Source organism: Gracilinanus agilis, chromosome 3 (genome assembly GCF_016433145.1).
Source record: "Gracilinanus agilis isolate LMUSP501 chromosome 3, AgileGrace, whole genome shotgun sequence".
Taxonomy (NCBI): domain Eukaryota; kingdom Metazoa; phylum Chordata; class Mammalia; order Didelphimorphia; family Didelphidae; genus Gracilinanus; species Gracilinanus agilis.
In genome coordinates, this window is record NC_058132.1 from 461,289,631 (window position 1) to 461,361,719 (window position 72,089).

Here is a 72,089-nt window from a genome sequence, read left to right on the forward strand (position 1 = left end):
GGTCAAATATTTTTTTTTTAAATGGAGGATGAACAAAGCTGTAACTTCCAGACCTAGATTTAGAATGATAAATCATAATCTTATAAGAAATAAAGGTAGTCACAAATGATTAAACAATTTTGATTGCACAAAATTGAAAATTGTTTATCATGAATAAAATGAATGTATTCAGAATAAGATAAAGTATGGGGCAAAATATTATGTATTAAATCTCTGGTAAAATTCTGATATTATATATAGGGAATTGACACAAATATGTAACTGAGAATAGATAGATGCATCAGAGGACATGATTAGTTTCCAGAAGAAGAAACAAATTATTAACTATGCTATGAATAAAATGTTCTAAATCACCTAATAATAAGGGAAATCAAAATGGTGTTGGAATATTATATCATTTCAATTAACTTGACAAACACTAAAATGTTAAAAGTCAATGTTTGAGAAGCTATATGAAAAAATTAATATACTGTTGAAGGATTATGAGTTTTTCCAACTATCATGGAAAATAATTTATAATTATAAGAGAATAAGTCAGAAAATATTCATATGGTAGTTCCCAAGACCTCTGTACAAGACATATATGCCTTAGGAGAACAAAACAGAAAGTTCTCACATATACTCAAATATTCATAGCAGCATTTTTTTTGTCAAAACAAAAACTAGAAATGAGATGTCCATTAATTTCAGAATATTTGAACAAATTGTGATATGTGAATGTTGTAGAATATTCATGTATAGAATCAGCATGGAATAGTGCGTAGAGTTAGGGAAATGCCTTGGAGTTAGGGAAATCTTTGGTTCAAATCTTCTCTCTGTCTCATATTGGTTGTATGGCACTAGGCAAGTCACAATTTCTCAATGCCCCAGGTAACTAAGACTTACTCAGGTAGCCCCAGGTAATTAAGGGCAGGTGCCAATTGGAACAGTTAAAGGCATTTCCTTGTTAAGAGTTCTTTTATAGGGGGCAGCTGAGTGGCTCAGTGGATTGAGAGCCAGCCCTAAAGACAGGAGGTCCTAGCTTCAAGTCTGGCCTCAGATACTTCCTAGCTGTGTGATCCCGGGCAAGTCACTTGACTCTCCTTACTTCTCTTCTGCCTTGGAATCAATATGTATTGATTTCAAGTCAGAAGGTAAGGGCTTTAAAAAAAACACAGTGAAAACAGAAATTGATAAGGGGAGGGAGATAAAAAGTTAGCACCAAAGTTAGAAATTCATAGAATCATGGGAAGGTTTATTTTAATTTATGGATAGCAGAAAAAATTATAAACAGGAGAATGATATATACAACAAACATAATAACATAAATAAAAACAATGCTAAAAAGCAGACTAAATCAGATTAAATGCAATGATCAAGCTTGTTACCAGAGGACCAATAATAAAATTTATTTTATTCCTTTTAATAGAGACTTTGAGGACTTTTGGTGTGAAATGTTGTCTAAGCTCTCATACAATTTTTAAGTTAAGTTTAATTGTTAAGTTTTGCTTAACTGTTTTTATTTATTTCAAAAGTGTCAGGAAATTACTGTGGTATAAAAAGGCACAAGTAGAAATACAACAAATGGTTTTTGCAAATGACTAATGTAGGAAATTAGATTGATGCAGCAGATATAGTGTCAGGTCTGAAATAAAGAAGACTCTTCTTCTGAGTTCTCAGACACTCATTAACTGTGTGACACTTGGGCATATCACTTAAACTTGTTTGCCTCAGTTTCCTCATCTGTAAAATGAGTTGGAGAAGGAAAAGGCAATCCAATCCAATAACTCTGCCAAGAAAACACGAAATGGAGTCATGAAGAATATGAAACAGCAAACAGACCAACACCAACATTAACAGTCAATGTATGAAAATATCCCAAGGAAATGGTCAAATATTGACAGATAAATTTTTTATTTTTATAAATTTATTAAATTTTCCCAGTCATACCTCTAAAAGACATAGAGAATATAAGGTTTTTTTCTATTGATTGATTGCTGTGGCCTGTGTGCATATATATCATTTTCCTTAATGTTCAAAAGTATTTGAATCAGTATAACAAACAGTAATCTTCCTCTAATACAATGTAGGTAGAGCTATGAAATGGCCTAACCATACTACAAAGCAATTTTCATAATGCTAAAAATTACAAAGAGATATAAATGTTACAATTAGTCTATGGTATGTCTCAAAATCAGGGAACATTTTTTTATTTTCTTTTTATGTCCAGTGTCCAGCATAGTGGCCTGCTCATAGTAAGTGCTCAATAAATATTAACTGACTGACTAAAATGCCACCCTTTTACCCAGAGATTGCAAAGCTAAGTATATGCTCCAAGAAGGGAAAAGACAGAAAGGAACTTTCCTGCATACTCAAGAATATTCTCAGAGGTATTTTTGGTGGTAGCAAAGAACTAGAAAGGACATAGATTATAGAAGCCTATTCATTGAAGAACTACTAAACAAACTGTAGTACATGATTATAATGAAATATTTTGATGCTATAAGGAATGATGAATATGAGAATATAGAGAAGCATAGAAGGATATGAAATGAGGTAAAATAAAGTAAGAAGAATAAGGAAAACTATACATATGCACTTTGATCACAGCAATAAAACTTTAAGGAATAATGATGAACAAAAAAACCTGGAAAGACTTATATGAAATGATGCAAAGTGAAGTGAGCAAAAACAAGAGAATATTGTACACAGTAACAGCAATAATGTATGATGATCAACTGCGAATAAATTAAATATTATCAGCAATGCAAAGATCAGGCAATTCCAAGAGACTCATGTTGAAAAAGGCAATTCATACTTAAAGAAATTGATTAAGAAATGCAGATTGAAGTATACCATTCTTCACTCTATTTCCTCCTTTCAAAACATGATGAACATAGAAATTTGTGTTATATGATAACATATGTACCATATATATCATTTTATCTGCTGTGTTGGGGAAAGAGGAGTGATGAGAGGGAGGAAAGGAGAGAACATGGATTATAAAATGTTAGAAAACAATTATTAAAAATTGCATCTACATGCAAAAATTTTTTTTTAAATCTAAGAAATAACAATTGAAATTCAAAACAAAAGCCTTTAAGCTATGTGCTTATAATGGCTAATAAGCTGTTCTGAAGAAAATTGAGAAAACATATTTCCCTTCTTTCTTTGCATGATTGAAGATCTATAGTTATAGAATATTGCATTTGCTGCCATCTTCTTTTGATCCGTGGATTGCTTTTGCTAAATTGTCTTCTTTCCCTCTTTCTTTTTTGACACATGGCATGGATTTACTTGATAGGGATCAGGAAACAGATATATTCTGAAATAAAGTTGATGTAGAAATAACATATCAATAAAATCTTTTTTGAAAAAGAATAAAATGCCTCATTGAAGATTCTCTTCAAATAAAGGGTCTCTGATATATGGAATAATAGAGATTACTTTTTAATGATGCTAAGTATCAACATCATTAAGAATAAAAAAAGAGGCCTTAGATATCTGAAATGATTTTTTTCTTCACAGATTCCTAATAGAATGATTTCATATAGATTTAAATCAAGTCTTTTAGCTTTTAAAGACTTCATTAAATCTATAGTCATTCAAAAAGAAAGGCCTAATAATCCATTCACAATTTAAGAAATAGGTTATTGGGTTGGTATCTCTCTCTTCTCCTCTCTGTCCTGTATCTCTATATAAACTTCCTCTTCATCTCCACTTCTTAAAATCCTTTTATTTTTGTTTAGCTATTCCAGTAATAATTAACTGTTTGTGACCCCATGTGTCACTTTCTTGACAAAATTACTGGAGTGGTTTGTCATTTCCTTCTCCAGCTCATTTTACAGAAAAGAAAACTGAGACAAACAGGGTTAAGTAACTTGCCAAAGGTCACACAACAAGTAAATGTCTGGTGTTAGATTCGAACTCAGGAAGATGAATCTTTTGACCTAGTTATTTTCCCATGGATGCTATAAGTCTGCAAATCGTGGAATACTTTTTTGTAATTTCGGAAGAATATAATCCAAGCCAACGAACAATAGATGGAGAATCTACAAGTTCTAAAGGTATTAGGGATGCAAAGACAATGAAAAATACTTCTTTTTTTCCAAAAACATATTATGTGGAGAAATATATGTAATCTGTATATAAGTTTATGCATAATTATTTCAAGAAGTGGACACCAAGAACTAAAGACATCCAGAAAGACTTCTTGTAGGAGGTGTCATGTGAGCTAAGCCATGAAGAAAGCTAGGGTTTCTAAGAGGTAGGATTAAGGAAAGAAGTAAATTCCAGGAATAGGAAGCAGTCCATGAAACAACAGATTAGAGTCAATCAGTGAATTAAATATCAATATAAAAACTATATTTTCAATAGGCAGTCATTGAAGTTTCTTAAGTAGAGAAGTGACATAGTTAGATTTGTCCTTTAGGAAGACTCTTTATGGATAGTTGCATTGAGGAGTAATTGGAGATAGGAAGAAAATGAAATCTAGGAGTCCAATTAAAAAGTCATTACAAATGATCAAGTGACAGGTGTTGTGGACCTAAAATTTAGTAGCAGCCAAGTCAACAGACAGAGAAGATAGGTGGAAAAATCAATGGTGACTGTGTGAACCTGGATACCTGGGCAGAGAGGGCAATGTATTATAGAAATAGAGAAAACCGAAAGAGAAAAATGGTTTTTTGATCAACAGAGAGATGAGTTCTCTTTGGGACATATTGAGTTTGATATGTCATTGACAGTTCTTTAGTGATACAAAAATGATATTCTGAATAAAACAAGGGTTAAATATGTAGATTTGGGGATTTTCTGCATGAAAATCATAATTGTTCCCATGGGAACTATTGCAATGAGAATGGGAGAGTGAGAGTAGGTCTAAGAGAGAGCCACAGGTTACCCACCATGCAATGGATGGTTGATACAAGTATAGAGTGCAGCATGCTATCAATGATGATGTAAATATAAAAAGTAGTATAAACTTGCAATTTGACTATTTGGTCTTAAGCTCAAATGAAATTTCTCATATATGGATTACAAGTTGTAACTTTATCATACACAAACAGATACCTTACTTTGGTCTTATTTAAATCTTCAAACAACCTGGTGGGATCTATTTTAATAATGTTACTCAGCTACATTATTCAGTAAAAAATTTTAATTCATGGCAGCTAGACTATAGCTCCATGGAATGATGACAAAAATAGAATGTTATTTCACTAACTACAAATAAGGTGCTTAATGCTATGATAGTTTGTCATGACTTTAGTCTTTCTTAGTTACTTTCAAAGGATTTCAAACAAAAAGAGAAGCTGGATGCTATCAAGTTCATCTTTCTTATTTTACAGATGAAGAAACTGAGGCACAAGGATCAGAAGTGATTTGCTCAGGGTTGCACAGCTAAGAAGTAGACAAGGAAGGTTTTGAACTCATGCCTTCCAAAGTTCAGGTCCAGTGCCTTAGTCACTATGTCACACTACTTTTTCACATAAGCAGAAAAGGAAGATGATCAGGTATAAAACGTGAGATAACAGGTAGCCTGGGTACAATGAAGAATGATAAAATGACCAACCATTGGAATATTTCACGCTTCTCTCTGGGAGATTTACAGAAAGACAAAGAGAAACAAAAGATGCCAAAACATACCACTTTACACACAGTAGGGTGTGAATAAGTTATGATCTGTAGGGGTAGAGAGAATGCTATCACAGAAGAGATCACGGACTCATAACAGTATGATGCAGCTTGGTGTTATCATGTATACAGCACAGGACTTGAAATCAGGAAGACTTGATTTTGAACTAGATAGGTGATCCTGGACAAATAATATAATATCTCCATGCCTCAGTTTCCTAACCTGTATATAGTGATAATAATTTCACCTACCTCTCAGGACTGTTGCTAGAATCAAATGAGCAATTATACATACTGTTTTCAAAACCTTAAAACTCTATATAAATGCTAGATATTATTATTATTAATATTCTATAAAAATAAAGCAATGTAAAGCTTTGACAGAATATGTGAAGATTACAACATGGGCCATAACTTTTTTAACTTATAAGTATAATTTCTAAATCATAGCTTTAGCAAACATTCCTTTTCCCCCTCATACAAAATATTAGAGAAGCTGCAAACACAAGTGAGAGAGTATTTGGAGGGATGTAGAGACAGGAATTGAAGAGTTTGGAATAGCTCTTTAATGATGACAGCTGATAACAGGAAATCAAGAATCTTTTAAAAAGGAAGTTTTTTCTTTCATCTTGAGGGTCCTTCCCTTATGCTAGCTCCTTCCCTGTCTCTAAAAGATGTTATAATGCCAAGAGGGAAATTAATTGTCATTTTCCTTTTAAATGGGGTGAGATGAAGATGGAATAGGAATAAATGGAAGATGGTATTTTATGAGGGGTGAGTGGAAGACGGTGTCATAAAAGGAAGGGCGGTCCCATCAGCACTCAGAGGTGCTCAAACTAAAACAAATTTGAGATTTATTTGCCTAGGCATAGGTTTAATTTTTAAATCTAGGTAAGAGAAGCTTTAATTTGGATTCAAAATGGATACAAAGTGACTGACTTTGATGGATGCCTAGGAAGAAATGAATAATAATAAAGAGCTTTGACTTATTTTAAGGACAAATGCATTCTGAAGACTGTGTTATTATGTCTCTCTTTCCCTCTGCCTACCAACTGTCTATCATGCTTATCCACTTGCTGCTTTTCAGTTCGTTAACCTTGCAGTGAAGTAAAAATGTAAAGCTATTTTCCCTTCATTCAAAATGTACATTTTTTGTTATAATCAAACATCAATTACTGACTTTCATTACCTTCAGATTTTACTTGAGTGTATATCAAAGTTCTGGAGTGAATGGAAGGAAAATAAGTAAAAGAAATATATAATAAACAGAGTTGTTCAGGGAGGCACAAAAAACAAATTAAAAAACAAAGAAAAAAATTGTGTGATTATGGTTACGTATATACACATCCTCACAGACACAGAGAAAAGTCTCTGTATACATTTCTAGATGGAAGTCAAGGTAACACAAACTTCAAATTTCCAAAGAAAATACAGATCCTATTGGCATCCACAAAAATGTCATTCTGTGGCTTAATGGCGGGATTAATAAATCAAAGCCCATGAATTATAGATGAGATCTCACACAGTATGGCTGGTATTTTTAGCATGAGAGGATAGAACTATACTGCAGGTGTTCTCTGTGTTGATGCTATAGCCAGAAAGAAGAGGGAATGCCAGTGAAACCATGCCCAGGGAGGTCTCATGAGAAAAAGCAAATGCAGAACTCGCCCCTCTGCAAAAAGGAGACAGATTTTTCCTTGTGTGTAAAACCAAAAGGCAAATAGAATGGAATGAAGCAATATATATATAGTAAGTTAGTTACTTGCTCAGCATACTAAGTAACCAGCCTTGATGGCAGTCCCCTGAATGACTGCTCCAGGAATTTCAGATTACTTGAGTGATCAAGGGCAAGGTTAGTATAGTGCAGGGAATTTTTACTTCTCTTGTACCACAGGCAGCCATTGGAAGAAAAAAAGTTCAAAAATATAGTCAAGAAAGATAATAATACCAAGTTCTATTTGATAATTGTCATAATTGCTTTTAGAGGCAATCATGAAATTGTATTATTTGTACGTGGCCCTAAATGAAATTTCTTACACCAGAAAAAGTTCTTATCACACTGGGCCAGAAACTTTATTTTGATTTTATTTAAATCTTGGACAACCGTAAGGGATCTATTTCAATAATGACTCAGCTATATTATTCAGTAAAAATTGTGTCATTCAGAGTGGTTAGAATAAAGATCCATGAAATAACCACAGTTTAAAGTGTTATTTAACTAACCCACTAATTTGGTACTCAATGCTATTATAGTTTGTTATGACCATATTCCATTTATCTGGTAGTAAAATAAATGAAAGGTACCAGATATTAAAGTGACCAGATATTAAATTCCCCCCACCCCTTAACACATGTAGAAAGTAGGAAGAAAATGGGACTTAGAGTCCAAAGTACAAGGTTTGAGTCCTGCTTCTACTACTTTGGTTGTGTAAATCTTTAGCAAGCCACTTAATCTTTCTAAGCCTCACTTTTTCTCATCTGTGAAATGGACATATTCATACTTAATTTTAGTGTGGATATTACATTAAAATTTTTAGCAAATTTTTTCTATTAATTAGAAAGGACTTTAGAGATCATATTTTTCAATCTTCTTGAAGAAAGTAAGAGTCAGATAGTCATTGGATTACAAAGACAGTAAATGGCAGAACTGGAATTTGAACCTACATTATTTTGGTTTAAAATCCAGTCCTCTTTTTACTCATCTAGAATTAGTTCTTTCCACTTCTAATTTCAGCCCAGAAAGTTTCCCTTTTATGTATCTTCAATATCATCTCCCTGTAATTGCAAGCCATTGGTCCAACTTTGACCTTTGGGACCAGACATAAGAAATCTAATCCCTTTTCCATATAAATAGCATTTAAACCCTTTAAAAGGATCACCAGTACCCTCTAAAGATAATTCTTCTCCAGGATAAGATCTCTGGTTCTTTGACAAATTCTTTTATGACTTTATTTCTACTCATCTCACCCTGCTTGTGTGTGTATTTTAAAATTAGATAACTCTAACCTAATAACAACCCATTAATAAGCACTTTAGTGATCCAACCAATTCTGAATTTATCTAACTGTATTATCATCCAGCCCACAGCTCTCCATAATGGTCTACAAGGGTAGCACAAAAGACAGCATATCATCTCTACAAAATTCTGCTGATCTAGGAATGCAATGATCCAGGACAATCCAGAGAAACTTATGAGAAAGAAAGCTATCCACATCCAGAGAAAGAACAGTGGGAGCAGAAATGCAGAAGAAAAACATATGATCGATGATGTGGTTCGATGGGAATATGATTAGGGTTTTGATGTTAAAAGATCATTCTTTTGCAAATATGAATAACATGGAAATAGGTTTTGAACAATGAAACATGTATAACCCAGTAGAACTGCTTCTCAGTTCCTGGGGGAGGGAGGAAAGAGGGGTGGGAAAAATCATTAATCATGTAAATATGGAAAAACACTCTAAATAAATACATTTTTTAAAATTCTGCTGATCTACTGGTTTTAAAAATCTCATTTTAAAAAAGAAGGAGAAGGAGACAAAGAAGAAATAATAAGGGTTGCTATTAATTATTCTCATTGAACTAGAACTGGGTTTTAGAGATCTTTACTTCATAAATACTCATAAATAATGCCCCCTTAGAATTTTGTTAGGGACCTAAATCAAGCTTTCTTAGTAAACCCTGTCTTTTATCACTTTTGAAAGCTATATAATTATGAACTGGGACCTTGTTAACCTCTAGAAACTTGGGATAGAAATTATGGGTGTATAGGAAATGCCCAGTAACTACAGTATTCCCTCTTTGATGCCAAACATGCAGAAGTGTCAAACTCCTAGCCCACAGTGGCAGAAAAAACTCCAGAGTGTAACCTAAACCAGATTAAAATGCAGTTTGGAAATGTCTAGCAAAAAATACAGTATAATATAGATAACGTTCAAGTGTGGTTTTCTAAGTCAATATGCAGCCTGCAGGAATTGGCTTCTATTCAAGTTTGACATCACTGCCTTATGCAGTAGATAGGTTTTAGGAAAATAGGCAACAATTTTATGTGACTGTATTAGGGCTTCCATTTTCTCTTGTTCACATAGTTCAAACGATTTGGCTTGTTCCTTAAAATGAAGGGACCAACTCTACTGGTCCACAATTCTGCCATAGATCTTCAGAGAGCAGAAACTGTAACATTTGCTTTGACCCAAAGCAGGTGCTCAAAAAATCAGGAAAATGTCACTTACCTGAAATCTGACTAGATCTAAGGTCCTAGCTAGAACTGATTTCTCTCTTTCTTCCATTCTATTTTGTTACTCTTTCTATCAGGCATCAATCCCTCTGTCTTCAGTTTTTCCCTGTGCTTCCTTCCACTGTTCCTTTCCTAGCCTTTATAACAGTGGGTGAGAACTCTTGTTTTCTTCTTTGGCTCAATTCCAATAGCTACACGAAAGACCCAGCTGAGCCCAGGAGTAGTATCAAATAGTAATCTAATTATTTACAGGAATGCATATGTTTCTGAATTTAAGGGGTTAACAGAAAGAATTCTTCCTTCAATTGACGTCATTTTTTTCAATGAATTTGTATGTTTCTACTGAGCTAGAATCTTACCCTAGAAATAAAAACACTTGCAAATCCTCATTTAATGGTTCCTCTCTTAAGGAAAAAAAATTTGTTTATTTCCTAGGGTTAAGCCTATCAAGCACCCTATTGTCCACTGCCTAGAGAGCTTGAATTACTTGCTGGGAAGGGTGAGGGTCAATTATTCCCCAAATCCCCATAGTGAGCAGTAGATTAAACAAACCTCATCAGTAGAATTCTCTGGCTTGTTTCCATGATAACATTGCTTCATTTCAGAGGCCACCTAGAAATAACCTCTCTCTGAACAAAAGTCTACTCTATAAGATATCTGAGAAATGGTCATCTAGTCTTTGCTGGGCCTCCAGCAAAAGGAAAACCATTTCTTCCTGAGTCAACTTGTTCCACTTTTGAAGACTTTTAGAGCATGGAAGAACCATTTATTAACTGTCTACTGGAGAGGAAAGGAAATGGGGGGGGGGGGAGGGAATAAGTGTTTTATAGCACCTACTATGTGCCAGGTATTTTTTACAATTATTATCTCATTTGATCCTCACAATAACCCTGTAAGATAAGCACCTTTATTATCTCCATTTTGTAGATGAAGAAACTTAAAGGCTAAGTGTCTCATCTAGGTTCACATAGGTAGGGTCTTAGGTTAAATTTGAACTCAGGTCTTCTTGACTCCAGACCAAGTGCTCTATCCACCAAATCACATATATGCCTAGGGACTTGGGATGTTTCATCATAAAGTAACTCTGAAGCCACACTATCTTAATCAAAATTTTGAAGTCTTTAAATATTATTTTCCTTTATATTATTGTAGTCATTGTATAAATTGTTCTTATATCCCTGTATCAGTTCGAACATTTCTTCCTATATTTCTCTGAATTCCTTACTCTCACCACTTCTTATATCAAAATAAAATTCTATTAATTAGCATTTTATTCACACATCACAGTTTGTTAAATCATTCTCCAATTTATGGGCACTCACTTTCCTTTTCATACTTTGCCATTTTATTTTTATAGATTTAAATTATAGTTATTGTTATGGATCTAAATAGGGAACTCTCCTATCTTTGACCTCTGTTGAGTATCTGCTTTGTTGTAGTATTGCTGACTCAAAGAATATCTCCAATTTAATGACCTCTTTTAAAAGTACAATTTCATTTTTTTTTCCTGGAATGATTAGAACAATTTTCAGCTCTACTTACAGTGCATTAGCATAGTACTCCCAAAGTCCCTCTACCACATATCAACATTGCCAATCAGAAGGATATGAGGTAAAAGTGAATATTTTTAAAATATTTTTTAAAATTTGGATTTATCTTAATAATAACTTCAATTTCAATGTAACTTCAAACAGTCTATCAATCAAAATAATTTCTATCTTTATTTAGTTAAGAATATTCCCCTAGGGGGCAACTGGGTAGCTCAGTGGATTGAGTGCCAGACCTAGAGACGGGAGGTCCTAGGTTCAAATCTGACCTCAGACACTTCCCAGCTGTGTGACCCTGTGCAAGTCACTTGACCCCCCATTGCCTACCCTTGCCACTCTTCTGCCTTGGAGCCAATACATAGTATTGACTCCAAGACGGAAAGTAAGGTTTAAAAAAAAAAAAGACATAAGAACATTCCCCTAGTCAAAGGTTTCAAAACCACCTCCTGAATGATGAACAGGATGATTTCAGAAAGAACTGGAAAGAACTACATGAATTGATGAGAGCGAAGTAAGCAGAACCAAGAGAATATTATACACAGACTGAAATATTGTGACTTTGCTACTGCCAGCAATACACTGATCCAGGACAAATTCTAAGGGATAGGATGCTATCTACTTCCAGAGAAAGAACTGTTAGAATATAAATGCATATGAAAGCATATGACTTATCACTTGTTTATTTGGCTATATGTTTTAGAGTTTTGGTTTTATAAGACTATTCATTTACAAAAATATATAATATGTAATAAATTACAAACATCTCCTTTCATTCTTTCATATATGTGATCTTTTATATTTAGGTCATATATCCATTTGGAGAATATTATTTATACATTACATAAGATGAACTAAAACTAATTTCTGCCCAATTGCTTTTTAATTTTCTCATTGTGTGTGTGTGTGTGTGTGTGAAATTGGAAGTTCTTACTTTGGTACTTGGTGTCTTTTGGTTTATCAAAAACCTGACTATATTCATTTTATTCATGGTCTTCCTTACCCAATCTTTCCCATTATTTAATTTCTATATTTTTAAACTATTACCAAATGATTTTGTTGATTTCTTCTTTAATTTATAGCATAAAATCTAATCAGGCTAGGTTATGTCACATTATTTTTTTTTCATTATTTCTCATGAAGTTTTTAACTTGTTCTTTATTGAGGCAAATTTTGTCACTATTTTGTCTAGTTCAATAAAGTAACATTTTGATATCTTGATGGATATTGCAATGAATCTGTAAATTAATTTTGGAAGCATCATCATTTTTATTATGTTAACATACATCAACTATGAGAAGTAAACCAAATTATTTGTTTTATTTTATTTCTCTAAAAAAAGTGTTTTATCATGTATTTAAGTGTTATAAGTATGTCTTGGTACACTAACTCCTAGGCATTTTATACATTTTGTAATTATTTTGGATGGAAATTATTTTTCTATCTTCTGCTGAGTCTTGTTTATAACATAGAGAAAGTATGATTATGTTTGTGGGTTTGTTTTATACCCTGCTATTTTACTGAATTCTGCCAGGGTTCTACTTACACAATCATAAGTTATTTTTGTTGTTCCTGTCTACATGTCCCCTTGTTTCTGATGGAGGGTGGGGAAAGGGACTCAATCTGATTAATCTGTACCATGAGGAAAATCTTTTATCAAGACATTCTTTAATTTAGATGAGAGCTAAAACAAAATTTTAAAGGAATGGCTTTCTATTAACCATATCAATGTGAAAAGTTTAGTTCTAACACAGACACTAATTATTTATGTGACTAAAGGCTTATGCGACTTAAGATAAGTCATTTCCCATCTCAGGATGTCAATTTCTTCATCTGTAAAATGAGGAGTTTTGTAATAGATGACATCTAAGGTCTCTTTACATAGCTACTTTAATTATCATCTCAACTTTATTAATGAAATACAAATAGGTCAATAGTATTTAAAGCTTTCTCTTATTATCGTAACCTCATATATTTATACATAAAATTAGACTGATTTCTAGGTTGTACCAGATCTGGGTGCACATGTTATGAATACAGCACTAAACTTGGAAAATTAATACAATCTATGAAGATATCCAGGTCTCAACAATTACACATCCATCAATCAGTGGATCTGTCTGTCACGTGCCCAATTCTGTTAGTGAACTAACTTGATAGACCAAGATTCTCTCCACAATATTATAATACATGATTTATATTTTTTAACAGAATGCATTTTCACTCTTCTCAAACAAAATGCAAAAAGAGGATGCAGTGAAATATAGCATATAAATCATATCACTAGATTTTCCCCAAAAGGTCACTATTGTATATAGGGAAAAACAAAACAAGGACAATGAAAGAACTAATATCAAAATGACAAAATTCTACAAAACTTGAATAGATGTTAAGAAGTGACAAAATTGTACTGAGAAATAGAGTACTGGATATTTCTGTATCACTTGAAAAAAATGATTAAACTTGAATAAAAATTAAATGAAGTTCTTAATTTTAAATAAATATTGTCCTGTCCTTTATATAAGTTATAGCTCTCAAACAGTAATCAACCTGTTTAGAAACAGACAAGGTCTCATGCAAATGAAGCATGTTTTTTTTTAATTTAGCTAATTGGACCTTGATGGGACCCAACATATTTCTACCTTAACTTTGTAATCTTACCAATATGTTTGAATATCAAATATGTTCAAGCTAATATGTTTGAATGACTTCTGAGGGTAACAATTCCATTTCCTACTGTCTTCTTGAGGGTACAAGAATGTCACAGGACTAGTAAGGATTTTTGTGATGTAGTATTTGTGTGGGTAGATAAATGAAGTGTATATAAGAAATTTGTTGGTCGCCACCTAACTGATCCCAAATACCACAAGACTAACAGGAAAACCTGGAATACCCAAGGAAGAAATCCCTTCCACAATCAAACAGAAAATTAATTGTGATCTAGATTAGATGAAAGCTGCCAATTCCCTCCAAAATAGGTTATGAAGATTATTTTCTCTCTTTTATTTTCAATGATTTTCCCAAACCATGAACTATTTTCCCAAGTGTAGAATGCATGGAAATCTAGAGTTCACATTCAGAAATAATGTTTTTTTCATGAACCTGTGGTAAATAATTGAAAATCAAAGCTCCTGCTTTTAATGTGGGTTACAACAATGTTTAGTTGCTGTTCTCTTCCAAACGCTCCTCTTCTATATTATCAATTGTAATACTAACAATAATAATAGCTTTTATGAATATAGTGCTTCATTACTACAAAGAACTTCCATATACATCATGCCACTTGATCCTGATAAGAACATAGTGATAGTCAAGTATAGGAAGGAAGGAAGGAAGGAAGGACAGAAGGAAGGAAGGAAGACTGAGAGGGAGAAAAAAAAGGAGGGAGGAAAGGAAAAGATGGGAAGGGAAGGGAAAGAAAGGGAAGGGAGAGAGGAAAGAATTGCTGAGAAGAATAGAGAAAAAGCTAATAATAGTAAATAGGGGAAAGGAGCAAGTTTTTATACAGTACCTACTATGTGCCAGGCACATTACAAATATTATCTTATTTGATTCTCATAACAACTTAGTTGGTTCTCACAACAACCCTGCAATGTAGGAGTTTTATTATCCCTATTTTACAGTTAAAGAAACAGAAACAAATAGAAGTTAAATGATTCACCCAGGATCACACAGAAACACAGGCAAGGAAATATCTGAGGCTGTATTTGAACTTGGCTCTTCCTGATTTTATACTCAGTCCTCTAACCATTGCACCACCTCACTACCTCTAAATAGTGATGCAGGTAATTAAGAATATAAAAAGAAATGAGAAAAAATAAAAACAATTTTAAATCACTACAAATTAATCCATGACCTTCAAGATCACAGAATATTAAAATTGTTAGGGACTTTAAAAACTATTTAATCCAGGATTCTTAGTCTTTTCTACCTTTTGGCAGTTTGATAAAGCCTAAAGATCCCCTTTAAAAGGCATAATAAAATTTTAAATGCATAAAATACAATGAAAATAATTACAAAGGAAATCTATTGTGTTGAAAATGAAAAATTTAAAAGAAAAGTTCAAAGACCCTAGGTTAAGAGCCTCTGAATTCATTTAAATCTCAGTTTAGGAACCAAAGAATGAAATTACTTCTCTAAGCTCTCAAAGGCAGTACATTGGAAATCTGGGATCTGAATTCAGATCTTCTAACATCAAATCCAGCATTCTTCTGATAATATTACACTTTTTGATTGTATGGCAATCTATAGTTTGATTTTTCCTGTTTTCAGAAATTCAGAAAACTTTTCAAAGCTCTCAAACCATTTACAAAAATTATGTAAATAATTATGAAACCCAAGCACAACTTTGTTATTAAAATATGTAGTCAGAACAATTCAAATAATGTATTGTTATTATAAAGAAAATAAATATCCTTGGCTAGTACCATAAATTATTCTTCATAGAAGTCATAAAGTCAAAAATGGAAATTATTTCTTATACTAGCTTTTTTATTATAAAAAAGAATAAAAGTAAACTATGTAGAAAGGATTTGGAAAGAGAAGAGAATCCTTTAGATCAGTGATGAGCAAACTTCATCCCCCAGGGGTCAGATGCAGCCCCCTGAAATGTTCTATCCCTCTGCATGATGTTATTTCTAATCTGACAAATACAATGAGTAGGATACAATACAATGAAACTTTGAAAGAGTTGCCTTAGAAACAGACTGACAGATGAGCATTTCCTTTCCTTTGGCCCCCTCTTCAAAAAGTTTGCCCAGGGGGCAGCTGGGTAGCTCAGTGGATTGAGAGCCAGGCCTAGAGACAGGAGGTCCTAGGTTCAAATCCGGCCTCAGACACTTCCCAGCTGTGTGACCCTGGGCAAGTCACTTGACTCCCATTGCCTACCCTTACCAATCTTCCACCTATAAGTCAATACACAGAAGTTAAGGGTTTAAAATTAAAAAAAAAAAAATTAAAAAAAAAAGTTTGCCCATCACTGCTTTAGATCATTTTGTCTTCAAAAAAGAAAGGTTACTTGGTCATGAGGTCGGACATTTGAGTCACTGAATTAGGCATAGCAGCCAAAACCTGATCCATTAATTCTGGTTCCAAGGACAAAAACAAACAAAAAAAAATGAGACCCTCTACTCATCACTCTATAATTCAGGTTGGTGATTTTGTACACTTTTTGTGTGTGTGTGTGTGATTTCTTCATAGTTTGTCCTGAGCTTCATCATTTAGATTTTCCTATTTTTGTCTGATCTATTCAGTTCAGTTTTGCTTCCCATGGGATCCCAACTTAGTCCATTTAGTTTTTTTTTACTTGCTTTTTCCTTTGAATTTAACATTTTTGGAGTTTGGGATTCCCATTGAATCAATTTAATTTTGACCATTCCTACCCTATTCTGTCTTTGTCCTGGGAAGCTACTTTGATCAAAACTCATGGCTGCTATCCTTAACATCCTACCATTATCTCTCAGCCAACTTCATTTTCCTAGCAGAAAGAGTCCTAACTAATGTTTTTTAGGAGACTGAAGAAATCCATATGTCATATTATAGTATTTATTGTTCACTATGGATGCAGAATAAAATAAAAAATCTATTTAATGCCTTACATAATGCCTTTCCATTGTATACTGCCTTGTTGTTTTCGTAGATATGATTTGACACAGAATTTTCTCAGGAGAAGAGAAACTCATGTTGTCCAGGAAAGAGGTGACAAACTAATTGTTGTGATTTTTTTAGTGCCCCAACAAGATTAAAATGCAAATGGAAAGTGTTTTTAAAAATAAAAACATAATACAACATAAATAATGTTAATTTGTGGTTTTCTAAATCAATTTGTGGCCTGCATTATTTGAGTTTGATGGCAATGCCCATCCAACTTCTACTTCTAATGAAGAAACCTTGAGTTTGCTAAGGACTACAAAGTGTAACTGCCATCCTCTTCTAAAAAGTTATGGGGAAATAAACTAATCAGAGACCAAGTAAATACCCTTTTTCTGCCACTTATGAATCAAAGGCATTCCTATAAATTCAGAGAGATGAGATTATCCAAACACTCAAAGATGAAGGACAACTTATGCAGATAATCTTTTAAATGAAAATTTTAAACTCTTGACAGTTTTATAATCATTTATAATCCAGTATCTATCCAGTTTATAACTCACTCTGAGTATGAATTTTGGAAGGATATTCTATCAACTTTGCAGGCATAGTACTTCATAAATCAATATTCTTTTCTTCTTGTTTCTTTGTCATTTTTCATTTCTTTTTCTACCATAAAATTTTTATTTGCAGTCACAATGTTTAAATAGTTAAATCACCCTCAGATTTCCCCCATTTAAAATTCAATTAAATTCAGTAATAACTTCAAGCATTTTACAAAATGGGAGTTTCTCACTGAAAATATTATATAAGCCCAAGACAAAATTTTCTGGAGTCATACTGAAATTCCTGAACCACACCTTAGCTCTGTCAATAAATGGAATTCCAATGACTACCTGTTAACTAGGACTGAAGCCCGTACTCTAATGCTTCCCTAGTATTGGCCTGAACTTTCACTCTGCTTTTTTAGAAATCTAATATCTTCTAACTTAAAATAATATAATTTTCTTTTGTATTGATTTTGTTGTTAATGAACTACATGTTTAATAACTCAAATGTTTATTTAATCCTAGGAGGTTGAGGGATTTAGAGTATAAAGATATGAATGCTATTGAGAAATCTAGGCATTGATACTTGGTGAACTAAGGTGTGGGCTCTGCATTTGGTTCATTGAGAGGCAAATTGAAATTTTAGTAATTTATGAAGAAATATCCAAACATATCCTAGAATTTAGGAATAGGAGATAAAATATGGCAAAACTTTAATTAGCAGTTTGAGAGGTGACCTACATATGAGGTTGATGACCATCGTAATTCTGTTACATATGGGGTAGAGCATCCTTCTAGCTTTGCTACATTATAATTTGTGAATTAATTACAGAGAATTTATAGTAAGGCTGCTGTGTTCTTTCTCGATTGCTGCCCTAATTATCATAAAAATATTAATCAGCTACATTTATCTAATACATAGGATGACAGAATTGGTGTCTAAAAAAAAATAGGATAGACGAATGATTAGAGACTAAGTACTTCCAATGTGCAAAGTCCTGTGCTACATACTGGGCAAATCAAATCAAATCAAAATGGAAACCAACTGATCCTGCATTTAAGAAGTTTAAATTTTATCAGAGGCATACAACACAGGAAAAGATTACTATATACATTATAAATTGAGAGAAATAACACTAACAACAGACAGGGATCCTTAGTCTTTTTATGGGACATGATATCTGAGCTTTAAACTGGAAGAAAGTCAGAGATTTCTTTTTTAAAAAGTGCAGGATGTGAGAAAGGCACAAGGGATAGGTAAATTTTGATGGTCTTACTCCTTAAATTACAGAGTGATGTGGGACACAGAGTGATGTGGGACACTGCAGCTTGGGACCTTGGGTGCACAGAGAGCAGTATTAGGACACTGTGTGATGATACATTTTGGCATGGAAAAGGGGGGGGGGACAATGATTTATATATATATAGGGCAGCTAGATGGGGCAGTGGCTAAAGTCAGAAAGACCTGAGTTCAAATCTAACCTCAGATACTTACTAGCTGTGTCACTCGGGATGTCATTTAACTCTAGCTGTCAGTTTCCTCATGTATAAAATGAAATGGAATAGGAAGCCATTCCACTATCTTTACTGAGAAAACCTCAAATTAGGGTCATGAAGAGTCAAACATGACTGAAAAAGATGATTGATGAAAAAACACTTAGAGAAGTACATAGAAGAGACCCTCAAATATTTGCCATGTAAAATGGAGCAGACTCATTCAGAAGCAAGACCAATAGATGACCATTAAAAGGAAATCGATTTCAACTCTAGTCTTATAGAACTTCATAATAAATTAAAGTGCCTACTATTGGAATGTGCTTCCTATAAATTTGAACTTCCTATCATTGGAAGTATTTACACAAAAAATTAGATGATTGCCTTTTAGAGATGTTATAAAAAGGATCATCGATCTTGTGATAAGACTCCTTAGTTCTCCAACTCCCTCATTTTACAGATTAGGATACTAAAGTCCAGAAAGACAGTAACTGGACCAAAACCATACAAGTAGTAAATTACAGATCCGATATTTGGAGTCAGCACCCACGACCACAAATTCAGCTATTGTCATTCTACCATTAATGTGGAGAAGACTGCATTAGGTGAGATATTGGACTAAATGATCTCTGAATAAATTTCTATTTCTTAGATTCTATTATTCAAATATGTAATCTGGTAGGGTTAATTTGTTATTATCATTTATCCTAAACTAATGGAATGTTAAGGGGGAAAAGGGATTTATGTTTTATGTACTCCATGTTAACATGAAAATCTTTTATCAAACTGGTTAGTCATGAGACAAGGTTAAGGCAAATTTCAATACTTCCATCCTTAGATTACACAATGTGGAATACTAGTCCTCAGAGAGCAGCTTCTGGACACTGAGTTTTATACACGTTTGGGCATGGAAAAGAGAGAAAAGAGGAAAAATAACAAATAACAGTGAGGCACAGAGGTGTGGAAGAAAAACTGCCTATTTCACAATTTTGCCTAGGGCCAGTGCTGTTTTAATTTCTTTCTGAAAAAATAAATAAATAAATAAAAGGAGAATAATGATAATATCTACCAAATCTCACCCAAGGGTATTAAACAAATTCATTAATGGTAATAAACATCTCTGAGGTTCTTCAGAGGAGAAAAAAAAAGGTCCTCTTTTAGGTACAACATGGGGGTTGATTTGTATTTATTGTTACATTTATTAAATTGTAGCCACAGTCATGGCCTTTGGGAACCTTTATGAATAATCAGTGGAATGTTAATTATACTCTGATTCGATTTAATTCACCCTGAGAAAATCAAACTGAGTAGATATGTCTTGCCCTACAAGATGAATGTTATGAGAACGAATACCGCAAAGCTGAAAATATTGAGGCGAGCCAAAGATAAAGGTCCTCCCTTGAAATTCCTATCAGTTCCCTACTGTTTTATCCTATGACACCATTGCCTCGAGTCCCAGACCTAATCTCAGCTTCATGTATATCTTCCTTTAAGAGTGACTAGGGCTCAAATTATACTTTTGCCTTAAAATTTCTTATTAAGGGTGTGCGTTGGGGAGTGGGGGTGTTATGGATCAGGACCCCACCCCTGAGAATTTGAGCCTGTCTGGTATGATCTTTGTGCCCCAAATGCACTGGAAGAAAGAAGAAAGAAAAGAGATATTAGTTTATTGTCTATTATTTCCAGACACTGGGGCTAATCACTTTACAATTGTTGGTCCATTTGGTCCTCATACAATCCTGGGAGGTGGGTGTTATTATTATTCTTATTTTACAGATGAAGAAACTGAGACAGACAGGTTAAGTGACTTGCCAGGATTGCACAGTTGCCAAGTGTGGAGTCCAGATATAAATTCAGATCTTCCTGACTCTAAGCTAGCTTCTATTAGAGTTTGTTTTTTTGTTGTTTTGTTTTTTTTTTCCATCTTAACAGAATCACAGCCTTTTCTTTCCTGCTAACAGGGAGTTAAAAACTTCACACAGGGTTATCTTTGGCATTTTTCTGTGTCAAGAACCTGGCTATACAAGACTCACCAACATTCAAATGTTACATTTATTAATATAATTAATGTCTCCAAACAATGTACATTCAATATTTGACTTGGTGAACCATTATTCTCAGCTCTGCTTGTCAATCAGTGTTGGGGGAGGCTCTGTTGGGAAAAGCAACATGGAAGCTAAAGCTTTTGCATTATTTGCCCTTTGCACATACTCCCTCTCTTTGACGTTGAAACTGCTACCTGTAAATTTTCACATACTTACTACCTTGGGGAGGAACTGAGATGCAAGGGCCCAATCACTTTTATTGACACAAGCTTACCTGCATTGCCTCTATCTCATTATGAAAGTTATCCATAAAAGCTGGCCCATCTTGAAGCCATTTGTTGATCTCCAATGAATAAGTACCCTGGCAACATGTTACTATCTTGACATATTTATATTAAACCCCTTTATTCTCTTTGTCCCCAGTTCTTCCTAATTAATCAATGTGAAAGCCCAAACAAATAATTTTCTTTTCAATAGTATCGACTCTCTGATTTTCCCCCCCAAAAAATCACTCACATTTCTCTGTCTTGGTGTCCTAAAACCTTTGTATCATCACAGTAGTACATTCCAATCAGGACTCAAAGGATTCATTTTGTGTATGAAGTTTCTTCCCAGAAAAAGGATGCAAGTTTTTTTATGTTGAGTCTCTTATTATTAGGGATAATAAGTGCCACTGTGGTGAGAAAGGCTCAGCTCAACACTGAGGAGGACAGGGACCAACAGTATCCATAGCTTCTCACGGGACTTTAATTGGCCTTTTAGTCCTTTCTTCCAGGTTAATTCTAATCTTCTGTCTCCAGATAGTACTTCACTGATTGATATAGTTCTAATTCTATGTGGTATTCTCTGATGTTCTGTCAGCTGCCTTGAAATCAGTTTCCATTTACTTTGTGAAACTCCAGAATTTACTAGAAATTTTAGACATGTCCACACTTTCAGATATCTAACAAAAACACAGACACACACACACAACTCAAGAGATTTTGTCTTTCTCCTTTTGCTTAGTCTGTACTTCTTAAATTCCCGAAGTATCTATATCACTCTATATGCTGTTTTCAATATCAGTGTCCTTTAATTTATGAGGCATTCCTTTAATTATCCCCATGTGATTGTAGATATATTACTCAGTCCCCATACTCTAAGGATGAGGCATACATTATGCTCATTTCAGCTTCCATATTTGTTATGAAAGCTGGAACACAATGGATATTAGTATTTGGTCACTAAATCATGCAGAAATAATTCAGAGAAACTTGTCTTTGTCCTCCATACTTGGAATAATATCCTGCCTCAACTATGACTACTAATTTCCTGGCTTACTTTTAAGTCCCAACTAAAATTTCATCTTTTATTAGAAGCTTTATTACCTTCTCTTAATTATAGTGATTCCCCTCTGTTAATTATTTCCTAGTTATCTTATATATAGCTTGCTTTGCATACATCTGTTTGCATGTTTTCTGATCCATTTGATTGAGAGCTCCTTGAAGACACATGGTCTTTTGCCTTTTTTTTTTTTTTTTTTTTTTGGTAACTAGCACTTAATACCATTGCCTAGCACGTTGTAAATGCTTAATATGTTTATTGATTGATTGACTTGTCTGACTTGGAAAGAGAAAGTATTGGTAAACCAACTATCAAATCAGAGTCTGTAAACAAAAGGAAAAATAATACTTCCTCCCCTCTCCCAGGGGATATGTACAATCCTATTAGGAAAATTACCAGATGGAGAATCACTCCAATCCATCTCTGAAAATGCATATGGTACCCAGATATATTCTAGACTTGTGATGGCAAACCTTTTAGAGACCCCATGCTGTGCCCTGCCATCCCCTTACCCTACACAGGAGAGGGAAGAAATGCTCCTATGGGGCTGCTGGGTGGAGGGGTGGGTAAAGTGAGGAATGTCTTCAGCAAGTGTAGAGAGATGGAGGGGAGTAGCCTGAAAGCACTGCTCCCCTCCAGCTCTGCCACCTGTGAGTGCCCACCTTCCTCCCTGTAAAGTCCCATTGGGCTACTAGGCAGAGGGGCAGAGGATGTGAGAAAATGTCATCAGGCAGATGGAGAGGGGGAGGGAGCAGCTCCTCCAGAATTCCTCTGCCTTTCTAGTAATGAACTCAGGAGGTGGGGGTGGGGGAAAGGATGGCATGCGTGCCCACAGAGAGAGCTCTGTGTACCATAGATTCACCATCATTGCTCTAGACAAAGCCCCCAGTGTAATATTCTATAGCCTAAGGGCTATATGTGCATCTTTTATACCTCATTGATTGCAAATTTATTCTACCAGGGTACTACTACACCCCAGCTTCATGAGTGCGAAATAAGTACCCTTTGATTAAGTCCATGTTCCTAAAATGTAGATGAGTCTCTATGGATATACGTACCTTTAATAGTCAGCCAGTAGAAACTATTATCAAAATGGCATTTTACTATGATGACATGGTAAGAAGAGTAGCTATAAAACTTTCTTTCCCAAAGCCTAGGAGAAATTCTATACACAGATTCAGAGTACACAAGTAATAAGACATATTTTTAAAGAGTACATATAACTGAGGCTCCTTATACCTTTGGCATTGCAGGACCCTAATATTCTTTCTCATTCCATGATAACCTTACTGGAAAGTGCTGTCCAGATGTCTCAGCTGCATTCCCTGGGTCTGATTCTCTCCCCAAGTAAAGTCTTGATCCCCAGGAATAGTTCTCTCTTAAATCTTTAGTTGTCCGTTCTCTCTGTTGCAAAGGCTCTCCTTGGACCACCTTCACTGAAGCTCTTGCCTCTCAGTCTGGCAAGCTGCCCTTCTAATTCCATCAAGGAAGAGTTTCTTCACATCACATAAAGGAGTAGCAAAGTGAAAGCATTTTGTGTACTTTTGTTTGACACATTAACACCTTATTGTCTATCCTATGATTTCAATGACTGGGCTTAGCAGGAAGGGAAGTAGAATCAATTGATAAAGGCCATCTTGACCAATTTCTTCCTGTTAAAAATGACCTCCACCCTCGTTAAATGTTCTATCCTTAGCAAATAAAATGTAATGCTTTGAGCTTATTTCTTCATAGTCTCACATCTGATTAGTTCTCTTTACTAGCTTGGGGAGGCATGGATATTGTCTTTTTTTAACACCTTCCACAGAGCTTTGTACTAAGGTGTCTGAGAAAATCTGTGCGACAATTCTTAATTAATCCTGAAATTATTCTTTCACAGTGGTCCAGGTCTATGGCAATTAGTGGGCCTTAGGATTATATTAATCACCGAAAAAAAAGTTATCCCAACAGTTTTAGTGCAATTTGAAGCTTCTATACTTTAAAGCTGCACTAAGATTTTTGGGACATCCTATATGTGAAGATTGAAAAAAAAGAGAAGGGGACAGCAGAAGTTTAGATGAAAAGATATTGTCATAGAAACAACTAACATGATCTTGGGCAAGACTTTGAGAAACAGCAAAGTATAAAAGGATCTCTGGTCCATTGGGGTGACAAAGAGTTGGACATTACTGAATGACTGAACAAGAACAAAAAAAGTATATCATTATCCAAAATAGAGTCAGATACAATAACCAAATATATAGACCACCTGAAGAAAAACTATACATGCACTTGCCACAATAGGATATGAAAAAAATACTATATAAGAGAATAAATCAAGGAAGCATATAGTAGTAGTATAATTCAGCATCATCATTATGGTCACATTAATGGAGATCATGGTTTTGATAATGAGAATGTGTCACATTAAAACATTTAAGTCTGTCAATGAGTTTTGTCTGGCTATATACACAACCACTTTTCCTATTTTCCAGAGTTATTAGAAATTATTCTGCTCAGTGTTTAATAATCCTGGGATTCCTACTATGCTCTCCTGAGCTCATACAAGTTTTATTATCAACATCTATATCCCTCTTGTTATATTGTCCTAATTCTGACCTGGAAGATGCTTTAGACTGGCTGTGACAGTCTTCTATAGTTAACCTCTCTTTTTCAGGAACCTCTGTACCTGGAAAATAGAATGGGCAAAAGCTGACTCTGGGTTTTACCCTTTCCAAGTATCTGCATAAAGGTTTTCTTCTGAATAGAATACATTTTATAGACTTTTTTTGACTCCTTCACAGAAATCAATACCCAAGTCCAAGATTCTCAGAAACATTATCTTTTGGCCTATTTTGTAGCTTGAGTGTCTCTCCACAAATATAAGTGTCCATCATTACTTCCCACAAGGAAATGCAATCAATTGTCCAATAGACCCTGATTATTCTCCGTCACTGTTTCATAAATGAGTGAGTTGTCTAGTTTTTCTACAATTTGATATAGTATGAACTTCCATCATCTATTCCATCTACATTCTTGTAACATTGCCTATATACCAAGATTCTTTGCAAGAACTTAGTACATATGAGATTAAGATGTTGGCATAAAATCTGAGTACTATATTGCCATTTGTCCTCATCCACACTTTTCTGAGATGATGTCATGGCTAGACAATAAGGCTCTTTCATTTTAAACTCAGTGGTTTCCTATTGCCTCCAGGAGCAAATACAAAATTACTTGTTTGGCATTCAAAGCCTCCTTCTACCTCTCCAGTTTTCTTACACTTCACTCTCCAAAACAGTCTTTGATCCATTGGTCCTGGCCTACTGAGTGTTCCACAAACCTGACAATCCATACCTCCTCTTTGGGCGTTCTCTCTTTCTGCCACTTAGAAGGCTCTCTTTGTCCTCTGTTCTATCTACTGATTTTCCTGGTTTTCTTCAAGTTCAACTAAAATCCTACCTTCCCTAATCCCACTTAATTTCAGTGCTTTTCATCCTTTGTGCTTTTCATCATTTGTTCTATCTATAGTTTGCTTTGTATTTTTTATTTATGTTATCTCCCCTATTAGATAATAAACTGCTTGAGGAAAGGAATTATATTTAGCCTCTTTTTTGCATCTCCAACTTTTAGCACGTCTGACACAAAGTAAGAGCTTAATAAATGTTTATTGAATTTATTAGGAAATGCCTTATCTTATGATGATTGTGTCTACTGATTGACTATTAAAGGTAAATTATACTGGTGGGGGTTTAAGACAATAGTTTTAGGTGTGCAAAACCATAAAGTACTCTTGGGTTTGGGGTAATAGTTGCCTCTCAGAGATCCAACCTGCAAATTGTGAAAGCTGACTTTGGAAAGTAGGTCCAGAGGATGAGCTACTGAATAAAAAGGGAGGCTATCACATGAAAGAAAACATATGGGCTAGTAAAAATAATAAATTCTACTAAGAAGCCAGTATACTTGATTTTTCACTCCAGCTCTCCATTAACAGCATTACTTTGGCCAAATCAAACTCTTGTTGTCAGTCAGTAACAGAATTACTATTTTCTAATTTTACTAATTTTAGATTAATATTACTAATTGTAGATTAAAATTCAATTATTCTAGATTCTAATTAGGATTCTAGAATAATTGCAGTTTAATCTAAAATTCCAGTTATTATTTCTAGAATTAGAAATCTGATTACTAATTCTGCCACTAACAGAATTACTTTGATCAGGTACAGAATTACTTTGATCAGGTCATACCACCTCTCTGATACTGATTTCATCCCTTGTAAAATGATCATGGCTCTTAGAGGAATGGACCTTAGAAATAATTCAGTTATAACCATATAGTTATAATTCAGTGCAAGTTTACCTTGTCCAATGCTCTCCTTTTGCAAATAAGGAAACTGAGGTCCCAAAATAAGTGTCTAGCCCAAGATCATGTAGTGCCACTTTCTGAACCAAGTTCTTTGGCTTCAGTTCCCAATCTCTTTAAGGTTTCCATTCAGACTAAGATCCCACAGATTTCAAATGAATCCAAGAGAGGAGGTAGAGAAGAACCTTATATGAACTGTACAGAAGAGTAGAGTCTTCTATTTGTCAAGAATGAATATATTCCATGGCAACATATTATATTAACTGTGGAAGAGATTGTAAACATTGTGACCAAGGCTACAATTCATGCCTTAAGTTGGCCATTAAATTGTAATTCCAGTTCATGTTTAGAAGCTCCCATAGCTTCCTTTCTGTTTTACCATTCAAGCACCTTTTCCAGGCTCAGTCCCAGCCCAGAACACCTCAAAGAGATCTAAAAGCAGAATTTCTTTTCCAGATGGTAAGAGCTACATACCAAGGTAGGTTAAGCAAAGAAATACAGATGAAAATGGAAAATCTTTGTTTTTGTCAATGGAAGGACAAAGTTATTGCCAAGAGTGAAGAAACTGAGTTTGTCCATTATTTATTAAAACAGAAAAAGTGGACCAATATTAGCTATTAATCCTTAGCTCTTAGGTTAGCTCTATTACACCTGGCACATCACTTAACTTTTCACTTGCCCTTGGAAACTCTAAGGATGAAGAATTGTTGCTGATCAGTCTTGGTGATGGGAGCTCCCTAGACCAATGAAAATACAAGTCTGAACCAATGGTGACCTTCACTATAATTTCTATTTTACAGAGAGAAAACTGAAGTTGGTATAGTGGCTGATCGAACTTAAGAAAGTAGCAAAGACAGGAATCAAACCCAGATTTTTTTACACCAGAGACAGGGCACATTTCAAAATGGCATTGACTTCAGTACTTCCAAATTTACTACATCAATGCAGTTATTTACAATATTAACACAACCAAGAATTAATTTTTATATATTATGTGCTGACATCTGGGGAAACAAAGACAAAACCTTAACAATACCTGTCTTCCTCAAAGTTCTTATAATCTATGGGAAAGTGGGATGTATGTATATAAGTGGATATAAAACAGACACAAAGTAATTACAGAGATATTGCAGGGAGAAGGGATTAGTAATTGAGTGATCAAGAAGGGTCCCACATAGGAGATGGGTCTTAAATCTTGCTTTGAAGGAAGTGAGGGATTCAAAGAGACTCCAGTCAGATGAAAGGGAAATGCATTCCAGACATGGGAGACCATTGGCACAAAAGCACAAATATAAGAAATGACATTATGTAAAAGACAGAAAGTAGTCAAGTTTGGCAGGCCCATCATATGTGTGAAGGGGAGTAATATAAATTGTTAGGAAAGATAGGTGGGAACCAGATTTTGTAAGGGCTTTAAATGCCAACAGAAGGGTTTTTATTTCTTTCTTTGAAGATACTTGAGTAGAATAGTGACATGTACAGCTTTATGAATGTTACTTTAGTAGTTATGTAGTGAGCGGGGAGGGAGAATTGAAGAGGGAAGGTGGAAGGAAGAGAAAGGGGAAGAGATAGAAAAGGGGAAGAAAGAAAGAGAGAGAGAGAGAGAGAGAGAGAGAGAGAGAGAGAGAGAGAGAGAGAGAGAGAGAGAGAGAGATTGGAAAACCCAATTGCCCAATTAGTCTGGGAGAGAAGTAATGAAAGCCTAAACTGAGGTCATTTCTAGGTGAATGGAAAGAAGTGGATGTTGTTCATCTGTCATTCCTCATAAATGTGACTCACCTTCTTTTCCATAAAGAAATGTTCTTCAACCAAATTATCACCATGCATCTCCTCATTGCCCACTCAGTAATCTACAGTTTTGATTCTTTAGATACTCTGTGGTTCTAATATTTACTAGCAAATAGTAAAAAACTACAGGAGAATAAATGGAACTTCTTCAAAGATACAGGCTTTGGCCAGGGTCCGACGTCATATTCAAAGCGGTATAGATACTTAACGAATATTTATTGAGGTGACAAACTCTTTGAGGGGACCCAGGCCAGACATCCTCATCTTATTTTCAAATTTCTATTCACCTCCTCTATCCTTGAGATTCAGGGAGATATTATTGTTACTTAGCCTTGTCTTCTACACCAAGGATTCAGTAACATCATAGTATCTTCCTCATCTTCAAGTATGTAAGGATGGGATTTGTGCAAGGGGGATGGGACCAAAGGAGCCAGAGAAGGCAGTTGCTGACAGTTGTTAACAGTTGCTGACAGTTGAAACCAGAGAGGATTCTGGGGAATTTCTCCAAGGAGAAGAGAAAAGGAGAGGTCTTTGGGTGGAGGACTGGGAGGAAAGAGGAGAAGGACATCCCAGCTCAGATCCAGTCCAGAGGGCTTCCTGAGGATCTTTCTTTTGGAAATTGAAACCCGGATTCCCTAGTCAAAACCATTCCATCGCATCTCACCCATCAAGACTTCAACCGTCGAGTTAGGTAAGTTTTTGGACTCCATTTTGGGAGCAATCTCTTAGTCTCCTTCTCCCATTACCCAACCTTGCTGAGAGACCCCTTTTAGTCAAACTTACAAGTATAGAAAAGGATAGAAACAGAAAAATAGAAATAGAAATAGGAGAAGGGGGAGTTGCAGAAGGTTAGGAGTGGGAACCAATAGGGTTTCTACATAAATGACAGACCCCATAGGAATAGCAAAGAGGGTACCCCCAAATCCCTCTGCCCTTCACTCCTTTCCCTAATCCCTGATTTGCAAATAATGAAAAGTTATTCAACAGTCAGATAGCATTCCAGAGTGCCTGAGAGAAAACAAGGGAGAGGGCAACCACAGCTTGGTCTGGCTCCCTCCATCTTGAAGCCAGACCACCCACTGTGAAATTAACTGATCAGGGGGAGTTTTGTGTGAACCCCATCCTTATTCAGGATCGATTTGGGATACCACATACCTCCTCTTATAGGGAAGCTTCGCCCCCAAATCCTGTGGGGTGGCACAACCATTGTTATATTCAAACTCTGGGAATTGTTAGTCTCACCTTGATTGACAGGTGAAGACAGTTGGAGACTTTGGAATATTCCCAGAGTCCATGAGGACAGGGTAAAGGTAGTTGGCCTGAGAGTATAAATACTCCTAACAGCCATCTGGGAGGGGTCTTTGGTCTTTTGATTTGGTCTTTGGCCTTTGAACATTGATCTTTAATCTTGAGTCTTGGAGCATTGATCTGTGGATCCCTGACCATGGGTCATTGGTTCTCCCTGAATCTCCCTAAATCTTTAGGCATTTGAATCATCATTAGTTATTTAGGTATCTAGGCCCCGGGTGGTGAATGGGAGGAAGGGAGGCAAAGAAGAAGAGGGAGTTAAGGGTGGATGTTTCCTGAAGGCTGTCAAGGTTGACATATCACAAACTGAAAATAAGGAAGCTGAGAGAAATCACAATATCTGTATCAACCAAGTAGATTGCCCTCTTTGGTTTGGCAGTGGCCAAGCTGAACCAGAGGAGTGTGAAAAACAATAGCTCCAGCTTTACTGAAACAACAGCCTACAGTCCTGAGGGATTATTGATCATAGCTATTAGTGTGACAGGGTCTCCTATCCCCAATCTGTTCCTGATTATTCCTTTCCCTATTTAAGATCAATAGATAAAGTTTCATTAAGTACCTTCCTGAGTGGTCATTATATCAGGACCCTTGGGGATGGAGCAATGCAGTCAATTGAAAACATGATCCAAGGCTAATTAGAGCCCAATACTAATAATTAACCCAACCCCAGGTGGGACCTGAAAGGGTTACCCATCCAGTAGACCATTAAGGGTCCTGCCTGGGCACTGTTATTTAGAAAGGGAATTATACGATCAAGTAAAGGTTGACTGAGCTGGTGTTCCCCAGTTACCAGCTACCTAGGGGAATACAAAGACACAGCTTCCCTAACCAATATCCCCTAGAATCATAGTAGTATCAGAGTCCTATTTTCATTATAACACCATCCAGGTCACCCAGTTTCAGGGTGACACCCCCTTAAAGTCTCCCAGTGTATATTCCACCCCAGGGGAGTGCTGGAAGAGAGACTCACCTCATAGACTTTCTCTATCTCCCTTCTATCAAATATTCATGACTGGCCTTTTTCTTTCTACAGGTAGCAATTAGACATTACCATTCAGAGTGGGTATAATCCCACTGCCTCCTAGATTTCTCTTTATCTTTTCCCTTTGGGAGGGCTTTGAGAGTGCTAGCTTGATAAATGCTTTGAGATCACTCCCACTAAGAGCCTGAGGATCTCTTTTTTGGATCATTTGTTTGGGCTACTCTAGAGTGGCTTCCTGATAAGATGTAGGTTGGACCAAATTACTTCAGAGATGTCAAATTTTAAATGTTTGTATGATTCTACATGATGCTTTCCTTTAAAAGTCATTTAAAAAAAAAAGAAAAGTAAAAACATAATGCGATGCAGCATTATAAGAGATGTAATAGAAAAATCAGAGTAATCAATTTTTAATATTAACTGAAATGAGCTTTTATATGCTTTTTGACATTTTAAAGAACAAACAACATTTTTTCTTACATATTTCTCATACTGAAACAAGGAAGGAGTTTTCATTTAAAAGGAATTAAACTTTTCTATGTTTTGATTGGCACGTTGCTTTATCTTCCCACTATCTTCTAATGTGTCTCTCCTACTCTTAACAAGTGTATCAGTAACTTTGCACATGCTTAATAAAAGTTAGTTGAATCAAACAAAATTTAATGGAAAAACTTTATTCTAAACCTTTGCTCAAAGCACTTAGTTCATGGGGAAATGCATTCCTTTCTTTTTGGTATAACCTAAAGTCCTTCAAATCTTAACTCAACTTCCTCCCATTTGGTTATGTCTTCACTAACCTGCTAGTTTTCCCCTCTATGAATTCCAATAGGGTATATTGTCTGTACCATTCATTTTGGTGCTTAATGATCCATTACCTTAAATGGTGATCTGGTTTCAAATCTTGTCTCTTGTCTTACTATTTAATATCCATGTAATTTTAGGTATATCACTTAGCTTCTCTGTCCTTTAGATTTCTCATCTATAAAAATAGAGGGTTAGACTAAGTCAGGGATTTTTAACCTAGGGCTAATGATTTTTTTTCAAATTTTGATAACTATGTTAATATATTTGACTTCGTTAGGCTATGGTCCTTAGGTTTCAACAGTATTCCAAAGAGATCTATAACATAAAAATAATTGGTAATCCCTAGACTAGAAGAATTAAGGGCCTTTCAAGTTTTAAATACTATGATTCTATAAAATGAAGCTTTTAGTCTCTCAAAAACAGCCCACTTTAGTCTTTTGCAAATGCATATCTTGGTTTGAATGGAATGACCAAAAGGTAGTTGTTAGATCAGTTCAAATTTTGAAAGTTTTCCAAAGCTCACATAAATATCCCTATCCTAGAATCTTCCTTTAGGACTCTTATAAATATTTGCTTATATGCATGTTCTACTCTGTCTTAAAACTGAAGAAAATGTTGTTATGTGTGAAGCAACTACAAAATGCAAATCCCATTTAGTACCCAACCCCACACCCAACTAAGTCAGCCAAAGAAATATTTAAATTTCAAGCTTAACCATTTGTGGCATATTCAGTGGTTTGGAAGAGGTGGAAGATGGAAATCTAGAAGGATGATAACCATTACTGTTGGTGGTTGAGGTAGATTTGATCAAACTCATGGGAGCTGAGAAACTGGGAGGTTAGGGTATTTTGTGAAGAAGTACTCCATAGTCAAAGCTATGATTTTTCCAGTAGCCATATATGAATGTGAGAGTTGAACTATAACGAAATCTAAGTACAATGGAATCAACACTTCCAAATTGTACCCAGAGAAGACTTGTGAGAGTCTCTTAGACAGCAAGGAGATTAAATCAGCCAAATACTTCAAGAAACTAATTCACACTTTCATTGGAAAGTCAAATACTGAAAATGAAGTTTAAATACTTTGATCAAGTAGAATGTAATAAGACAGGACTCATTGGAAATGACACTGCTTTTTGGAAAGACTGAAGGCAAAAAGAGAAGGGGATGGCAGAGAATGAGTTAGATAGATAGCATTATAGAAGTAACAAACATGAGCTTGGACAGACTTTGGGAGAAAGGAGAGGATAAAAGGGCCTGGTGCACTGGGTACATGGGGACACACAGGGTCAGACATGACTGAACAATTAAACAACAAAAAAAATGTGGAAAAGAAGACTGTGAGCCAGGAACAATTTAGTGAGAAGAAGGAAGAGTGACCTGGAGGCTTATAAATGACAGAAATAAGGTTTGGGGCAAAATGGAATGAACGTTAAATATGACAAAGATGCTGGTTAAGTGAAGATAGGAGGAAAATCTGAAGGTGTTATCAAAATAAAAAGAGTATGCCAACCTCTCCTCCTGGACCTATGTGCTGGAAGGAAGAGAGAAGAATTAACTGGCCTTCGAGAGAGTACCAAGAAAGACTGTGATTTCTGGAGAAAACTAGAGTTTAATGAGCTCCATAAGAGAGGTGAAAGATCTAGGAGGAAGAAGACTTTATTAATGATAGAGGGAAGATCCAGGATGACAAAATGAAAAGGGAGGACAGGCAGAGAAGAACAAAGGCTGTAGAACTTTAGAGATGAATTTACTTGGAGGGAAGTGGATATAAGAGGCAACAAATAGCTGGTGCTGCATTCAACAAAGATTCTATTATTGGTCTCATTTTGATAGCCTGGGACCCCAGTCCAGAAGGCACACTTAGATTTGTTCACTCTATTGGATGGGATTCAGGAGAGAGGCACTATAGCTTGGAGAACTAGATAAGGAAATAGACCAGTCAAGTGGCTGATACTTTGCTATGAATTTAAAGTGTTTTCCCCCACTTCTCCAACCCCAGAAATATCTCCCCCACCAATAAATGGTGCCCATTCTAGTTCTGTCTTTATATGTATATCATTAATTGAAGTACATGTAAAACTTTTTCTTACTAGTATATTTCAGAAGGGGCTGAACTTCATATAAGATAAGGGATTGCCTTTAGGGCTATGCAGGTCTGAGCAATAAGCCAAAAGACCACTCCTAGAAGTAAGGTCATGACCAGATAAAAAGCCAGTATGATGAAGATGAAAAAATAGGAAACAAGAAACTCCTTATCTATTCAATGAAAAAAATAAATGTCAAGGAGACCAAAGTAAAGAAAGAACAGCAGAGAGCAAAGATAGCATTGTGGAACCAAAGACAGAGAAGGTATAGTTAGCTCTCCATCAGTATACAAACCCCACAAACTCTAGAGACATATTCCTTCGTGCTCATAATCAAGGACATATGAAGGGGGACACAAAGGTAAACATGCCTTACCTTCATGAGTATCAGCCATCTGAGACATATGCCTGATTATCGCTGAATAAAAGTAAAACCAAGTACACAAATGTGTGCATTGTGTTATTCCTAAGTCAGGGAAAGCAGCTCCTTATTTTGGAGTGAGTGATAGTCACACTCACCTTGGAACCATTTCCAAAGGACAGAGAGAGAAGCTTCTTATGGTCAGAGTGAATGATTATCCCACTCACCTTGGGACCATATCCATGTTATTTGTTAACCCCAGTTGCTGCTATCTAGATTCTCCTCACCTGAAATAGAGTGACAAGAGGGATGAGAAAAAAGGATGGGGATTCCTCACTGCATATCCATCCCCTCTACTGGGAAAACAAAAACAAAACCAAATAAACAAATGAAAAACAAGGCATGGTACATACTGCTAGAGAAAGAATCAATAGTGTAGTCTTTGAGGGAGGATAGTACATTTTTTTAAAGCAGATAGTCTTTTGCCTTTATGAAATTTGTAATAACATAGAATCGTTTGCCATCTGTTAAAAAATAGGACAGGTGTCCACAAGCAGTAAATGCATTAAGAATTCCGCATTAACACATTTCCATAAAAACTTGACAAAGACCTAATAGAAAGAATAGGATGAGTTCATAAAGTTCTTTTTAGGTTGTCCTATACGGGAGTGCTTATCCACATGGTTGAATAGGAGAACCATAATATAGCACGTTAGTTCATAATTATATAGCATTGGATTGCAGGACTGATAAAAATGACTCTTTTCTTTATCCCACACCATAAGCAGCAATTCACTCGCATGCCCTATTGAAAACAAAAAAGATTGAACTTATATTTTTTGTTCAGGGAAACATTTAAGTTAATTCTTGGCTTTTTTCAAAGAATTTTCTTTTAGATTGGTCCTCTTTTTCAAGACAAAAATGTGTTAGAAATGCATAAATCCTCAAAAAAAGTAAAAAAAATTTACCAAAGTAGGATACATGATTTAGAAATAAAGAGTTCATTGAAAAATGGTCAAAAGATATAAACAGGCAATTTTCAGATGAAGAAATCAAAGCTATTAATAATCATACAAAAATATTCTAAATCACTCTTGATTTGAGAAATGCATATTTAAACAACTCTGACATACCACCTGACACCTATCAGTTTGGCCATTATGACAATAAAGTGATAAATGTTGGAGGGGATGTGGCAAAATTGGGAAACTAATACATTGTTGGTGGAGTTGTGAATTGATCCAACCATTATGGAGGGCAATTTGGAACCACACCCAAAAGACTTTAAAATTGTGCATATCCTTTGATGCTATAATGCCACTGGGCTTGTATCCCCAAAAGATAATACAAAAGGGGAAAGGATCTACTTATGCAAAAAAAATTAACAGAAACTTTTTTGTGATGGCAAAGAATTGGAAATTGAGGGAATGTCCATCAATTGGGGAATAGCTGAACAAATTTGGTATATGTTGGTGATGGAATACTATTGTGGATAAGAAATAAAAAGCAAGAGGATTTCAGAAAAAAAGCTAAAAATATCTGCATGAACTGATGCAGAGGAAAATAAGCAGAACCAGGAGAACACTGAACATAGTAACAGCAACACTGTAAGATAATCAACTGTGAAAGACTCAGCTACTCTTAGCAATGGAATAAATTCTGGAAGACTTATGATGGAAAATGCTATCCAGCTCCAGACAAAGAACTTTTGAATTGGCTGTATATGGATTAAAACATACTATCTTTCACATCAGGGTATTTATGGTTTTATTTTGGGGATTTGGTTTTGTAAGAGTGTGTTCTTACAACAGTGACCAGTATGAAAATATGTTTTGCAAGACAATAAAAAAATGTAAAACAAAAAAGAAAAAAAGGGAGATATCATAAACAATTTTGAGGACCATGGAATAGTTTACTTGTCAGGTCTATGAATAAGGGAAAAATTTATATGCAAATAAAAGAGAAAGCATTAAAAAATATAAAATAGATAACTTTGACTATGTTAAATTAAGTCTTTGCACAAACAAAACCAATGCAACCAAGATTAGAAAGGAAACAAGAAACTGAGGGAAAAAATTATAGCAAGTATCTTTGACAAAGGTCTCATATCTCAAAAATAGAGAATGGAATAAAATTTATAAGAATGCAAAGCATTCTCTAGTGGACAAAAGGTCAAAGGATATGAACGGGAAATTCTTAGATGAAGATATTAAAATTGTCTGTAGTTATATGAAAAAAATGCTCCAAATCACTATTAATTGAAGAAATACAAATTGAAATAACTCCAAAGTACCACCTCCCACCCACCAGACTGGCTAATATCACAAAAAGGGAAATAATTGGGACACTAATACACTGTTGGTGCAACTGAAAATTGATATAATCTTTCTGGAGAGTAATTTAAAACCATATTCAAAATGACATAATACTCTGTATACCATTTGACCCAGCAATCTCACTACTAGGTCTGTATCCTAAAGTGATCAAAGATAAAAGAAAAGGATCTACTTGTACAAAAATATTTATAGCAGCTCTTTTTGTGGTGGCAAATAACTGGAAACTAAAGGGATGTCCATCAGTCTGGGAATGGCTAAACAAGCTGTGGTATATGATTGTAATGGAATACTATTATGCCATTAGAAATGACAAACAAAAAGAGAAACACCATTTAAAATCACCCTAGATAATATAAAATACTTAGGAATCTATCTACCAAAACAAACACAGCAATTATACGAAAACAATTACAAAACACTTTCCAAATAATTAAAACTAGATCTAAACAATTGGAAAAATATTGATTGCTCATGGGTAGAATGAGCTAACATAATAAAAATGACCATTCTACCCAAATTAATTTACCTATTTAGCGACATACCTATCAAACTACCAAAAAACTTTTTTACTGAACTAGGAAAAACTATAACAAAGTTCATTTGGAATAACAAAAGATCAAGAATATCAAAGGAAATAATGAAAAAAAAAAGTGAAGGAAGGGGGCCTACCAGTACAAGATATTAAACTATACTATAAAGCAGCAGTCATCAAAACAATATGGTACTGGCTAAGAGACAGAAGGGAGGATCAGTGGAATAGACTTGGGGTAAGTGACATCAGCAAGACAGTGTATGATAAACCCAAAGAGCCCAACTTTTGGGACAAAAATCCACTATTTGACAAAAACTGCTGGGAAATTTGGAAAACAATATGGGAGAGATTAGGTCTAGATCAACATCTCACACCCTACACCAAGATAAATTCAGAATGGGTGAACGATGAATATAAAGAGGGAAACTATAAACAAGTTAAGTGAACACAGAATAGTATACTTGTCAGATCTGTGGGAAAGGAAAAACTTTAAAACCAAGCAAGAGTTAGAGAAAATTACAAAATGTAAATTAAATGATTTTGATTACATCAAACTAAAAAGCTTTTGTACAAACAAAAACAATGTAGCCAAAATCAGAAGGGAAACAACAAATTGGGAAAAAAAATCTTCATAACAAAAAACTCTGACAGGGGTCTAATTACTCAAATATACAAAGAGTTAAAACAATTGTATAAAAAACCAAGCCATTCCCCAATTGATAAATGGGCAAGAGACATGAATAGGCAATTTTCAGATAAAGAAATCAAAAGTATCAATAAGCACATGAGAAAGTGTTCTAAATCTCTAATAATTAGAGAAATGCAAATCAAAACAACTCTGGGGTATCACCTCACACCTAGCAGATTGGCTAAAATGAAAGAAGGAGAGAGTAATGAATGCAGGAAGGGATGTGGCAAAATTGGGACATTAATGCATTGTTGGTGGAGTTGTGAACTGATCCAGCCATTCTGGCTGGCAATTTGGAGCTATGCTCAAAGGGCTATAAAAAAAAAAAATGCCTGCCCTTTGATCCAGCCATACCATTGTTGGTTTTGTACCCCAAAGAGATCATAGATAAACAGACTTGTATGAAAATATTTATAGCTGCACTTTTTGCAAAAAACTGGAAAATGAGGATATGTCCTTCAATTGGGGAATGGCTGAACAAATTGTGGCATATGCTGGTGATGAAATACTATTGTGTTCAAAGGAATAAGAAACTGGAGGAATTCCATGTGAACTGGAAAGACCTCCAGGAATTGATGTTGAGTGAAAGGAGCAGAGCCAGAAGAATACTATACACAGAGACTGATACACTGTGGTAAAATCAAATGCAATGGACTTCTGTACTAGCAGCAATGCAATGACCCAGGACAATTCTGAGGGATTTATGGTAAAGAACGCTACCCACATTCAGAGGAAGGACTGAAGGAGTGGAAACACAGAAGAAAAACAACTACTTGAACATATGGGTTGATGCGGATATGATTGGGGATGTAGACTTGAAACTACCACACCAATGCAATTATCAACGACTTGGAAACAGGTCTTGATCAATGATACATGTCAAAACCAGTGGAAATACACATCTGCCACGGGAGGGAAGTCGGGGGGTGAAGGGGAAAGTAAGAGCATGAATTATGTAACCATGTTAACTTTTCAAAAAAATAAATATTAATAAATGTTTAAAAAAAAAGAAATGACAAACAAGATGATCACAAACAATTCTGGAAAGACTTAGATAAAGTGATGCAAGTAAAGTAAGCAGAACCAGAATGTTGTACATAGTATCAGCAATAAAACATGATAATTGATTGTTATCAACAATTGAAAGATCCAGGACAACCCCAAGCAACTTATGATGCCACAGAAGGAACTGACAAGAGTCTAAATACAAATTGAAGCATACCATTACTCACTTTATTTTTTCCATGAATTATCTGTAGTGTAAGAGATATGTCTTCTTTTATGCCATGAAGAATATGGAAATACATTTTGTATGACAACACATGTACAACCTATAAACTCTATCATATTACCTGCCATCTTGGTGAGGGGGGAAGAGTGAGAGGGAAAGAATATGATTGCAAAATGTCATAAAACATAAAATCCATATAATCTGGAAAAAATAAAAATGCTTTATTTTTAAAGTGGAAAAAAATCATAGCCAGGTGAGGAGAGACAAATAAGAAAAAAAAATAATTTCTACAGTTAATGCTATACCTGATAAAACAAACAATAGAAAAACAAATAAACAAACTTAGAAGGGGACCATTCAGCAAATAATGTTTGTGTATTACTCTTTCGGGGTATTTAGAGGGAATAGTGAATAGAGCAGTGATGATGAACCTTTTAGAGATGGATTGCCAGGCCCCGTCCCCAACCCACTCCCCAGACCCACCATGTGCCATGCCTCTCCATCCCACTGAATGTCAGGCACCCTACCACCCCCACCCATTATCCCACACAGGAAAGGAAGGAAGTGCTCCCATTTGGCTGCTGGTTGGAGTGGTGGGTGAAGAGAGGAATGTCTTCAGCCCTGGTGCAGAGGGGCAGAGGAGTATTTGTTCCCATTGGCTTCTGGGCAGAGGGACAGGTGATATGAAAAAAAATGTTGTCAGGCACGATGGAGAGGGGGAGAAGAGAGGTTCCACCTGAGGCCCTCTGCCTTTCTAGTAATGAACTAACGAACTCCGCAGGTGTGGGGGTGTCACATGCCTACAGAGAGTGCTCTACATGCCATATTTGGTACCTATGCCACAGGTTTGCTGTCACTGGAATAGAGTATCAGGCATGGGGTAAGGAAGACTCATCTTCCTGAGTTCAAATCTGGTGTCAGGTTTTTAGTAGCTATGTGGCCCTGGGAAAGTCACTTAGCCATATTTGCCTCAGTTTCCTCATTTATACCATCAGATGGAAAAGGAAATGGCCAACTACTCCAGTATCTTTGCAAAAAAAAAAACCTCAAATAGGATTATAAAGAGTCAGATGCAACTGAAAATGACTGAACAACAAAAAGTACTCTCTTGTTATTTTTGTGGTGCTATCTGATCATGAGATTGATGGAAGCCTATTGATGGGCCAGCCCCTCTTTCCTGAGGGGGCAATACAAAGCCAGTTGTGGGTGCCTTCATGGAAGCAAAATTGCCTTTGGAGCTAGGCAGACCAGAAGCTACACATGAAATAGAAAGAGAGGAAGTTTTGGAGGAGGCAGTGCCAACCATAGGAGTCTCAGGAGGAGCTAGGTGGGTGAATAGAGCAGAATCTATATTAAGATGGATTCTGTGTCACTGAAACCTGTCCTGGACTGAAAACTCAGTTGATGATTCCTTTAATTTTTCTCTTCCCTTTTACCCCTCTCTCTCCCAAGAGGGCCATAGCTGTCTTCTGAAAATCATCTCCACTGACTGAGAGTTTACCTTAGGTGTACTTTTTCTTTTAAGTATGATAAACCTGATTAACCATTGCACTGCCAATCTATGCATGTTCTTTCTCAAATGTGTAAAGGAGGTTATAAAGAAGAGATGAAAAGAGAGCAATATATTTTACAATTGCAATATATTTTCCCATAGCAGTTTTCTGGCTGGGGACTCAGAGCCATAGAAAAAGACTTATCCCCAGAGCAAAGAGAGAAAAGAGATCTTTCTCTTTTGATAGTGAATAAGTAATTTGGCATGGAGCTACAGGGGAGACACAATTAGCTGCTTTGTATTGAAAGGCAGGACCATCACTAATTCTTTTCCCATTGTTTCTGGAAGGCTGACTGAAAGGAAGAACACTTCTTCCTCTGGAAGGGAGGGCTTAAGGTAGTAACTGGAAAGGAGTTCCTCATCTCATATAACTCATAAGCAAGATTGAGGAGAATCATTTTCCTGCTAATAATTGGGAAAAGAGACACTTTCAATGTAGAACAGTCAATACAATTCAACAAAATTTATTAACCATCTAATACTATATGTTAAGTTCTATGCTTGGCATTGGGAATACAGATTTTGCCCTCAATGAGCTTACATTCTACAAGTACAATATAATATTAAGACAAATAAATGAACGGAGGAGGGAGAAAACAGCAATAATTGGGAGAATCAGGGAAGGCTTCACAGAGGAGTGAATACCTGAATTGAATCTTGAAGGAAGACAAGGATTCCGAGGAGGAGGGAATTACTGGCATGGAAAATGGCCCCTAGGTATGAATGCAGGTGGGAGATAGAGTATCAAGTTACCCGAAGAAGTAGTAGTCTACTTTGGGACAGATAGGTGACATAGTAGATAAAGCACAGGATTTTGAGTCAGAAAGAAATATTTTCATTAGTTCAAATCCAGCCTCAGACACTTATAAGCTGTGTGACCCTGTTTGCCTAAATTTCCTAATCTATAAAATGAGATGTTGCAAAAAATGGAAAATCACTCTAGTATCAATGGCAAGAAAACCCCAGTGGAGGTCATGCAGAGTCGGACTCTACCGAACAACAACATACCATGATATACAAATATATATATATATATATATTTAAGGATTGAGTAAAAAAAAAACCAGGTCCCTTTTATACTCTAAAAGCAATAATATTCTGCTGCTTGTAATTGAACCCAAAATAGCACAATTGGTATTTGCAGTCTTGCTTCTTTGTATATTACAGCAAATGTGGCAGTGGAGATGACTCTTGGCTCTTGAAGGCTATCCCAGAAGAACATAAGCTCTGTCAAGTCTTAAGAATCCATATTTTTTTCTTTCTTTCCTAATTCTTGTAGCTAGTAGCACCTCTTCCTACATTTTATGTCATATCTACTCTCTTTGTATTTTGTATGTATTTATGTGTATATATGCTATTTCCCCTACTAGAATGTAAACTTTCTGAGGGCAGTGACTGTCATATTTTCCCCCCAATGTAACATGCTCTTTGTTTTACTGATGGTATTCAGCCAAACTCAGACAGAAACTAGGACCACTAAGCCATACATAGGGATCTTTGCAGGCAGTATATTCACTTAGAAAACCAAATATTAACATTATTTATATCCTATTGTATTTTTATTTATTTTGTTAAATATTCTCACTTACATTTTAATCTAGTTCTGTGGCATTTGAGAGCTGGGTGGTGTGTTTGACAACTCTGGTACAGAACACGGGATTCTATGCTTCTCCCTTCTACCTATGTTTTCAGACAGAGACTGAAGGGAGCAGGGTAAGAACCACAGAACAGATAAATATATTTGGAATAAAGACTCCTTGGAGAACACCTGTTTTGGTTGGAAAGAAAGGTCCACGGCTTCCTAGTTTATTCCTTAGAGGTCTTAATGACCATGAGCAAGGAGGGAAAGAAGGAAATAAACCTGTATTAAAAGCCTATATGTGATAGGGACTGTGCTAAGTTTTTCACAAATTTCTTATTTGATCCTTACAACAATCCTGTGAAGTAAGTGCTACTGTTATCTGTTTTATACTTGAGGAAACTGAGGCAGGCAGAAGTTCAATAATTTGCCCAAGGTTATATGGTTAGTAAATGTCTGAGATCTTTCTGACTCCAGGTCCAGAACTCTTTCTACTTCTATATGCCTTCTATATGCCATGAGATCTACTACATGCCTTGCTATTTGTTATTGTTCAATCATTTCAGTAATGCCCAACTTTTTGTAACTGTATTTGGAGTTTTCTTGGCAAAGATACTGAAGTAGTTTGTCATTTCCTTCTCCAGCTCATTTTATAAGTGAAGGAACTGAGGCAAAAGGGTTAGGTGATTTGTTCAGGGTCACACAGGCAACAAATGTCTGACACCAGATTTGAACTTAAGAAGATTAGTCCTCCTGACTCCAGGCCTGGAAGTCTCTCCTGTGCTACCTAGTTGCCTTTTAACTATACTCATTATTAGTGAGAAGTTAGTAATGTCATTTCCATTTATCATTAGCTTTTCACTCTCAACTCTGACAGTGCCCTCAAGCATGTCATGGATAGAAACATATTAGAACACAAACTATATAGTTTGGGTCAATGAAGGCTTTTACTGATGGTCATAATGCCCATTTTGTCCGAGACAAATGCAGCCTTGGGCACTAATATCTAAAATCATTAAATCCATTGACTCTGACCTTCACCATCTTGTCTCAGGTTCATTGGCATTAAATTTGGGAGAAGAACAGAGAGCCAAATCTTTCACTTTTGCCTTTGTAACTTTAGTGCCTAGCACTAAGTAAATCCTAAGTATTAGTAAATGCTTAACCATATTCTTGTTGTCTGATTAAGTACTCAGTGGAAGACAGTATGACTGTTGTCTAAGATCATCCTAGCTAAATTCTGAGATCCATTATCAGGTTAGTGGGTTGGCAAGGATAGATGTAGAAAAGAAAACATCTTGTGAAGACTCTCTTAGTAGATGAGCTTCAATCTGTCTTGTGTGCATACTAATAAAATTAAGGATGCCTTATCTGTTGAATTTAAATATTAACCCCCACACACACACCAAAAAAAACAAACAAACAAACAAAAAAGAATCTCAAGTGACTGGAAATCCTTCCTGCTCTTGACTTTTCATTTCAATCAGTGTTTTGTTTTGTTTTGTTTTGTTTTGCAAAAGACTATATTCCAGTGGGTAATGTGGATAGAGACACAGGTAAAATGGGAGGCCCTGGATTCATATCTGGCCTTGAACCTTTCCCAATTGTATGACCCTGGAAAAATAATGTAATCCCAATTTCCTAGCCCTTATAACTCTTCTGCCTTGAAGCCAATACTCAATATCAGTTCTAAGATGGAAAGATTTTTTAAGATTATATTCAACATAGCTTCCATGATTTCTGGGAGTTTTTAACAAAATAAATTATTTTGGGGTTTTTTTTTTGGTTGGAGGTAATTCTCATATTGTTTGGGTCATATTTATAATAGAGAGAAAAGAAATCCTACAATATTGCTTTGATTTTCTGAATAGAATAGAATGGAACTCAATGTTTTAAAAATATAACTACCAATTTACCTTTGTTTTCTTTTAATAAATAAAATTAAGAATTTTAATAACCATATTCAAAGTTTGCCCTGAATCATTCTGCTCCAGATCATTCCTTTTGATTAAAAAATGCCCTAGGATAGGGGGAAAATAGATAAACTTCCAAATCATTGAAATGTTTAAACCCACAATAAAACATTTAAATTAGCTCCCAGTAACAATAGAACAAGAAGGAAGAATATCAAATCACAGTCTCATGTTATCTTTTCTGTGCTCCTCTATGCTTGTGTGCTTCTCCCTGATTTAATATATAAGTTCCCCAAGGTTATACCTTTGGCTTTATCTTATCTTTGCTCTAATACACTCCAATCTAACCACATCACCCTCTATAGTCAAAAATCTCCAGTACCTCCAAAATAATTCCAGAATAAATTACAAATTCTTCATTTAAAATCCTCATCTGGTCTCACTGACTTTTTCCTCTTTACAGAATCTCTCTTCCTGGTACATTGGACTGTTAACTCTTCCCCTTACAAGGCAAGCCAAGTCCTTCCCCTGGACCTCTGCAGAAGTCATCCCCATATATGAAATGAAAATCCTCCTCACTTACACTTCTGAGAATCCTTAGTTTCCTTCATTACGTAGTTTAGGTATCATCTCATATAAAATGCTTTTCCTGATCCCACACTATTGCCGTCCCTCCTCCATTATTAACTTTTTCTCATTCTTGAAATTATTTTGTATATGATTTGCATTTTACATATATATGTACATATAAACAGGGATTTACTCAAACATCTATAGAACTGCCCTGCCTGTTTCTCATTGGCTGCTTTGGCTAGCTTCAAACTAAATGTGTTTAGGCACCTTGGGATGACAAAGCAATTCCCATATTGGCCCTTCATCTTGTAATAACAGTGTAGGAGACGTACATCAGTTCAAAAAAGAAGAAACAGCTTTTAGCCAACTTAAGTGACTCAGATTTCTAGTTTTCCCTGGAAGAGAAGGAGGGTAGAAGAAGGTCCTTTCTTCCTACCCCACTAACATGGCAACTGCTCCCATGTGGCAATTTGAACAGGTACTCAGCTAGGCTGGCTGAGCCTGGTCTTTGACATCCACGGGTAACTTTTCTTCTTTGTAGTTCCTTTTCTGAGCATAAGTGACTGAAGTGTAACTCCAATGTGAATATATCAAGTTTTAGAGAGAACCTTATGAGTTCAACAGGTCTAAAGATCTGACCAAAGACCTTTGGTCAAATTCAACTAGCACCAATGGGAGGTTAACTGTGCTTTCAAAGACATACACCTAGATACAGACATTTGAAGGATGCTGAAAGGGAAGGCGGTATAATATTCGAGCATTTCTACAAACTGATTTATGTCTATTGTTTTAAGCCTCTATTTTTCAAGATAGTTATAACAATAATTATGTTAATATATTTTATCATGGGAATATATCAATGCTCTATTACAGTGATTCCCAAAGTGAGTGCCACCGCCCCTGATGGGTGCTGTAGCGATCCAGGGAGCGGTGATGGCCACAGGTGCATTTGCAAAAGGAGATCCCTACGGCTTATCCTGAAATATGGGTTGTAATTCAAAAGTTCTTACTTGTATTTCCTTAATCATATTTAGTGGAATGTAGATTCAGCGCAGTAACCAATTTATTAACAAAAAAAAGAAACCAATTAGAAATAGTTACTCGTGGTGATTTAAGATTAGTGCTGACGAAAAGAAAGCAGATTTCTGCTATTATTATTATTATTTAGTATTATTAATACTAAATTGGTAGCACCACACCAGGTCATCCTTCTCATTAAGATAATTTCAAATGTTTTGACTTTTTTTTGTATTACATTCTATTCTGAGTTCAATAGTTTCATAATTTCAAAGTTCAATGTTTCTAATTTACATCTTTCTTTACTATATCTTGCAAAAAAGGTAGAAAGATTAATACATATATCTTTCCTATTAATTTCTATTAAAATTTTAAAAAATTAATTTCCATGGGACGCTAAGTAATATTTTTTTTTCTGGAAAGGGGGCAGTAGGCCAAAAAAGTTTGGGAACCACTGCTCTAGTATAAGCTATTGCTTATGTCATTTGGGCATGTATGTGCATGTAGCCATTAAATATTTGCCCCATACCTGATTCATATTATACATTCAATACTTTTCTACTCTCTACTTTAGGAGAAAATCTAAATAGGAGCCAAAGCTAAGTTTTAAACAATTTCCCTGAGCCTAGGGAGTTGGGGAGAGGAGTCTCTAATGAGCCAAAAGAGGAAAAGAGCCTACTACCTCTCATTAGGGATCCAGCAAGTCCACCCCACCCTACATATACTGTTCCAGGTTCTGAACTTGGTCCCAAGCTAATGTTCAGACCCTGAGACCCTGCCTAAGTCAACAGCAGTGCAACCCAACACACCTACACTCTAAAGTTATGTCTGATATATATATATGCCAAGGGCAGAAGCCTGAGCCCAAGCTTATAGTGCGGACTTGAACCCCACAGTGAGCCATTAGCCAATCTGTGTGGCACTTCTGGTCTGTGTAAGCCCAGAACTAGGTCCCAAGACCAAGCACAAGACAGTCTCCATAATGCTGACCTCTATGAGCACAGATCTGGCTTGCACTTAGAAGAAGCTACAAGGCCCAAGAAAGGCAGTCCACAGTGTTACGGACCTGATTAAGCCTATAGTGAGACCAAAAGCCCTTACCAGAGCTAAGGCTAGACTTTGAGTCCTGGCACAGGGTAGCTCACAGTGCTCTGGGCTCTGCAAGCCATCCGCACTCTCAAGAGGTGGTTGAATCAGCAATGGGAGGTGGTTTCAGAGCTCCCAGACCCCAGGCAATCATACCATTTTGGAAGAACTTAAACTTGGAGAAACCCAGAAAAAAATCTAAAGGTAGTAGCAAGGAAAAATTAAAGTTTAAAATAATGCTCTCTTTACCCTGAGAAAAGAGCCCACTTTTAAGATAAAAGAGAAAATCAAGAAAAAGACTGGGAAAATTAGCAAATATTAAAAAAAAATCTAAGCACTGAAAATTCTTATGGAAACAAGAGCAAGGCACACACAGAAGGGGACAGTGAAAGCAAAGCAAACACATGCAAAGTTTTAAAGAAAAATTTGAATTGGTCTCAGGTTCTTGAAGAGCTCTAAAAGGATTTCAAAGATCAATTAAGAGAGACAGAGGGAAAATGGGGAAGAGAAATGAAAGCAATGCAAGAAGAAAATAACAGCAGAATTGGCCAAGTGAAAAAGGACTTTCAAAAGCTCCCAGAAGAAAATCATTATTTAAAAATGAGAATTGAGCAACTAAAAGCTAAAGACTTCATGAGACATCAAGAAATTATAAAACAAAATCAAAAGAATGAAAAAAAAAGAAAACATGAAATATCTCATTGAAAAAACAACTGATCTACAAAACAGATCTAAAAAAGACAATGTAAGAATTATTGGACTATCTGAAAATCATGATCAAAAAATGTCTGCACATCATAATATAAGAAATTATTAAAGAACTGCCATGATATTCTTGAAAGAGAGAGGAAAATAGAAATTGAAAGAATCTACAGAACACCTCCAGAAAGAAATCCCCAAATAACAACTACCAGGAATATTATAGCTACATTCAAGAGCCCCAAATGCAAGGAGAAAATACTGCAAGTAGCCAGAAAGAAACAAGTCAAATACCATTGAGGTATAGTGAGGATTACACAGGATTTAGCAAGCTCCACATAAAAGTACTGGAAGGCTTTGAATATGACATTCCAGAAGATAAAAGATCTAGGTTTAAAACCAGAATCACCAATTCAGCAAAACTGAGTTTATTCTTTCAGAGGAAAAAGTTGTCATTTAATAAAATAGAAGATGTCCAAGCATTCCTGATAAAAAGAAAAGACCTAAACAGAAAATTTGATGTTCAAACACAAGACCCAAGAGAAGCATAAAAAGGCAACTAAGAAAGACAAAACTGAAGAGATTAGATAAGGTCAAACTGTATGCATTCCTGTGTAGAAAGAGGATATTTGTTATTCTTAATTTTTTTTTACTATTATTAGAGCAGTTAGAAGATGTACATATAGACAGAGGTAAAATGATTAGGTTGATATGACATGTGAGAAAAATCAAAGTGTGAAAAAGAAGATTGCACTTAGAGAAAAGGAAAAGGAGAGGTGGAATGGGGCAAATTATTTCACCTAAAGAGGTGTGAAAAACTATTATAGTGGAGGAGAGGATAAGGGTCATAAGGCAATACTTAAACCTCACTCATTTATAACTGGCTCTGAGAGGCAATGGCAAACATACTTATTCAGTTATAGAATCCTATCTTACTCTTTAGAGAAGTACAAAGGGAATAGGATGTAGAGGGTAACAGAAGGGAGGGGAAAATAGGAGATCATGATTAAAAGTAAAACATTTGTGTGAAAGGAGAAAGAATAGTATCGAAAGAGGAAAAGATGGAGAGGAATACACAGTTGTTACCTTAACAGTCAATGTGAATGGGATGAATTCTCCCATAAAAAAAAATCAGACAGAAGAGTGGATTAAAAACCAGAATGCAACTTTATATTGTTTACAAGATACACACAGAGTAAGGGAGTGGTAGAAGCAGAATTTATTGTGTATCATCTGAGGTTAAAAGAAAGTAACAATCATGATCTCAGACAAAGCTAAAGCAAAAATAGATCTAATCAAAAGAGATAGGGAGGGAAATTACATCCTGATAAAAGGTATGATAAAAGGTACTACAGATAATGAAGTAATATCAGTACTAAACATATATGTACCAAATAGTATAGCCTCCAAAATTTTAAAGGAGAAATTTAATGAGCTTCAGGAAAAAATAGACAGTAAAAGTATAGTGGTATACTATACCTCAACTTCCCTTTTTCAGATCTAGATAAATCAGGACAAAAAAAAATAAGAAATAAGTAAGGGAAGTGAATGAAATTTTAGAAAAGTTAAAATAATAGAATTTTGGAGAAAGGATACAAAATAAATCTAAATGAATCCTCAGCATTTCTACATAATACCAACAAAGATCAGAAGCAAGAGATAGAGAAATTCCACTTAAAATAATTCTAGATAATATAAAATACCTGGGAATCTATTTGCTAAGACAAAGCCAGGAATTATGTGAACACAATTACAAAACATTTTTCAGATATAAACAATTAGAAAAATATTAATTGCTCCTGGGTTGGCAAGCTAATATAATAAAAATGATAATTCTACCTAAATTAATTTACTTATTCAGTGCCATACCAATTAAACTACAAAATAATTATTTTATAGAACCAGAAAAAAATAATAACATTTTTCTGGAACAAAAGATCAAGAATATCAAGGGAACTAATGAAAAAAAAATGTGAAGGAAGGAGACCTAGCAGTACCAGATCTCAAACTGTACTATAAAGCAGTGATCATCAACATAGTATGATATTGGCTAAGAAATAAAATGATAGATCGGTGGAATAGATTAAATACACAATATACAGCAGTAAATGACTTTAGCAACCTAGTGTTTGATAAACCCAAAGACTCCAGCTTTTGGGATAAGAACCCACCATTTACCAAAAACTGCAGGGAAATTTGGAAAAGAGTATGGCAGAAACTAGTTATAGAACAATATCTCACATCCTATACAAGATTAAGGTTAAAAATGAATCTACAATTTAAGTGTAAAGAATGATTCTAGAACTAAACTAGGAATATATGTTGTGATGGAATACTATTGTACAAAAAGAAATGATAAGCAAAATGACTTCAGAAAAAGTTGGAAAGATCTACATGAACTGAGGCAGAGAGAAATTAACAGAACTGGGCAAACACAACATATAGTAACAGAAATATTGTATGATGATCAATCATGAAAACTTGGCCTCTCTCAGCAATTCAATGATCTAGCAAAGACTTATGACAGGGAATGCTGTCCATCTCCAGAGAAAGAAGTGTTGCAGTCCAATGGATGGGGATCAAAGCATACTCTTTCACAATCAGTACACTTATGGTTTTATTGTCTGGTTTATGTTTTATATGAGTGTGCTCACACAACATGACAATAAAAATAAAATTTATTTAAAAACAGTTCATAAGGGGCAGCTGGGTAGCTCAGTGGATTGAGAGTCAGGTCTAGAGACGGGAGGTTCTAGGCTCAAATCCGGCCTCAGACACTTCCCAGCTGTGTGACCCTGGGCAAGTCACTTGACCCCCATTGCACACCCTTACCATTCTTCCACCAAGGAGCCAATACACAGAAGTTAAGGGTTTAAAAAAACAGTTCATAAAACAAACAAAAAAACAAAATTGTGGTCTGCCCTTAGTTTTCCTTAATAACCAGAAAAATTACTAAGGATGCCAGTTATATTTGAGTATAAGTCACCCGTCTGAATAATTTAATAGCCAGAGAGATTACTGTTTATTGCACTACCTCCTCTGGGATCATAAATTTCACAGAACCCAAGAAATGTGTCTCATGTTCATAGAAAAACACAGTTGCTACTTTGTAAGACATGAATTGTTAATGTATGGCACATTAAGGGGGTTAAAATATAATTTTTAAAAACCAGAAAGGAAGACTTAACTATCAGCATCTGCAACCATATATTGTTCTAAAAAATACCACCTACAATTATTTCATTCTACAAAGATAAATATTCGTGGCATTTAAGATAGTTTAGAACATTAGTTTTCAAAATGTAGTCCCTAGGCTTTTAGGGGTCCCCAGAATCTTTTCAGGGAGTCCACAAGGTCAAATCTATTTTCATGATAATACTAAGACATTATTTCCATTTTAAAATACTCTTCCTTTATCCACCTCTACATATATCTAGGACAAATTTCCTTCATATACTTTCACCAAAACAACATACAGGATAATCCAGTTGTCTTTTATTAAACAAGACATTAAGGAGATTTCAAAAATATGTAAAATAATGCCATTATTTTTTCACCTTGATTTTTGAAAACAGTTATTTCCATAAAATATAATTTATGTATACAGGTAATGTGCTTATTGATATTTTAAATAAAATTAAATAATACTTTTAAGTTCTTAGTTTTGATTTGTAATATGGTAAGTATCAATTTACACAATTTAAGGAAATGAAATCACTTTGGAGGTTTCAATAATTTATAAGAGTATAAAGGGTCTGGAGGCCAAATGCTCATTGATGCTGAGCTTTTTGTTGGCTGGTCATGCTTTCTCAGTCTCCCATTAGTTGTCTTCCTTCCTCTGCTAATTACTCTTTGGATATGTTCATGCTAATAGCATTATAAAACTGTTTTGTACAGCTTATTTTATGCCTTATAATGAATCTTGAAACTAAAATTAGGAGACACTTGGGTTTAGAATACTATGTACAGCACTTATTCCTTATGGTACCACTGCCAATACAGTTAGATGTTCTAAGCCTCAGTGTTCTTGTATGTAAATTGCAATTAATAATATTGATAGTGCTTAATATGAGGATTTACTTTCCTGCTTCCATTTAGGTAGTGTGAGAAAAATGGGGGGAGGGGGGAATATTTGTTTAAAAATTTAAAAATTAAAAAAAAAGATAAATTCCCAACATTTCCTTAAAATTGAATTAAATTATCGTATAATCTAGATATCAGAATTCTAATAATTAACTACAGAGACTAAATGTGACTAAATTTTCTGGGCCTGAAATCCCTTATCTCTAAAGCAAAGGGATCAGAGTAGATGACCTAGATCTAAATTTATTATCAATGAATAATAGCTACAGAACTAGCCTTGGATTTAGGCAGTCTTGGTTTCAGATTTCTGCTTCTGGCACGCTCTAGTTATGTGTCTCTGGGCAAGTTGTTTTATTTCTAATTGTTCCAGACAACTCCAAGATTATGAGTTGCAGAAAAAGTATTGACCTCCATTATTTGGGCAAGATTCCATACTGGGAGTTGCCTAGAGAAATGAAATCACAGGTCCCAACCATGATTACAGGAGGACTTATGATGAAACATACTGACCATATGAAAAAGGTGATAGATTCTGAATAGAGATCAAGATACATTTTTTGACATGGAAATTTGTTTGGCTTGGCTACACATTTTTAGAAGGGGGTTGTTATTTTTTTTTCTCATTGGAGGAGGGGACGTAGAGAGAAAAGATAAGTCTTTAACTGAAAATAAAGTTTTGTTTTTAAAAATCTTAATATCCTAATGTCACAGAGCATAGATGGACCTCAGTGAAAGTCAGTAAATTCTATGAAATATTAATAACAATGATGATGATAATAATGAAACGCACAAGTCTCTAAAAATGAACTTATCTCATAGAATTGCCAGGAGAATCAAATGAGACAGTTATTCAAAGAGCTGTGAAAACCTTAAATTGCTATGTAAATGTCAGCTATTATTAGGAAATAGAGACTGAACCTGTGATGTTATTAGTATAGAGAACTCCTTGGTGAGGAAAATCTCTCTATCAGTGTAGGTCAGGTCCTTTTAGGTAATTTATATTCTCAATCACCATATATTTGTGATAGTCAACAGAGGCAGTTAGTGGCTCATAGATAGAGTTCTGGATCTGGAGTCAGGAAGATTTGAGTTTAAACCAGGTATTTGGTCCTGGGAAAGTCACTTAAAAACTGTGATCACCTAACAAAAGGGAATGGCAAACCACTCCCAGAGCTTTGCCAAGAAAACTCCATGGACAGCTATGGTCCATGGGGTCACAAAGAGTTGAACATGATTCAATGGCTGAACAACAACCATAGTCTAAGAGAGTTACCTGGGGCACTAAATGGTTAAGTGACTTGGCCAGGGTCACAAAGGTAGTACATATCAGATATGAGATTTGAACGTAGGGCTTTTGGGTTCTAAGATTGGTTCTCTTTCTACTATATCACAATGCTCTTTCCAGATATGAATATTACTATTAACAACCATGAGAATTTCATACTCCTTTTTAGATTTGGCTAAATAAATATTATTTCCATTTTACATTTGGGGAAAGTGAGACCCAGAAAAGTCAAATATCCTTCCCCTCTTGAGTTCACAGAGCTCTTAAGTGTAAGAGCTGCTTTTCTCATCTATAAAATAAGGATTTAGGATTAGATGATGTTATTTCTCCTTTTAGAATGAAAACTACTTGAAAGTAGAGGGCTTCAGAACAGAATAAACATGCATTGAATTCTTGGTGATTCTTGCTCTAACATTTATAATTCCAGGTATCAATGGGACATTTGATTCAGATCTTGTGACTCTATATTCCCAACATTTTGCAATGAACATAGCTTACTTCATATTGAAAATTGCCCCCAAAGATAATTACTGCTTAAATTCAAATGATATGCAAACATATTGTTGCCCTTCTATTTCCTTTTTCTATTTGTGGCCCTTGAGGTATTCAGGTTATCCAGGGAAGACTAGTACTTTTGGGGTTAGGGCTTGCTGAGCTCTTTTTATTACCTCCTTCCTTTGGTGTCTACCTGCCATCTAGCTCTCTAAAAGATGATACACAGTATCTTAAGTAGATTTTAGAATGAAAAAGAAAGATCCTATTAAACTAAAAGAGGAGCAAATATCATTACCATTAGCATCAAAGCCAGGTAGCACATTGATGTTATGTTTTCCATGTGAGGGGGATCTGAATCCAAAGAAAAAAGTTAGTGATGCTAATTCTGATTCTCTGTAAGGTTGGTTGTTGTCCTTTATTCTCAAAGAGGCCCAAAATGGAATCACAGGTGACATCTTTTCACTCTCACATAAATTGGATTAAGGGAACGAGAGTTGCACAAAATCATCAGTCTCAGTCTCTTTCTCAGAGATAAAAGTCAAGATGACTGGTGATGGCTTGGGAAGCAGTGCATGACCGTGGCTTCTTCTAAGTCTAAGCTCTAAGTGCTCCACAGCATCCACTTCTACTTTTAGACAAATTCATATACTCCTTTTACTAGGGGAAGTCTTCACATGCCTGGGGGAGACACTCTCTTAACTCACTAATGAATTTGAAACCTGCTGGTTACCCTCAACCTGCTTTAGCCTCTCTGCTTAAACAGTTTAGAGAGATGTGACTGATGCACAAGCTACAGATCTTGGAAGCCACAAATGAGAACTAGGTGGCAGATGGACATCAAAGGAGGATGAACAGCCCTGAAAAGAGCTCAGTGGCAGAAGTACTGGTCCTCCTTGAGCACCCTGTTCACTCCTCTATAAATTACATGTGTAAAGAAAATAGAATTTCCAACTATTCTGGGAGGCCGTAGTAAATCAGAACATTTCCATTATTTGAGTGGAGCTGAAGTCCGCAGCACCAAAGGTGATTTAGCTTAGGAAAAAAGCCAGTGTGAGAGATTTGCCAGGATGAATTTTCCCATGCCTGACTTTAAACAAAAAAAAGCCATTTAAATGGGGAAGAAGGCAAGTAAATAGGTAAATAATTCACAAGAGTTGGCCATGGCACTTTTTCAGAAAATAATAAAATGTAATATTGATGATTTTAGAAAAGAATAATTCACCTCTTACATTGCTTAGCTGGATCCCTCAAGAAATCTACAATAATGCCACCGTGGCCTTCAACAGCTTCCTATTGTTAGTCACTTAAGGATTGAGACATACACATAAATTCTCCTTGACTTGGAGAGCACAAATAATCTCTTGATAAATCTTATCTAGAAGTCAAAATGCCTTTTCTTCTGTTCTGTTTTTCTGATTTGCCATCTTGCTCTTTATCTGTGGTATGGGAAAGGCTAGGATCATAGATTTAGAACTGAGAAGTATCTGAAGAAAGCTTCTAGTCTAACATTCATCTCAGAGATAAAGAACAGAACACTAGAGATAATTTGCTCCAGGTGGCAGGATGGGCAGTATTAGGATGTGAATCCAAGTTCTCTAACTCCAAATCCAAGATACATTTCAATAAACCATTGTCTCCTTAAGGTTCTAATTTTTTTTTAAATCTTTGCCTTCTTTTTTAGAACCAAATCTAAGTATTAGTCCCAAGGTAGAAGAGCAGGATGGGCTAGTCAGTTGGCATTAAGTGACTTGCCCAGGGTCACACAACTAAGATGTGTCTGAGGTAATATCTGAACCCAGGACCTCTCAACTCCCAGCTTCACTTTCTATTCACCAAGCCATCTATCTGCCCCTATGTTTCTAAGGTTCTTTTAAAAAATTTTAAACATTTTTAAAATTAAGAAGCATTATGATAAGAAATAAAGGGAAACTAGGAAGGAAAGAGAAATAGAGACTAGGGAAGGGAAGGGAATCCTTTTAACACATATGATAAATGTATATAGTTAATCAAAGAAAATTCCTGCACTGACAATGTCCAAAAATGTATGTCTCATTTAGGACCTTGAGTCCAATATCTTTTTGTCAGAAGGTTGTTACTAAGTTTCATATTCGGCTCTCTGGAATTAAGTTCTGTTTTTCCACTGACCAGAGTTCTGAGGTCTTTAAAAGATGTCTTTATTTATAATATTAATATATAAAAGTTTCTCCTAATCCTGCTCACTTTATATCACTTCATAAAGGACTTCCCAGTTTTCTCTGACACCATCCATTTAGTTGTTTCTCATGTGATAAAAATAGTTTATTATATTCATAAAATATAATTTGTTTAGCTTTTCCAGTAGATAGGCACCCCTCCTGGTTTCCAGTTTTTTGGTATCAAAAGAATTAATTCTCTAATCAGAACACTAGCAAAACAGTACAACAGACAGAGGTCAATAGACTTGATAGAAGAAGACCTGAATTCTTATCCTATTTCACATACTTATTAGCACTGTGATCTTAGCCAAGTCATTTATTCTTCCAGCCTCAGTTTCTTCACATGCAAAATGAAAATAAAAATGGCAACTATCCCCTCAGCTTAGCTGTGAAGTTCAAATGAGATAATATATGTAAACTACTTTACAAAATTAAGTTATTCTGTAAATGTTAGTTATTACTATTATTATTATTATTGTTATTATTCCAATTGTTCATATTGGTAATTGGTAAAATTGGTAACTGATTTATGGTGAAAATAGATGTTTGTACAGAAAGAACAACAAGTGGCTGTGCATATATAAATTCCAACCTTCTTGATATCTAACCTCATAAAAAACCTCTACCAAAAATAAGCTTTAAAATGCACTGAAAATAGATTTTTCTGGTTTTCTTACCTTGCGATTGAGTTATTATCTCAAGATTTTAGAGTGAAGATTGTCCCCATAGTATTCTGGACTTGATGAATCAACTTGTTTTTGTGATAAAGAGAATTGGAAATGAAGTCAGGAGACCTAGGCTCTAGTTTCCTCCTCTCTCACTAATTATGTGAGAGGGTCTGGATCTTAGACTTGTCAATGTGACTTTATTCAAATTAATTAATCTCTCTAACCTCGGATTCCTCAATGACAAAATGAAGAACTTGAGCTGTTTCTTCTACTTCTAAGTCTATAATTTGATACAGCTGTGATGTCTAAAATCAGAGTTCAAAAATAGAAATGATCTTAGATATTATTTAATTCTGCTTCCTCACCTTTCAGATGAAGAAACTGGGGCCCTAAGTGTTAAACAACTTCAATTCAACAGATATTAATTACTTTATTATGATCTGGCTAATATGGAAAATATATAAATTTGCATGACTGAACATGTATAATCGATATCAAATTGCTTGCCTTTTCATGGAAGGAAGAGGAATAAAAAGGAGAGAATTTGAAATTCAATTAAAAATAATTACCAAAATGTCTTTATACATAAATGGGAAATGCTTAATGAAATAAATTTAAATAATTTTAATTTTTTTCAGTGTTCAAGATATTATGATTGCAAAGATGAAAAAGGACACAATCTTGACTTCAAAAAATTTATAGTCTACTAGGATGGGTAAGAAATAAAAGACCCATATTTTATAATCTCAATCCTATACATGTTCAGGAAACTAGATGTTAGCTTAGAAAAATGAAATCTGATCTCACCTAAACAGCATAAGCTTTAGCAAATGGCTGGTAAGTATGATGAGGACAGATTGATCTATCCTTAGATACAACACAATACAACAGAATGCCCATTTATTAAGTGGCCATTGTGTATAAAGAACCACCACTGGATAAAAGAATCAGAATGTCCTAAAAGGAACTTAGGGCCTATGCTTGGGCTAAGGAGAAAAATGAATAGCTTCTCTAAGGCCAAGAATTAGTGAGAAATCCAGGAAAAAGGAAATGAATTATAAAAGCAGTTAGAAAAGTAAGCTTTGGAGCCGATGTACAAAATCTTACAACTTCTCCAGAATGCAGAAACCAGGAAAGAATTCAAAAGGTCCAAGAAGTGACATAGGTTAAATACAGCAAAGTCTGATGGCAAAGTAGAAAATCTAAGTCTTGTAAAGGACAAAAGCTCACTCCAGAGATAGAGAGAACTAGCTCTCAGGGTTTGGTGGGATTGGTAAAAGATCAGGGCAGAACTGGACCAGGTCAAATATTTTTTTTTTTAGCTAAAGTCCATATGGTGTTTTTATGGTTTGCAAAATGCTTTGCTTACATGATCTCTTTTGATCTACAGTAGAATCTTGTAAAATAGGTACTATTACCAATGACATCGAGGCTCAGGTAGGTTAATTAACTTCCCCAGAGTAATACAAAGAATAAGAGTCTGAGGTGGGATTTGAACTCAGATCTTCTAGATGCCATGGAAACTCCCTCCACTAATGTAGAATAGTATTGTCTAAAACTTACAGTTTCTATCTCTATAGCACATTAGATGCCAAATGGGAATTACTGTCACAGATGGAGCCAGAACTGTCATAATGCATACGAACAGGAGAGTTCAGTGAAAATTAGATGTTGACTAAGGCAAGACTGAAGGGAGAGAAGAGTATCATTCTGAAAGCATTCCCAGGGATTCTTCCTTTTTAAGTACAGAATTACCCCAAATGTGGTTAGCTTTAGAATACACATCATATCGAAATTCAGTGTAACTAGGGATAGTTTTGTCTTTTATACGTCTGAAATTCTTTTTTCATCTCTGAAAACATGGTGGAAAAAAGACAAAAGGGCAAAAGGATGGGTCCTGGAGGCTGGACCAGAGAGGCAGTGCTCTCTGGAGGAGCTTTATGACCATAACTAATAAATGAATGATCAAGCTCATTTGCCACTGGAGTCTATCGAGAAGAAAAAGAATGCTAGAGTTCAACTGAAATGGGCTTAGAAGACCCTGATCCAATGTGTGGTTATGCCTTCACAAAATTACATTAATTAGTCTAAATAAATTCATTAGACTTATACTATCATCAATTATGATTGTCATATAATTATAATTGTTAGTAATTATATTTATAATTCTAACTGAATTCATTTAATTTATAAAGGCATCAATTATAATATAGGCAGCCATTTAGCACAATGGAGAGAATGTTAGAAAGGAAAAGGTTAGTTAGGTTAGTAGGAAGCATGAATTCAAAACCTGCCTCAAACATACCTAGCTCTGACATTAAGGAAGCCATTTAATTTTTTAGCTTCTGTTTCTTCTTCTCTAAAATGGAGAGAACAGTAGTGGCCAGATTGTTGTAAGGATCAAATGACATTATTTTTAAAACGTTTAATAAATATGTTCGTGTGTTATGTGAATGCTATTATTGTCATAGATACTGTTCTCAAATCTGCCTATGGTAGGGTACTAAGAATATGGGGGCAGCATTATATAGTGACAAATATTTTGTTGTTGTTCAATCGATTCAGTCCTAACCAAATCTTTGTGACCTCATTTGGAATTTCTTGACAAAAATCCTAGAGTGCTTTGATGTTTCCTTTCCCAACTCACTTTACAGATGAGGAAACTGAGGCAAAGAGGATTAAGTGACTTTCCCAGAACCACCCAGCTGGTAAGTGTCTGAGTTAGATGTGAACTCGTCTTCTTTTCTCCAGGTATGGCACTTTATCCACTCCACCACCTAGCTTCCCCAGCCTGTAAAGTCTTATTTCTAGGTTTAAGTTCTGGTCCTGACACTTACTGGTTGCATAATGATAAAAATTCATTGCTGGTTAGGAGACTGTGAGACATATACTTCCCTTTTTTTAAACATCAATTTTCTCTAAAATGAGGATCATAAAATAGTGCCAGGAAATGTGAATAGTGAATGGATCAAGGGACAGCCTTGAGGTGTGGAAGAAGGGAATTTCAGGTCCATTTCTGACATACTGACTATGTCACCCCGACCAAGTCGCTCAACCCCGTTAGTACCTTCAGGCTGATTTCTGAGGATGTAAGTTTTAGACAATGCTATTCTACATTGATGAAAGGAGACCCCACAGTAACTGATATATATATATATATGCATATATGTATATATGTATATATTTATACATGCAGATATGTATGTATAAATATATGCACTCAAAAATATATATCTATTCATGTATGCACACATATACACAAATGTTGCATAGCTTTTGATATACATACTTTATACTACCTATATCATTGGGTTGCTGTGAGTCACGAAATCATCTCTTTAATTATAAAATACTATATAAATAACACAGGGAAGCTAGGTGACACAGTGGATAAAGTGCTGGACCTGAAGTTAGGAAGCTTCATCTTCATAAATTCAAATCTGGCCTCAGATACTTACTAGCTGTGTGACCCTGAACGAGACATCTAATCCAGTTTGCCTTAATTTCCTCATCTGTAAAATGAATTGAAGAAGAAAAGGGCAAACCACTATAGAATCTTTACCAAGAAAATCTAAAATGGGATTACCAATAGTGAGAGATGAATAAAAAATAATGAGAGAAAAATAGCATCAAAATATAAATAAGAACTATTATTGTTAATACCATTCTTATTAAAAAGATATTAATTTCTTCATCATTTCATCCATTCTAACATTTATTGAGCACAAACCCTGTGCAGAATACTAGTCTCAGCATTAGTTTACAAAGTTTAGATAAAGCAAGACCTCTGCCTTTTCAAAGTTTACCATGTAATAAGGTAATGAGATCAATGTGGCAGCCATAAAATAGTGGAAAAGGGGCCACGGTTCAAATTGTGGTTCTACCTCTTTTGATCTCTTATGACTTCGAACAAGTCACATCACACATCTCCATATCTCAGTTTCCTCAATGGTGGGGCTAGATGGCCTGTAAAGTCTCTCCTTTCTCTAAATAAAAACATTGTATGGCAAATTAGGGAGTTGCAAAACAAACATGGCTGTATGATTTCTGGTTGCTTAAATGTTTCTCTTTCAAGTAATTCACAAAAAAATTCTACCAAGAATTTTCTAAATTTCAAAAACAATCATTCTTTAATGAATGAAATAGCATATTCTAGAATAAGTAGCATCATAGATCTTTGGGTTTAACTTTTAATAAGCCCTCAATTTTAAAAGATACTCATGTTTCAAGCCAATTTATATTGTTGTAATAGATTATTAACATGTCTTTTCTCTATTTTAAGACCTTGGTAGAAAAATAAATCCCAATTAATGCTGCCAACTACAGAATTACAGAAAGAGGTGGGCCCAAGATTGCAGATGTTTACAAAATAAATGATCTAATCAGACTATGACTTTAGAACTGGCAAGACTTAATATTGCTACCTCAGCCTGAACCACGAAATATTACACAATAAAACAAAATAAATGGAAATAATCTTTCATGTGTGCCAATAATTTAGATTTACTGGGTAATCTATACATATTGCAATTTCTAATGGATTGCCAAAAACCTTGTTTGGGGACTTTCATTTCCAGCCTTGTACATTTTATTATCATTTGAAGGTCTAGAAAATTGGAGTCTTAAATTAAAGAGCTAAAATGGGAACATAAACAAACATTTGCAAAATGGATCATCTGGTCTGGAATCATTATGCAAAATACATCTTTCAAAAGAGTTTTTATTAATGTTTAATTATGTAATTTGTGAATTTTTATCCTAGCTTCCTACTGTAAAGTGAACTGTTCTTTCCCCGAGGTTGCAAATGGTAAATACAGATATTTAAAATGCTGTTCACATTGTAGAGACATGTTAAAGGGAATTAAAGTACCTCACATTGCTTCCAAATCCAAAACACCATTAGGGAAGGACTGTAGCTTATTTAGAATGCAATAGCTCAAGCATGCATGTGACAATGTGAGGAGAGCTCATTGAAGTCACTCAGCAGCATCATAATATGCAACATTTCATTTCAGGAGGTATAGAAACCTTGCCATTTCCTTTCTTCCTCTCTCCTTCAGCAACCAGGACAGAATTCTAGAATGTCAGGGTAAAAAGACATTTCTAAAATAGGAGATCAGTCAGGCCCCTGTTTACAAAGAAAGAGAATGAAACCTGAGATGTGAGGTGAAGACCTCAACGTCACACAGGGAAGAGCAGAAAAAGGACTAGGATTCCTGTCCTTTCCATTCCAGTTCTGGATAGACTAGACCACTCTCTTAAAACACTCTAGGTTTTTGTGGTTCTGCAACTTCTCTCCTAATGTTCTTTAGACTAAAACATATAATTCCACATTATCCTGATTCATTTTGTCTCAGTGGGGAAGCAGAAGAAACTATCTCATCTTACTTTGTCACTTTAAATATTTCATTTAGTGATCCAAATATTCGATTCATCATGATATTGTCCTTTTGAATTTAGTTATTAATATAAATTATAACATTAAAATATTGGATGTCTAGATTTCTTCTCTGATAGTCAGCAAGATGTAGTGAATAGAGCTATGGCTTTAGAGTTAAGAAGGAAAGTACTTGACTTTTCAGTGTTCCAGGCAACAACTGTTAGTGTTCGTTGCTTTTCTTTTTTCAATCCCATTTGACCCTTTTTGATCCCATTTGGGGCTTTCTTGGCAAAGATACTGGAGTAGTTTGTCTTTTCCTTCTCCAGATCGTTTTACAGATGAAGAAACTAAGGCAAAAGGAGTTGAGTGACTTGCCCAAAGTCTAGTGTCTAGCTATAGACTATAATATATATTAGATATATATATATACATAATAGATATATATATAATACATATATATATCTATATATATAATATTCTCTATATAGTAATATATATAATAATATATACAATACTCTAGCTAGTGTCTGAGATTTGAAATCAGTAAATGAGCCTTTCTGATTTCAAGTCTAACACTCTTATCCACCGTGCCAACTAACTGCCTCTAGCAACCCTCGAAGTCTTAAATTATAGACAACTGCCAATCTTCAGTGAAGGGATTTCAAAAATCAAGACTTTCCCACAATGGTGAATTCAGGGGTCTATAGGGGAAAAATTCTCTAAATGCCTGGTTCACTGGAAGACACTTTCCTTTTATACATGTAGTAACCCATCTTCAGTCATCGTTGGCTTTCTTCTATTCCTCCAGTCACCTCTTCCATATCTAATCCATCGATGAGCCTTGTCAAACCACTCTACCCAACATCTCTCACATATGTCCCTTTCTCCACATTTATCTTAAATCATGTCCCTTCTTGTCATTTCCCTACTCATGAATCTCCAGTGGCTTCCTGTTGTTTCTGGAATAAAATAAAATTAAAAAAATTTAGGAATAGATTCCTAAACTTTACCTTGAAAATGGATCACAATCTGATTCCAGCTTTTTGTTCTAAGATGATCGGACATTATTTCCCTTAAATACTACCTAGCGTTCTCCAAACTCAGAAGCCTACTTTCCATCTCTATCCCATTGTATTGGTTGTGTCTCATGCTGGGAATGGAATATCTTCCCATCTGAGACTCATAAAGGTCTTAACTTACTTCAAGTCTTAAATCATGCCCTACTTTCTATAGAAAGCCTATCTTTACAGCCTCCCCCTTCACCCCAACTTGTATTCTTACCCTCTATAAATTATCATGGACAAATATATATATATATTGCAAACTCCTGTAGAATAGAGGTTGTTGTTTGTGGGTGTCTGTCCTAGCACCACGCCTTGCACATAACTGCTGTTCAGTTGTTTCAGTTGTGTTTGAGGCAAACAGGATTCGGTGACTCGTTCAGGGTTAAACAGCTAGTAAGGATCTGAGGTCATATTTGAATTCAGGTCTTCCCACCTCCATGCCCAGTCTTCTATCCACTGTGCCACCTAGCTACTTAAGTCTAATACACAAGAGACATTTAAGAAGCTCCTGACTTGGTTGTGTCAGATCCAGTATTGCATCTGTTCTACAGGGGAATTACTTTCAAATGGTCAGTCAGGAAAGTCCACTAACAAGCAGCAGAGAATATTTGATGAGTAGAAATAAAGAAATTGGGAGCAATGGTTGCTTTAGAGTAGAGGATACAAGTAGAGCCTTAAACCTATTCAGTTTGAGGCAAAAGTTGAGTAGTGGAAATATTTAGGGTAATATAAGAGCTAGCGGATTGAGGGACTACAGTTGAGAGTGCAGACCTGGATATATATATATATATATATATATATATATATATATATATATATACATATACATGTATAAAATATAGGTATGTTTACATATGTGTGTCTTCTTGATAATGACAAATTGTGACAAAGTGATGAATCAAAGAACCAATATTTGGGAGAAGAGGAAGCCCTGGTTCAAAGAAACAAAATAAAAACAGAGAAGATGAAAACCAAGATAAAGGATGTGCCAGGAAAGGCAGGAAAAGAAAGAACAAGAAAGGAGGGCTGGTCTATACGAGAGGTGTCAAACAAGGGATCCATAATACTCCTAAGAACAACTAAACTAATATTTTTTTAAACGCTTACCTTCCATCTTGGAATCAATACTATGTATTGCTTCCAAAGCAGAAGAGTGGTAAAAGCTAGGCACTGGGGGTTAAGTGACTTACCCAGGGTCCCATTAAGGCCAATTTGAACCCAGTACCTCACATTTCTAGGCCTGGCTCTCAATCCACTGAGTCACCTAGCTGCCCCCCAACTTAACCAATATTAAAGTGCATTTCCTATTTGATTTTAATTTGTTTAAGTATTAATAAAAATTATATAAAATGTGGTTCTTCTAAATCAATTATGAGGGCCAAATGGCCATAATATGCGTGTTTTTTAAACCCATACCTTCCATCTTGGAATCGATACTGTGCATTGGTTCTAAGGCAGAAGAGTGGTAAGGGCTGGGCAGTGGGGGTTTAGTGACTTGCCCAGGGTCGTACAGCTGGGAGGTGTCTGAGGACATATTTGAACCTAGAACTTCCCGTCTCTAGGCCTGGCTCTCAATCTACTGAACTACCCAGCTGCCCCCTATAATATATTTTAATGGCTTCTATTTCTATTTGAATTTGATACCACTATTCTATAGCATCAGATGCAACAAATCTTGAAAGAAAAAATGAGAAAGCATCTTCCTGGCAGAGGAATGAAGAACAAAGGCTTCAATAATATAGGTCTTGAGTCCTAACATACTCCTGCTCTGTTTGATTGGGTTTCAAAAGGTAAAACAGGTACTTGCAGACTGAAATGGATCTGCAGGTAGATATTTATTAATTTGCAATTCACAACCAGAAGTCTGAGGTGGATAAAAGAAGTTCTTTCCTAAGGATGCTTACATTCGGAAAGTACAATCTCATCTCCAACTGAAGCAGTTCTCAAAGGGTTTTTGGAAGAGATTCCAATATGATTTGCCATTGTTGGTTAAGGTGTAATTCAGGTCGAAATTTTTTCCTACATGGGTTAAATTCATATAGTATTTTGGGGCACAAAGCCAGTATTCATGAAAAAATTCAGATTATGGATTTTTCCCTAATATTTCCTTTTTCCTCCCCATCTGAGTAGCTCTAATTTGTAAATATTGAGAAGAGGAGGCCATCTTGTCATTAATTCAGCCAAGTTTATTCCACACTCACTGCTTATAAGGAAATATAGGAAGTACAAAAAGACTGTTTTCTAATATTTTATGACTTCTTTAAAAAGAACAGTCTCTTTAAGAAATGAGTACTGATAGGTTGAGATCACTAGCTAAAAACAATAATAACTAAACTTTTATGTAATGCTTCAAAGTTCAAAAAATGCCTACATGTTTTATGTCTGTGAACCTTAGAATAATCCTGGGAGATAATTCTGTAATTACAGTTATCATTATCCCCAGTTTTGTGGCAAAACTTAGACAAAAAGGGGTTGAATAACTTGCCCAAGATTATATTGCTTATAAATGTTAGAGACAAAATTTAAAGCTGAGTTTTCTATACATCTAATATTAACAATCTATTCACTAGTTTTATCTTACCCAAATCACATCTAAATAGAATGTAAACCTGAAGACGCTGCCTGCTACAGATATAAACTAAAGAATTGCACAGAAACAAACATATGCAGCGAAAGAGAATGATTTTTGCCTTCTTCCTCACCTAGACACCTGGCCAAAAGCATAACAAGGTAAAGAATTCTATAGTGGCTTCTATATTAAGCCCAAACTTAGTTATCCCAAGTTGGCAGGGAAAATCATGTTCTGGCTCTTGGTTCATATAATTTAAAGGGTGAGGAAAGAGAGAGATAGACAGATGGATGGACAGAGAGGGATAGAGACACAGAGAGAGAAATAGGCAGACAGACAGACAGAGATGAAGAAAGGGGTATACAGAGGAGGACAAAAATGGAAAGGGAGAGAGACACAGAGAAAGCAGAGATAGACAGAGAGACAGAGACAAAGCCACACCTGGAGAAGGAGATCTTGGCTTCAAATCTAGCCTCAGGTACTTCCTAGCTGTGAGACTCTGGGCAAGTCACTTAACCTCAATTGCCTAGTCCCTACAGCTCTTCTTACCAATACTTAGTATCTATTCCAAGTCAGAACATAATGATTATTATTTTTTTTAAGTAATCCGTCCAAAGCCAGAGAAATAACATCAGTGCTTGAATTTGAATCTAGGTCCTCTGACCATGTGTGCATTGGTTCTTCCATAAAACCCATAAGAAAATCCCAAGTTTGGGAACAAATTTCTTTTAGTGATAGATAATCCATGGTGGATTTCCAATCACAAGGTGAGTTGATTCAGTCTAAATGCCAGGCTCATTTCCCACCGAGTTTCTGACAAATGACCTAAGTCTAACTTCAGTTTGAAACAAGACTCTATTTTCCATATCTTTAACACCAGTTACCCACCTCCACCTCCTCCCACATATTATTTTGCGAACCTTCCTCTAACTACAAATGTTACACCGCTCCTTTTTTAAAAAGCACTGTTTAAAAAACAAACGAACAAAAACAAAACAAGTAAAAATATCTTGGTTAAGCACGTTCCTAGAAGTTACTATAAATATCATAAAGCAAAGAAATTATCTTAATTATATCTCTCTACATGGTATAGTACTCATACAGAGAATGTGTCCTTTATTTTGCTAAAAACATATAATACTTCTCTTAGATATTGTCATCTGTTAATTTCCGAAATCTCCAATGTAACAATTCATCATATATGTGCTCATTTTTGTATCGTAATGTGTATTAAATGAAGGCTAGATAACATTTTTAAAAACCCTCCACCTTCTGTCTTAGAATCAACACTAAGTATTGTGGCAAGAAGAATCATAATGGCGAGACAGTTGGAATTAAAGGATTCACCCAGGGTCATACAACTGGGAAGCATATGAGGACCTCCCATCTCCAGGCATGGCTCTTAATCTGCTGAGCCACCTAGTTGCCCTTTACATTTGTATTTGAGTATTATCAACCATATTTCTGTAGCTTGGGAAAATTAATAAAATCTGCCCTTATTCTGCACCAAAGTTTTCTGAATTGTGGGACATTTCCCTGACAGAGAAAAGGGAATGAAACTCTCTTTAAAGGAGGATGTAAAGCAACGGTCAGAATCATTAAATATTTTAAGCCTAAGAGTGACATAAATGTATCCATTTTTAAAAAAATTTAAAAAGTCAAATCAAAATCAACAAAGTGAGTTTAACGTGGTGAATTCACTCTGACTGACAGTGAATACAGCCCAGGGACTACTCAGTATAGTTTGCACAAAAGAGGTCAGCTTTGAGTTGGCAGGTGTCAGATTTTGACACAGGCTTTTTACTGTCAGTCAGCTTAGTTTATGACACATACAAGAAGTGTATAAACTTGAAGTTGAATAACTTTTGTGTGGAAGTTAAAAGTACCATAATATCTGTTAGATTTCTCAACAATCATTCATTTTGAGAAGTATAACACAACAATCAAGTTTCTCTCCAAACTGCAACATTTAAAAATTGAAATAATAATTCTTTGAAATTTTCAACCATTGAATATTAATTTGGATTGTTATAAGTTAAAATGGATTTGTAATTTTATCTTAATAAAATGATTTTAATTAATTAGTTCACTAATTAATGGTCAAATGGGCAAGTCACTTAATTGCCTAGCCGTTTCCACTCTTCTTATTTTAATATTTAGTACTGATTCTTAAGACAGAAGGTTTTTTTTAAATATAGGTTTGTATATAGTCTTTAATTAGTTAATTAACTACTTTGATTAATTAAATACCAGTTTATGAAATGAAGTTTATTTTATGAAAAATGTTGAGAGATACAACGATGGTTGTAAAAATTGTGTTGGCGTCACTAGGTAAACTTTGGAAATCATTGCTGTAAGGGACTGAAATTTCACAAGTTCTTTGCTATCTAGTCTAATGCAAAATATGTATTTGCCCCACATCACGTTAGACTTCTATCAGTCATATATATGCTAATATGAATGAAGAATCTGATAGATTACTTAGAGAAAGGCTAATGCAAGAGGGCAGTGTTTATGAAGTTCAAGAGGACCTATCATGAGGATACATCATACAGGACAAGATATCAGGAGGAAAGAAACGCCAGAAGAGAGAAACTGAGGGAACCTAAAACCAACTTCACAGTGAGAACCATTCCTGTCTATTTTGTTCTGAACTAACAACAGAACACTTAAATATAGATGTGATAATATCACTGCTACTCAGAAAATATGTAATTTAGTAAATTCTTGGCAAATCTGCCACCATTACTACTATAGCTCCACCCCTTCAAAAATATATTTTCATAAATTTTTTAAGCTTCTCTTTTTTTGTTGTCAAAATCCTTTAAAAGGCAGCATGATACAATGGAGAGAAAAAAAGGTCATTGAGCCATGAACAGTTTTGATACATTCTGCATTGAGACCCTTGGCAAATCACTTATCTCTCAGTATCTCAAGAAACTCTCAAGAACTATGAGTTGCAAACCAAATGCTTATCAATATTTGATGATGATGATAATAATAACTAACATTTACATACATCACTTTAAGGTTTGTAAAATACTTAACAATTATTATCTCATTTAATCCTCACAAGAAGCCCTGGGGAGGTAGGTACTGTTATTACCCCCATTTTACAGATGAGGAAAAAGAGAAAGACCGAAATTCAATGACTTGCTCAGAGTCACACACCCAATGTGTTTCAGATTAAATTTAAACTTGGGTTTTCCTGATTCCAAACCAGCTGTTCTATCCACTGTGCCATCTAAATGGACTTTTTCACAGGGAACTTTCCATACCAATGAAATTATTGGTGCAGAAAAAATAAACAAACATAAAAATAAAAATAATTTTTACTGGTAAAAATTCAAAGATAATCCTTCTTCAGCTTCCTTCTGTAATACCAGTATTCTATATTTTATAGTATTTCACAGATTATAGCTTGATTATGTCTTTTCTAACTATTTTGTGAGGAAGAAAGTATAAGAACTTTTTCATTAACCTTACTCTAAATTTTCTTATCAGATTGTTCATTCATACTAGAGTGTACATCACTGAGAATAGTCAAAGGCTATTGTGAGGCAAAAACATATTTTGCATTAGACTCATCAGAAAAGACCTTGAACTTGTGAGATTCCAGTCCTCTGAAATAAATTGTCAACAGCAATTATTTTCTCATTGAATATGGGGAAACTGAGGCTCCAGGAGAAAAAATGACTAGGTCAAGAATCAAGACTCACACCTAAATCTCTCAACCTCTCTTCTGAACTCCTTCAATAATACCAGACAATGATGCCTCTGTGAGCTCCTTAAGGACTTGGACCTTGTCTTATCCAAATTCTGCAACCACCCCTGTCGGTCAGTCAAGAAACTGACAATGATACATGTATAATCCAGTGGAATTGCTTGTCAGTTCTGGAAGGTAGAAGGAAAGGGGATGGGGGGAATCATGAAACATGTAACCATGGAAAAATATTCTAAATAAGTCAATGAATTTTTAAAAAATAATAAAAGGTATGACGAAGAGAAAAAAGAAACACTTATTAGGAACTTACTATGTACCACTGGACATTGTGCTAAGTGCTGGGAATGCAAAGAAAATCAACAACATGGCTCTTCCTTTGAGCTGAGTGTCAAAGGAAGCCAGGGATGCTAGGAGGAAAAGTTAGGTGGGGGAGCATTTCAGGAAAGGGAGACATTCAATGCAAGGTCATAGTTTTAGGAGACGAACTGCTCTGTATGAGGAATAGCAAGAAGGCTAGAGTGGTTGAATCATAGAGTATGTGAAGGGGGATAAAATAGAAGAAGAATAGAAAGGTAGAAAGGGGCCAGTTCATGAAGGACTTACACATCAAACAGTGGAGGTTACATTTGATCTTGGAGGTGATGGAGAGCTCCTGGAATTTGTTGGCTTCTAAGAGGGTGACATGACCCTATGTATGTTTAAAAAAATCTCTTTGGTAGGTGAAAGGAGGCTTGATTGGAGTGGGAAGATATTTAATGTAGAGAAACCAATGAACAGGCTATTTCAAGAGTCTATGTGAGAGGCAATGAGGTGTCGTTTGTATAGAGAGAAGGAGAAATCTATGTATATATATATGTGTGTGTGTGCATTTGTATCCCTACATATATACGCATATCCTTCGATTGTCAGAAATCTATATTATTTGATATCATAGGAAATATATCCATATGTGTGAAAATTGAGGGGATTAGGACAGCAAGTGGATAGTTATGGGAATTAAATAAACCATAATGGCTTTATTTTGTGAGAGAATTCTAGAGCCAGCTTAGTTCCCTTTGTAATCAATTATGGATCTAGTGCAATTTTTATCCTGTTACGAAACTTGTTCAGTGGTAGAAATTGGTAGAAAATCTCACTGCATTGTTTGAACCTAGCCCTGCATGGCTGGGAAACTGGAACGCTCATGCCTGATGTTTAGAAACACCTGAATCAAGGACCTAGGTTATGTTGACCAGAAGCACAGTTAGATCCTAAGACTGATACAAAAAGTTTTCTCATAATTGTACATTTCAAACAACCCATATGTCTTATCTGAAAACTGGCCCCATGCTGATCAATTGGTTATTGTTTCCATGTTCCTTTGATTGCAGACACTTAGTAAAGAGTGGGACTCCTCTTTTTTCTGAATTAAGAGAAATAAACTTGTTCATTTACTCCCTCTCAACTTGGAAAGTCCCTAATTTTTCATCCAATTAGAAATCAGATTATCTAATGTTGTATTGTTTCCTTTTAACCAACTGATCCTATTTGATTGTTTTTTATTCCTTGTATTTTAAAAACACCTTAATATATAACAAAAGGATAAGTAACATAATAATATGATATATATGCTTTGTTATAAATATCTAATAATATGCCTACCCAAGAGTAACAAATTCTTATATTGATCATGTCCAAAAATCGCATTTTTTTCCTCTTTCTTTTTTGCCCTTCTCCCCTCTCCAAGAAAGCAGGTGATATAATATAGGTTATACATATACAATCATCTAATACATAATTCCCTATTTATCATGTTGTAGACATTCATTGCTTCCACTAGGAAAAAATTCATGAAAGAAATAAAATGAAGAATGGTGTGTTTTAATCTGAATTAAGACTCCATCTATTCCTTCAAGGGCAGGGGATCTCCTTTTTTTCATCAGGAGTCCTTTGGAGTTGCCCTAGAACAGTGATTTTGAACCTATTAGAGGGCTGGCTGATAAAAGAAATGTCCCCAACAAGGAGGAGGGTAGCAGCCTGGCCCCAAGTCCCTGTGGCTTTCTGGTGAACTCTATGCTAAGGTGTTGGTGCACATGCCCCCAGAGAGGGCTCTGAGCGCCCCTCTGGCACACATGCCATAGGTTTGCCACCATAGCCCTAAAACCTTGCCTTATTGATAATAGTTAATTCTTTTTAATGTATAAAAGCCAGTTTCCCCTATCTTCAGGGTTCAGCCCTAAGTTGAGGAAGACGACTGACCTCATTTTGTTTGGCAATTAGCAAGCACTGTTTAATAAATTGATATGCTCAGATGATTGAACCATTTTTCCTTCAGTCATTTCATCTTCCACTTGATACTATATATGTGTGAACAATGAAGGTAGACTATTATGAATATATGATAATATGAAGGTAAAAACAAGGAAAAAACAGATCAGACATGCATGATGAAGGAGAATGAGTCAGGTACATTTACAAGTCAGGGAGACTGGGAAGTGGATGGAGGTACTCCTGACAGTAATAGAAAAGCTGGATAGAGGAGGGTGGCTTGAAGGGAAAAATAATGAGTTCTCTTTAGAACATAATGAGATTTTTTGTATTTATATTTTCTAGAGACAGTATGATTTAGTGGAAAGGGTGTTGTATTAAGATTCTGGAAACCCATAATCAAGTCTCACTTCTTCCAGTAACTTATTGTTTGACCTTGAACAAATCATTTCATCTCTTTTGCCATCTTCCAGGTCCTTTCCAGAACAAGTGAGCTCTTATTTAAGTTTGTTTTCCTAGGGCGAGATTCCAACTTATACCATTTTTATTTGATGATAAAATGATAGGCAAAGAGAATTGTTTTACGAGCTTACATTGCCTCAATTTTTAGTTAACCACAACTTTTCCCATAAAGGGCCTTTGAATTTTAGTAACACTTAATGAAAGAAATCAAGCAGAAAGTTTACGTTCATATCAGTTTAGCACTAGGGTCAGCCTTCCACTGTTAAATGCTATGAAACACATAGAAAGTAGAGATTAATTATATAGTTCATAAAACATTATTCTTTTACTATACACATAATTATAACCAGAACTCTAAGAAGGAGATGACAAAATAATGGTTGCAATTTTGAATTTAATTCTCTATGAATTGTCCCATGGCAACAGGGGAAAAAATGTTAAAGAATGGAGAGGTTTTATCTTTCGCTGAAAGTGAGGCATGCATTATTACAAAGACAAAACTTGAGTAACAAGCCATTTCAACAACAGAGTTCATCCATTCATCTCTTCATATCCAACAAAACATTATTAATTGACTTCTGTGTGTAATGTGCTCATTTGTATTTCTAGAGATAGAAATAAATGTGACATTTCAGAAAGAGTTTCTAGATT